The sequence below is a fragment of the Diceros bicornis genome, chromosome 4 (assembly GCF_020826845.1).
Source record: "Diceros bicornis minor isolate mBicDic1 chromosome 4, mDicBic1.mat.cur, whole genome shotgun sequence".
NCBI classification, from domain to species: domain Eukaryota; kingdom Metazoa; phylum Chordata; class Mammalia; order Perissodactyla; family Rhinocerotidae; genus Diceros; species Diceros bicornis.
Window position 1 is genome coordinate 43,083,459 of NC_080743.1, and position 69,052 is coordinate 43,152,510.

The 69,052-nt window shown below is 52.6% G+C and overlaps 2 protein-coding genes across 4 annotated transcripts; one reads left to right on the forward strand and one right to left on the reverse strand.

Moving 5' to 3' along the window:
* Positions 1-1,076: 1,076 nt before the first annotated feature.
* On the forward strand, positions 1,077-23,650 carry STRIP1 (striatin interacting protein 1). 3 transcript variants are annotated; one of them, XM_058538740.1, is made up of 21 exons: positions 1,077-1,256; positions 3,751-3,820; positions 4,799-4,873; positions 5,305-5,439; positions 5,539-5,659; positions 6,469-6,537; positions 7,540-7,646; positions 7,757-7,884; positions 8,994-9,176; positions 9,535-9,752; positions 10,927-10,992; positions 11,117-11,180; positions 12,281-12,352; positions 12,835-12,909; positions 13,159-13,256; positions 14,492-14,618; positions 14,833-14,933; positions 15,700-15,766; positions 16,324-16,428; positions 17,071-17,275; positions 18,469-23,650. In XM_058538740.1, exons 1-21 carry the CDS (start codon positions 1,077-1,079, stop codon positions 18,714-18,716), a joined length of 2,514 nt encoding a protein of 837 aa, XP_058394723.1. In that variant the 3' UTR covers positions 18,717-23,650. The 3 variants fall into 3 exon arrangements, with proteins under 3 accessions (XP_058394723.1, XP_058394725.1, XP_058394724.1); XM_058538742.1 differs by lacking the exons at positions 1,077-1,256; positions 12,281-12,352 and having other exon boundaries at positions 3,761-3,820; XM_058538741.1 differs by lacking the exons at positions 1,077-1,256; positions 6,469-6,537 and having other exon boundaries at positions 3,761-3,820.
* Positions 23,651-24,755: 1,105 nt separating this feature from the next.
* ALX3 (ALX homeobox 3) lies at positions 24,756-35,115 on the reverse strand. Its single transcript, XM_058538744.1, has 4 exons — positions 34,839-35,115; positions 29,396-29,712; positions 26,355-26,483; positions 24,756-25,960 (listed from the first exon to the last, which is right to left on the reverse strand). Exons 1-4 carry the CDS (start codon positions 35,113-35,115, stop codon positions 25,652-25,654), a joined length of 1,032 nt encoding a protein of 343 aa, XP_058394727.1. The 3' UTR covers positions 24,756-25,651.
* Positions 35,116-69,052: the final 33,937 nt, after the last annotated feature.

Below are 69,052 nucleotides of genomic sequence, written 5' to 3' on the forward strand. Positions count from 1 at the left end.
ATTTCCATCTATATAGTCTCCTAACCCGATTACCCTCACCTACTCTTGCAACTCTCCAATCCCTTCTCCAAAAGCAGCCAGATTGGTCTTTTAAACATCAGACCATGACACCCTCCTGGTTAACATCCTCTCATTGTTTCCCATTTCACTTAGAATAAAATCCAAACTCCTTTCCATGACTTTTAAGGCCCTGCATTTATCTGGCTCATGCATTACCTGGCCCTCATCTCCTACTATTCTTCCCCTGGCTCACTCAGTTCTTAGCACACTAACCCAGAGCCTCTGCAGTTATCTGGTCCCTCTGCCCGTGTTGCCTCTGTGGATCTCTGCACCGCTCTCACTTCTTTCAGAACTCATTCAAAATCGCACTCTCAGGCCTGCCTTCCTGGGGCAGCCTAATATAGCCATCCCCCGCCCCCACCAGCGCTGCCACCTTCTAATCCCTTACACTTCTTTTTGTTTCTTCTCAGCACCTGTTTGTCTAACATTATATTTGCGTGCTCACTGTTTGTCTCTCCCACCAGGCAGTATGTTATGCACCATGAGGGCAGGAACTTGATTTATTCTCCCTTCTATCGCACTACCTGGAGCTAGAAGACATTCACTAAATGTTTTTTGAATGAACGATGAATAAATATTTGTCACAACTGTAATTGTTTTATTGATTTATTCATTTGCTTAGCATACCTCTCCAAGTAGATGTCAACTCGTGAAGACTGGGATGGTGTCCATTTTGTTCACTACTGTATCCCCTAAGCTTTCAACAGGGCTGTAACAGCGACAAGTGCAAAACGATGTTAAAGAAAGGAAAGGGAGACTAAACTGATTGAAGGAGCTAAGGGAGGCCGCACAAATAAAACAACTAAGCCGGTACTGAAAAAGCAGTGGAAACGAACTGGCCCGAGAAGAATAACGTTTCACGCAGAATCTCACGAGGTGTTGGGCAGTCAATATGGCTTCCGGCACTTGCCGCCACACTTAATATGGCGACCAGGGAGCGTTCCTGGAGGAAATCACGCGAGAGTTGTATCGCGGCTACTGTCCGCGAATTAAGCCGGGGGTGTGGAGCAGCCAAGATGGAGCCGGCAGCCGGCGGACCCGGCTCGCTGATCTTGAACAATAAGCAGCCCCAGCCGCCGCCACCTCCGCCGCCAGCAACCGCGCAGCCTCCACCCGGGGCACCGCGGGCCGCCGGGGGTCTGCTGCCTGGGGGCAAAGCCCGAGAGTTCAACCGCAACCAGCGCAAAGACTCGGAGGTCAGGAGCTTCGGGGGGGCGAGGCTAGCGGCGGGCGGCGGCGGCGGGTGGCCCGGGTCCGGGGCCGCTCTCTGATCCGAGGTGGGCTTCTCAGAGGGTTCGGTAGGGCCCGGCAGGGGACTTGTTATTTTACAGCGAGAGGAGCAGGAAGCACGGCTGGCATCCCCGGGGCCGGGGGCGCGAGGCCGGGGTCCCCGCCCCGAGCTCCGCCGCCCGGGAGAACCTCCGGAGCCGGTGACTGCTCCTCTGGGGCTGGGGCTGTGGGCGCGGCCTCGGGGCCCCAGCCCCTGGGGAAGCCGCCCCGCTCCCAGTTCGGGGGTGAAGAGTCAGTGGTCTGCGTGCGCTGCAGGGGGCCGGGCGGCTGCACCCCGACTTCTAATCGCCTCTGGTCCTGTGGGTTCCGCAGCGCGGGGGACGGCGTGTGTGGGCAGGGAAGGGCCTGGCCACGCTTTGGCAGGCACTGCGAAGCCGGACGGAGCTCATTATCACTAATAGTACTACGCGCCCGGAGACTGCTAGGGTAGGAGGGAGGGAACCTTCCCTGTTCACTCAGACCTTAGCCACGGCGGGTTCGGGCCATGGTTTGACAGTGCCTGGTGGTTGGTGTGCCCAGCGCGCCCGATGCTGAACTCCGATCAGAAATATACATTTTAAACGTACATTAGAACTCAGCATTCCCTCCTCTCTTGCTAGTGGGCTGTTCCTCCCGGTCCGGAGACACCATAGTTTGGAGCTGACTAGTCACCTCACCCCGAGTTAAAGAATTACTCCCACTGCCTCCCATTGTAGAATTCATGAATGAAGACACACGTCGCAGCGTTTTAGGGCTTCTTAATCAGCACGTTCCTAAAGCGCTTACTGTGAGGCTCCTTCACCTGAGACAACTCAGAGGTTGATCAGCAGTCAGGCGCTGAAGAATGAGAGGGAATTCCTCGTTGTCCAGGCATAACGTTATGTCCAGGTCATACTAAAGCGTGATAGTACTCTCTTTAGACTTGTGAAATCAGTTCCTCTCAAGCTTTTGTTTTTTGTTGGCAAGTGCAAACCTCTGGTAAAACGTGTCAAAATTTGGCAAGTCCAAAGTAGACATACTTTGAGCTTGAAGTGAATTATTTGAAAAAGCAGTGAAACTGACCTTGTAGGAGCCCGTGCCTGGTGGGGTGATGGGACATCAATGGAGACTACTTAATAATTTTTCAAGTGTAGAGGATTATGAAAGTGGTGGGGGTGAACCCACCTTCATTATGAGAGGAGTTATAGTTTAAAAATAGTTTTAAATTTTCCTAAGTAGCCATGAATGGTCAAATAAACACCCTTTGATACATTTAAATTTCTCTTTCTATCCTTTAATTTCCATATAGACTGAAAATGTAGAAGGTCGGTCAGTAAACACATTTAAGCTGAGACACCTGTCTAAATTCGTTTTCTTAGAGATGCTGATGTTGCCCTGGGCTCTTTCTGGAGTCATAGCTGAAATCAGTAGGCTGGGAGCCTGAGCAATGCCTGGAGGACAGGGAGACTGACACTTGATGAGAGCCCACTGTGCGCTACATAATTTTGAGTAGTCCTTAAAAACCTTCAAGATGGATTTTTGTCATCCCTGTTCCATAAATGAAGAAATAAGTTCAGTAACCTGTGAAAGTATACATTCTGTTGCCTCTGAATAAGGAGTTGAATTCTTCATGTCATTCAGTGTTTGTGGGCATGTTAGGGCATTTTGTGGGTGGTCTTTGTCTTCCCAAGTAGATTGTGATTAAACCTGAGGACTTCTTCACTTCTTCTCTCTTCACAGAACAAGCCTTCCAAGATGGCATATTCTCAGTGATCACCTATCCCCAGCAGTAAAAAGATTCTTTTTGTCATATTCTCTCCTGTGTCTGGGAGGGGAGCCATTCTGTTTGGCTGCTGCCTACTCTGTCTGTCACTTCTCCCTGAAGTTTGAGAAAAAGGCAGGAAGGCTGAGAGTGTCGATGCTCATTTTTGTCTTGAGCTTTTGGTAGCCCACTAGCAAGAAAGAAATGAGGCTTCCGGAATCTTAGCACCATGTAGAATGGTCATTCACTATACAAAATGCATGGAAGCTTTGTGTTCATTCATCCAACAAGTATTTTTTTGAGTATAAACTATTCATTCACTCATTCATGCCAAGTAGTGTGCTGGGCATCGTGAAATCATTGATGAGAAAAATGGACAAAGTTCCCACTCTCAAGGAACTTGCAGTCTCTTGGAGAGGCAGACACTAAACAAGTATACATGCCAGTATATAATTATAAGTTATGATAAGTGCTCTAAAGGAAAAGTGCAAGGTGCTCCGAGAGGGCTTAATAGGGAGACCTGAGTTCGCCCATGAGACAAAATACTGCGAAAAAATATCAGAAGAGTGGAGGTGATGGTGTCGTGTAACACAGCAGTGTATCTGGAAGCATATGTGTTTCCTCCTTTGGAAAACACTCACAATGACTTTTTGTGTCACTCTCTCTCTTTTTTTCAACAGGGCTATTCTGAGTCACCAGACCTCGAGTTTGAATATGCTGACACTGATAAGTGGGCTGCAGAGCTCTCAGGTAAAGCATAGACCTTCATATTATTTGGCTGGGTTTTGTTTTTTCTATTTGTTTTTTTGTTTGTTTGTTTTTGGTGAGGAAGATTAGCCCTGAGCTAACATCTGTGCCTGTCTTCCTCTATTTTCTTTGTGGGCTGCTGCCGCAGCATGGCTTGATGAGTGGTGTAGGTCTGCACCAGGATCCAAGCCTGCGAACCCGGGCCACCCAACTGGAGCGTGCCAAACTTAACCACTACGCCACCGGGCTGGCCCCTATTTGGGGATGTTTTTTTCCTTATTGGTCTTTAATAAGATTGAGTGAATGTCATTTTGGATTTAATTTTTTTCCCCTAGTTAGTCCTAGTAATGATATATAAAAAACATGTTAGTTATTGGGTTCAAGCCTTGTGTATCTCATTTGGCTTGCCTTTTACTTTTATGAATCATCTCTGTGTGGTCACCTCAGTTGGCTGTGGCCCAATCCCATTGTGGACAGCAATGCTCCTTGGCCATGCACTATCCCCCTGACAGTGGTCTTTCCTAGAGCAGTAGGTCATGAGGAATGCCAGCAAGTGTGCCTACATCTGTGCACATCTGTCACTGCACTACTGCTCACGTGTAATGTGAGGTTAGCCTGAGCTGCTTCTCAAGCCTCCATAGTACAGATCCTATTCATGAGGTAGCAGCCACTTGAGATGGCTTTTCATGGTGGCGGTCATCCTCTGGCATGGCATGGTGTGATCGATGTGCATTGGACTGGAAATGCCCATATTTATGCTTAACTGGCATTCTGGTCGTCAGCTGCAAGGGAAGTCAGCGTTCTCTCCATCGTACACATCAGAGAACTAAGACCCGTTTAGTAATTAGATAGCATGGTCCAGGAGTCATGGTGACTCAGGGACAGAGTCGGGCCTAGAAGCAGATGCCTTACCCTCTCTGCTACATGTGAGACCTACTGTGGAATGTGGGCATGGAGCTGATGAGACTTTGTTCTTGACAGAGCTTTACAGCTACACGGAAGGGCCAGAATTCCTGATGAATCGAAAATGCTTTGAGGAGGACTTCCGGATCCATGGTGAGATGATTCCCCCCACTTCTTGATCCCTTTCACCCGGCATCACGAGAGCTGCAGGGTTTCTCTTTGTCATCTGAATGACCTAAGTCATCTGGAGTGGCCTAAGAAGTCTGCTGAACTTTGATTGTTCAATGCCAGTTGTGACATTTAGGGTGGGTTTGCGGGTACTCTGGTGTTGGCTTTTCAGAATGTGAGTATTGGGGGAAAAATAAACTTTATGTGATTAAAATTGCACCAAAAATAGCAGTGTTTCGGTCTGGAAATTCAAATTCTTAGAGTAGCAGTGTGACTTGATCCCTTACGTAGAGAGTAACTTATCTTTCTCAGTTTTCTTGTCCTGTGGCAGTCCCGAATTTGGTGGGTTAACATGCTGTCCATTCCATTGTGAGGATTTTTCTGGGCCCAAGTGTGACTGCTCTCTTGCCCTGTAGTGACAGACAAGAAGTGGACCGAGCTGGATACCAACCAGCACCGTACCCATGCCATGAGGCTCCTGGATGGCTTGGAAGTCACTGCCAGGGAGAAGAGACTCAAGGTGGCTCGAGCAATTCTCTACGTTGCCCAAGGTACTGAGTGGACCCCCGGGGACCCCTGGCATCTCTTTCAGTGATGTTGCCCAGTCAGGTGCGGAGAGGGGCTCAGTGAGCTGTCCCCTGTGTTTGCAGGCACCTTTGGGGAGTGTAGCTCAGAGGCAGAGGTGCAGTCCTGGATGCGCTACAACATCTTTCTGCTCCTGGAGGTGGGCACCTTCAATGCTTTGGTGGAGCTTCTGAACATGGAAATAGAGTGAGTTCTTCTGAGGGGCTTGAGTAGGGAAGGGGAGGCAAGGGGTAGGGGGCCAGAGCTTGCAGAACTAGCTGGTTTTGAGAGGGTTAAATGGGCCACATGGGGCTAAGGGTCTGGTCCCAGGCTCTGTTCTGGCCAGCCAGGTTGAATACCAGGGGAGTTGGTCACCCAAACCTTGAAGACTAATGAGGGGTCCCTGCAGCTCACTAACACCAGAGATCTCACCAGACAGCGCAGGTCCTGCCTAGGCGTACAGTGCCCCTGAAAGGAGGCCTCTCATTTTAACTCTCTTTTGAACCTGCAGACTGTGCTGTGTTTGCGCTGCAGTTTCCCCTCAGCAGGAGGCCAGGCACAAGTCTAACACATGGGCTCAATCAACGCCTGCTCCAGCCTGTGTCATCACTATTCCTTTGTTCAGTGGATAGGTCAGCTGCTGCTCATCTAAGGATAAGACCATCAATAATAAGAGCTAAGAGCACTCATTGAGTGCTTATATGTCGCAGGCATTGTTTTAAGGACAGTATGTGTACTAATTCATGTTAAGGACATAGCTACTATTACCATCCCCAGTTTGCAGATAAGGAAACTGAGGCACAGAGAAGTTAAGGGCAGCTAGCTAGCAAGTATTAGAGGCAGGATTCAAACCTTGGCTGTCTGGTCCAGGGCCTGAGTCCCACTGGGTCCTGTGGCCTCTTATGCAGGCTAAGCACGTATCACAGCGTTTTATTCCCCCATTGGGCAGCACTTGTCGGGGAATCACTTATCTTCCTTCCTGGGGGAGGGCCCTGACTCTCAGATTTCTCTTGCAGCAACAGTGCTGCCTGTAGCAGTGCGGTGAGGAAGCCGGCCATCTCGCTGGCTGACAGCACAGACCTGAGGTGAGGCAAGCGGCAGGCCGGGGCTCCCTGAGCGTTAGTCAGGGCGTGAGATCAGAGCAGGGCATGGGAGGGCGTCTGGGGTTCCTCGCTGTGCGTGTTCCTTCTGCACACACTGCTCTGCAGGTGTGATGGGCTCAGTGTGTGATTAGTGGGCTCCGCTGAGGGCTTTCCCTAAATGGGGCCCTGGGTTGAGATTCCTGAAGGAAATCCAGGGTGAAGCCACTTAATAGAGCCACAGTGAAGTGTGGCCTCCTGCCCACACTGCTGCTGAGAACTCGGTGGCCTGGGGTTTTGTATCTGGATGAAACACGCGAGATAGCTCCTTGGGCTCCACCTTCTCATGTACAGCTTGACCCCCATCTATGTAGGGTTAGTCCTCACAACTTCACGATGTCTTGTGGCTGTGCAGGATGTAGTAGCAACTGCTAAACAGCAGGATCTCCTTCCCATTTTTGTGAGGATTAGAGTTTGTCTCTTTTTGTGAATTTACGAGTTTTCAGAGAGTGGTGGTGGTTCTCTACTGTAGCGAGGGTCCCTGGGCATCACCCTGCTTGCTCCTGATTTCCACTCATGGTAAACACTTCCTAGTTCTCACTTTGACCCTGCTCTGCTTTGTCTGATCCAACACCCACTTCCACAGCTCACTCCCATCGCTGCGTTTTTTCATTCCAGGAGTCTTAGGGCAGTAAATGCTTTTGGCCAATCTCGTTTCTATTAATCCACTCAGCAACCATTTATCAAGCACCTGTTTTGAGTAAGCACTTTGCTCGACACTGGAGGTATGAAATAGAGTCAGATCTGGTCCTAACCTTAGCGACATGAGACAGAGAAGGCAGCAGCAAGAAGTGCTCTGTGGGACTCCCAGTTTTCTGTCCGTTGCAGCCCTCCCTCACCAGCCAGCCTTTATGCACAGGCTTTTCTCCCGTGAGCTGGGATGTGAGGAAGCCAGGGTGCTCCCTCGATCCTGATCCTGCTTCATTGTGAGCTGGCTCTTGTCCCCAGGGTCCTGCTCAACATCATGTACCTGATTGTGGAGACCGTTCACCAGGAGTGTGAAGGTGATAAGGCCGAGTGGAGGACAATGCGACAGACCTTCAGGGCCGAGCTGGGTAGGACCCTAGGGATCCTGGCTCGAGGCCCTGCCTGGGAGCTGAGGCTGGTGGGCTTTGGGAGGGTCCTGTTCCTGCCTGTGATCCTTATACTTTTGTGTCACCTCCAGGTTCCCCGCTATACAACAATGAGCCATTTGCCATCATGCTGTTTGGGATGGTGACCAAATTTTGCAGTGGCCATGCCCCTCACTTCCCCATGAAGAAAGTTCTCTTGCTGCTCTGGAAAACAGTATTGGTGAGCACCTCCTTGAAGGGTACTCAACTTCTAGGGGATGGGGCAGGAGGGAGACTTTTCACTATATATCCTTTGGAATATTGAATTATATGAATATATAACTGCTTTGGTTAAAAAAAATTCCAAAAGAAGCTTCCTGAAAGGAGACGACAAAAAAGTACCACTTTTGGCTCACTGCAGCCAAGGAGGACTTGGCCTCTGAGGCCTTTGGGAATAGATTGTTGGCTCCCTGATTCCTAGAAGCTGTTTTCTGCAGTCATAGAACACCTTCTCCACAGACAAGCTGCTCCTGAACCTGGAGTTTGTAAAGTGATTTGAGGCAAAATTAGAGCTGTTGTAATTGGGGCCCCTCAGTCAGATGTCACTTGAAAGAAGCAAGAGTGAGCCCTCAGCCTCCATTTTCCTTGGGGAATGGTGTGAAACCTGACTCTGTTTCTTGGTAGGGAAGGGATGGGTGCCAGGGGAGTGGACTGGCGAGGGCCTGGCTTGGGAGTTCTTGTCAGCAGCCAGGCCCAGGCCGGGCCAGCCACCCTTCCCGCCAGGAGGAGTGACCTGAGAGGAATGTGGAGCTGGAGCTTGGACTGCTACTCACCCTGGGCTCACCTTCCCCTCTTTCACAGTGGGCCACCTCTGTGGAGCCAGGGCTCAGTGAGTTTAGGGCCTCTTTAGAGTGGTCTGCACATTTTATCTTGGCCCACAGCCTGTTGGTTCCCCAGGAAGCCTCACTGAGGCCAGAGAGGAAAGCCGAATTGCTTAGAAACAGTGGAACTAAGTGGCCTAAAATTGCTGAACACTCCTGGGATTTTGTTTCTAGGGGGATATTTAGATGAAGCATCCCCCTAAAAGGCTCTTCAGTCCCTTTTTTTCCCTTGAAGAGCATGTTATCCTCTGCACCAGCTCAGGCAGCCTGCATTTCTCCTCTTCCCTGTTTTCTCCTCTCCCTTGCTGATGTCACTGAATTCTTCTGTGAGTGGATTTAGTCCGTTGTTCAGAGGTTGTGTGGGTCTTTGTAAAGATGTGGGTCATGGTGTCATGGGTTCTTTTGAGCCTGACACAGTGATCAGAGACCCACTTGTTGACCCTGGCTCTGCACCCCATCTGTGATGCAGTGCACGCTGGGCGGCTTTGAGGAGCTGCAGAGCATGAAGGCTGAGAAGCGCACCATCCTGGGCCTCCCCCCACTGCCTGAGGACAGCATCAAAGTGATCCGCAACATGAGGGCTGCCTCGCCACCAGCGTCTGCCTCAGACCTGATTGAGCAGCAGCAGAAACGGGGCCGTCGAGAGCACAAGGTGAGGGCGACTCCTGAGGGTTCTCAGGGTACACACACATGGCGTCATGGTCCCTGGATGAGTGGGGTTGTTGGAAATTGTCTCTGATCAGCTAGTCAGAATGAAGGCCTCCAGGGCAGGGACACTGTGTTCCCAGCCCAGAGCCCAGTTTATCGTGGGTATTCAGGATGTGGCACTTTTGAGGGACTGGGGCAAGAAATGATTTGTCATTTGGGTCCAACCTTGGCTTCCTCTCTGGTTTTTCTACTGCCCTTGGCTCTCTTCCTACCTGCTTTCTGTGTTATTGCCTCTCTAGCCTCCTTGCCCTTTCCTAGTTCATCAGTTGGCTCTTGTCTGGTCTCCTTCTCTCTGTTTACAGGCTCTGATAAAGCAGGACAACTTGGACGCCTTCAATGAGCGGGACCCCTACAAGGCTGATGACTCTCGAGAAGAAGAAGAGGAGAATGATGATGACAACAGTCTGGAGGGGGAGACATTCCCCCTTGAGCGGGATGAGGTGATGCCTCCCCCACTACAGCACCCCCAGACTGACAGGCTTACCTGCCCGAAGGGGCTCCCCTGGGCTCCCAAAGTCAGGTGAGTCTCAGACCTTCAGAACACTCTTGGCTCCTGAAACCAGAGCCCTCACACCCCCAGGCCTGGCACCTGTCCTGAGTCACCACATGAGGTCTGCAGGGCCAGGCTGACCTGCCTCTGGGGTGAGGCTCTCTTAAAGCACCCTGTGCTGGCCCAAGGGCTCTCGAGGCTGGCCTTGCTGGCCTTGCACAAAGAAGCCCTTGTATGGCTCTGGAGCAGTAACTTGAGTTAGCTCTTGATTAGACATGATGCTAGTGAAGGGGGATAGGAAAAAATAAAAACAAGGACATTTAAGTGACCCCATCTCCACCCACCCTGGGGTTGTATATGGTTTTTAACGGAAAAATTATAGATTAAGGAAGAATTTTTTTAGAACCATAATTAAGATGTTGGAGGTATATGTGTGTGAATCCATGGATGTGAAGGTACGTGGATATATATAAATGGTATCTGTTTGAAAAGGCACCAACTTAAGAAATAGATGAACATGTGAAATGGGCGCGCACCGATGCACTGCTTCTCCGGCCATGCTGAGGCCGTGTCCCACGTACAGCAACTAGAAGGATGTGCAACTAGGACATACAACTATCTACGGGGGCTTTGGGGAAAAAAAAAGGAGGAGGATTGGCAATAGATGTTAGCTCAGAGCTGGTCTTCCTCAGCAAAAAGAGGAGGATTAGCATGGATGTTAGCTCAGGGCTGATCTTCCTCACAAAAAAAAAAAAAAGAAATAGTATAGAAGTCACTTGCCTGATCCAGGTGAAGCCCCAGTTTTCAGTGATCTGTGATGGGAATACAAAACAAGTCATCAGAAAACACAAGACACGCTGATGGCTTGAGACAGGAAAATGTGACTCCTGAAAACATTAGTAGCTTATAGCTCTAACTGTTGTAAAAATTTTAAATATTTGAGAAATTCTGTTGACAAACTTGATAGTGTCTAAATAAAATATGCTTTTTTAAGTTTGATGTATCACCTTGATTTTATGAGTAAACTAGTTAAGAACATTATGAAAGACATTAAATAGTCTGAAGATTTCATTTTTTTCCTTCAAAAAGAAGAACAATTGTGGGAGGCTTTTTCTTCTGGCTTTATAATTTCTGGATGTCCTATGTTTTATTAACCATGACACCTTGAAATAACATTTAATGAAAACCTTATTCTCTTTGGCAGGGAGAAAGACATTGAGATGTTCCTTGAGTCCAGCCGCAGCAAGTTCATAGGTTACACTCTTGGCAGGTGAGTGTGATCCGAGTGCCTTTTGAAGAAAGGTAATAGGAAGTTCACTCTCCTGGCCTTTGGTGTTTGGGCACCCAGGAGAATTGATGTCTAGGCTTAACACGGGGCCTCCTTTATTCTCCAGTGACACGAACACAGTGGTAGGGCTGCCCAGGCCAATCCACGAAAGCATCAAGACTCTGAAACAGGTAGGTGGCTTCAGGTGAGCTTTTGGCCTAGCTTGGTCCCAAGTGAGTAAAGTGAGACCAGCCCATTGGGAGAAGCCTTGTTAGACTGTCGTCTGCCTGAAAGAACCTGGGGTGGAGGATGGGCAGACTGTGGCAATACCCTTTAAAACAGTTCTTGATAAGTTTTATTCGTTTTAGCTGAGCTTTTGTTGGGGACTTACCGGGGGTTCATTAAAGATTATATTATCTGACAGTTACTGGCGTTTTAAGGGGCCCAGTAAATGGCCTTCCCTTTTCTTTGCCCAAGTTCTATGGCAATTGAGATAGAGGGGTAGGCAGATGGAGATTGAGATGCCAGCTTTATTGCTGATAGAGTGATTGGAGAATGAGGCATAAGAACACAGCAACAATAGGTGTCCTAATAACTCACTTCCAGAATTAGGCAGACTCACCTACCGAGACCCAGGCAGTGCTGGAACCCTGCTAAGCCTGGTTGAGAGGCAGAAGAGAGCACAGGCTTTTCTTTTCTCTAAAGAGAAAAGAGAAAAAGGTTGGGCTAAGTGTGCCCTATTCCTCTTCCCAGGTCACCACTCTGCGAGGGGAGGAGTCAGTGTGGGAAGAGGCAGGGAGAGACCAGGAGTGTTTTGCACGTGGATGTCACTCCACATGGGAGAAAGGATCCAGAGTGGGGGAGAGGGGTCTCCCTAACAATAAATCTGAAATGTAAATGTTGATGTGCTTTTGAAATATATTTCTGAAATCTGTAGTACTAAGTGTGCTCCATGCAGCTGGTACTTGATTCTGAGTACTTGAGTACTTGATTCTGCTTTTAATAGTTTTTCGTCTGTCACTATAGCTATCTAAAAGCCTCCTTCTCTCCTGTTATTTGCTTGATTCTAATCTGTTCTGTGCTTTTTACCCTGGTTTTAGGAGGTAGGTGCCCACTTAGAAAAATATTTTGGATTTGACATTTTAGTTAGGGATCTTTGTGGTGACTTAGCCCTTTTTGAGAAGATTGTGTTTGAAGAAAATTGCATGGAGTCTTTGCCAGGGTATGGAGAGTTTGGCTAGAGAATGAGAGGCGTTTTGCCCAGCGCCTTCTTTCCCTTCTCTCTCTCCAGCACAAGTACACGTCAATTGCAGAGGTCCAGGCGCAGATGGAGGAGGAGTACCTTCGCTCTCCTCTCTCGGGGGTGAGTTGGGGGCCTTCTTCAGCCACGGGATCCCCAGCTATTCCTAGGCACTGTGCTGGGCCTAGACTAGAAAGCTGTGCCAGGCCCTGCTCTGAAAAAGCTCCCAGTCTAGCTCCCACTGCAGGGGTGGCATCTGTCTAGTGCAGGGGTTAAGAGCACAGATTCTGAGCCAGTCACCTGCCTCTGAATCCCAGCTTCACCACTTAGTGGGCAGTACTTAGGCAAGTTACTAGATCTCATTGTGCTTTAGGTTCCTCACCTGTAAAATGGGGATAATAATAGTACCTTCTTCATAGAGTTGTAGGAAGGATTTACTGAGTTATTAGAAGTAAAGTGCCCAGCACGTGTTTTTCAAGGTTTGCTATCATTATCAACATTATTTGCCTCAATAGTTAGAGATTCTCCTCCAGCCAGCTAGCAAGCTGGCTCAGAAGACTGTAGTCTCAACTGGGGTTTTGTATTTGTACCCGTTGTGTTAAAAGGGAGAAGAGGAAGTCGAGCAAGTCCCTGCAGAAACCCTCTACCAAGGCTTGCTCCCCAGCCTGCCTCAGTACATGGTGAGTGTTCCTCCTCTTGAGGTGTTGCCCCCTCCTCAAGAGTGCTCTGTGTCTGGGACCCCTCCGGGCAGTAGGTGCCTGCAATGGGCTCTCCCTCCCTGCTACACTGGCCTTGAGAGCATGCCCTGCCAATCTCCTTCAATCCCTCTTTCTGCTGCCTGAGCACCTCCAGAAGGACCCCCTCTCAGGGCTTAGTTCTGGTCCTGAGCTCTCTCATACTTGCTCTCTGAATGGTCCGCTCCTCCCCAGATTGCACTGTTGAAGATCCTGCTGGCCGCAGCTCCCACCTCAAAAGCCAAAACAGACTCAATCAACATCCTAGCGGACGTCTTGCCCGAGGAGATGCCGTGAGTATCGTTCCTGTGAATGGAGCAGGTCCGGGGCAGCAGAATAGAGGTGAAAGGGGTAGTGATTTCCTCTCTATCCCACCGTTTGCTCGATTGGTTTCTTTTTTTTGGCCCAACTTCTCTGCAGGTTAAGTTTAGGGTATTCCTGCTCAGAAGAGAGAAAATGTACTGGATTAAAATATTTAGTTTTACTGGCTGGGAAGATGGCTTGGTCCAGTTGGCCAGGGTTCTGGGTATAGACTCTGCCACTGACTGTATACCTGAGTGAATTGGGGAAAGTCATTTCCTCCTCTGTAAAATGAATTGGGCCATGTTCAACATTTCCCAAAACCCTCCCTCGAAAGCTGTGTGATTGGGACATCTAGGACGTGTAGGCTTAGTTTCTGGACAGTTTGCCAGCGAACAGCTGAACCTGAGCTGGATGTGGAGTCTTTCCTATTCTCCAGTGAATTGGCATGCAGAATATTTGTGACTGTCTCAGGGTGATAGTGAAATCCTTAGGAGTTCTTCCCTGGGGCATTGACCTGATCTCTTGGATGTGAGAGTACAGACTGAGATTGTGTTCTGCTTTGAGAAGATGCTGGGCCTTGACCTGATCCCTTGCCCACCTGACAGTTCTACCCAGCTCTGAGCTCTACTCCCTGGTGGCTGGGCCCCTCAAGTCTGGCGGTGATAGCCAGGTGAGGGAGGAGGCAGGGATTGGCTGATCCCAAAGGGAGTGAGTGTCATGATGGTCCTTGGGAAAAAGGTTACAGAGTCAACTATTATAATTCCTCTTATAAAGATTTATAGTGAGAGGTCCTGAATTAAGAAACTGATTTAACTCAGTGCTTTCTAAATTTGTCTGACTCTAAAACCTTTTCCCCACAACATGAAACATCTCAATGTACTGGTATTCCACAGAACATACCTTGAGGAACACATATTCATCTGGTGGTAGAAGCTTAGGGGAGATCTTGAAAAGGAGAAGTTCATTTTTGGAGGAAAAGTGGGGAAATAGGTTAAGAATGTGTTTGGGGCCTCATGGAGAAGAAACAAATTGTGCTGAGCTAGACTGCTTGGGAGGTGGGTGGGAGGAGCCCTGGGCCTGACCTCTGAGATGTTCATGGGGTGGGTGGTGAGGTGGGAGCCTTTGCTTTGCCCGGGGAAGGCTCAGGAATCCCATCTCTCCTGTGAGCACCTGGAAAGGGGGTGCTGCACATGCTGGTGGCTCACCTGGGCAATTGTGTTTCCAGCACCACTGTGTTGCAGAGCATGAAGCTAGGGGTCGATGTGAACTGCCACAAAGAGGTCATTGTAAAGGCCATTTCTGCTGTCCTACTGCTGCTGCTCAAGCACTTTAAGTTGAACCACGTCTACCAGGTACCTGCAGCGCCTCGTTTACTGTCCACTGGGCCAGGGCCTCAGGCTGTGCTGCTCCTCCAGCCCGAAGAACAGAGGCCTTGGTCTTTGAGCCTCTTTGAGCTCTGCGTGAATGTTCTAATACACAGAGCTCCAACCAGGGCCTTTTATCACTGGAGGGAAGAGGGTGAGGTGCCAAGGGGCACACTTGCTTATTTTTATCTGTTGATTTTAGTTTGAGTACATGGCCCAGCACCTGGTGTTTGCCAACTGCATCCCTTTGATCCTAAAGTTCTTCAATCAAAACATCATGTCCTACATCACTGCCAAGAACAGGTGATAAGGACCAGGGACCAGGAAGGGGTGGGTATGGCCAGCCGGCAGGATTCCCAGCTGGCCTCTCCCACTGAGCCCATTCAGCACCTACAAGCCAGCACTCTGTCGGGCATCAGGACACAAAGATGAATGAGACATGGTTCCTGCCTGTGGAGAAAGCCAGGGTGTCATATCTGAGTCCAGCTGGTCTAGGGACAGGTGACTCAGTCTGTGCCTGGGTGGGAGGGTTCTCATCCCAGTACTGCCCTTACTGTCCTTCTGTGGTTTTATTTTGAGGAGACTAGCTGGGCCGCGGGCTCTGAGGAGCTGGGCCATGTGCACTCTAGTGCCCTTTCTGCTGACTCTTACCTCCCCCTCCCCTTACCTGGTGCCATCTGTATGTACCTGACAGGGCCCACTCATCAGTGTGATACACACAGGGTTAGCTGTTAGCCAGACACTGTCTCTAGCGGGGGCTTGGCATAAATTAATTGCCTTGGGAAATCTCCTCCCCCAGCCCCAGATTCATTGTTTGGGGGAAAGCAGGGTATCCACCCCGTATGAGATTATAAGCTGGTCTCTGGCCACAGAGGGACCTTACAAGTTCTCTTACAGCAAGTCTCTCCTCATCTTGTAGCTGGGGAAACCAGGGTGGTGCAGACAAGGTAGATTCTTGCTTCCGCTCCAACAAGTCAGGGAGGAGAGCCAGGAGCCAGCCCTGTCATGGCTACTTCGCCAGCCCCAGCCTTTGCTCATGGTGGGCCCCTGGGTTCTCTTGCCTCTGCAGCATCTCTGTCCTGGATTACCCTCACTGCGTGGTGCATGAGCTGCCAGAGCTGACGGCAGAGAGTCTGGTAAGTGGCTAGGCTCTCCCCAGCTGAGCCTGTGGGGTGAGGGTTGGGGGTGGGAGCCTGCCCAGGGCTAGAGGTGTCTTCACAGATGAGGTCATTGCCTAGCACCTGTTTCAAGTACTGTAATTGCATAGAAGAGCCAGGGAGAGGGCTTGCAGAATGGAAAGATTTGGATATAGGGGTTAGTTAGCCAGGAGCATGGTCTTCAGGGGCTGTGGACCTAGAGCTCAGCTGGTAGAGTTGCTTCCCTCTCCCTATACTGGAACTTTCCGAGGCCACAGCTGTGAGGCAGCCTGGGTGCCCCAGGTTGTGGGGGCTGAAGCCACAGCCCCCAATATCATGCTTCATGTTTCCTGCAGGAAAATTCTAGGGAGCCCCCCCCCCCCCACTTGCCAACTTGTGGGATAGCGTGTCCCCAGAACTGGGCTGCTTGAGAGGAGAGGGTTCCTGGTACAGGTGGAGAGACCAGCTGTTCTGAGATTATATATGTGAGGGCCTTGGAAGCTGCCCAGCACCCTGCGGCTGTGAGGGTTGTGATTGTTCCTGGGTTTTCCCTGCAGGAAGCAGGTGACAATAACCAGTTTTGCTGGAGGAACCTTTTCTCTTGTATCAATCTGCTTCGGATCTTGAACAAGCTGACAAAATGGAAGCATTCAAGGACGATGGTGAGTCGGCTCAGTCAGCAGGCATGACGCTTGGAGCCCAAAGCAGAGTGCCACGCCTTGTACTGTCCCCTTCACACAGGGAGCAGGGAGTCCCCAGTGTGGGCTTGCTGCTGTAGCTGCATCCTCCTCGCCTCTCTTTCCTGTAGCCACATTGTTGCATTTTAAGGGCTGATTCCTGGTGTCTTGAGTTGGACTGGCAGCTGGAAGAGGCTCAGTCATGCACTGAGACAAATCCACACTTACAGAAGGGATTTTCCCATATCCTCTTAATCTCCAGTGGTAATATAACCAGGGTTCTGGGAGTCTCCCTTAACTCTGGGCCTGTGGATGCCTTTGGGATGGAGAGGTCCATGAATCCTGTGAAATTGTATGTACTTGCACATAGGAATATTTCTGGTGAAGGAATTAGCTTGCTTCAGATTCCAAAATGACACATAATTAGGGTGATCAACCATTCTGGTTTGCCTGGGACTCTCCTGTTTTTAGCAGTGGAAGTTCCATGTCCCAGGAAACCCCTCAGTCTGGGGGAAACTGGGACAATTGGTCACCCTGCCCATAATCCCAAAAAGGGTGGGCAGCAGGGTGGTAGTGCAGGCATTTATTTCCCCCCTCGACTTGGGCCTCTCTTGTGCCCCTTCCCAGATGCTGGTGGTGTTCAAGTCGGCCCCCATCTTGAAGCGGGCCCTGAAGGTGAAACAGGCCATGATGCAGCTCTATGTACTGAAGCTGCTTAAGGTGCAGACCAAGTATCTGGGGCGGCAGTGGCGGAAGAGCAACATGAAGACAATGTCGGCCATCTACCAGAAGGTGCGGCATCGGCTGAACGACGACTGGGCCTACGGCAACGGTGCGGCTCTGGCACGAAGCGGGGTGGAGGTAGAGGTGTAGGGAAAGGGGTGACGTTCACCTCTGAGGAACGCAGAAAGGCCCAGCTCCTGCTTTTGTAGCATCAGGATGGGAGCTCTAGGAAGGACTTTGAGAAGCTCCCCAGGCTTGGCTTCTGTGGTCATCCCCCATTTCTTCTGTCCCTCCTCTCTAAGTCATTCCTTTTCTAGAAATTGTCACAAGACTCTAGCCCCTCTTTTCTCTCCCTGCTGCAACTGCCTTGGTTCTGGCCACCAAAATTCTCACAGCTACCGATGGCTTCCCTGCCTCCAGTTTCTTTCCCTCCATCAGTGCCTCAAACTTTGCCCCAGTGATCTTTTCAAAATGCATATCTGATGGTGTTACCTCCTTGAGTAAAATCGTTCATTAGCTTCCAGTTTTCCTTAGAATTAGAGCTAAACTCTTAAGCAAGGTGTGTGAGGCCCACTAGCCTCCCTCCTTCTCCCCTTCTGTAATCTGACCCAGCTTCTCTTCAGCTCAGCCTCCATCACACCCAGGGCTGTGGGCACACAGAGCACTCAATCCATGCATGTTAGCCATGTTGTCCCCCGCTTCTGTTCCTTCTCCTGTCGGGGTGCCTCCCATACCCCCTCACTGTCCTGTGTCTGCACAGGTGCTCTCTCCTCCTCTGGGCAGCTGCCTCAGCCTCCTGGGCAGAGTACGTTCTTCTTCCCGGTGCTCCCTGAGCATGCTGCCCACTGTTGCAGTTCCTGGCCTGTGGCACCATGGCCAAGTGACTGTGTCTGCATTACCAATGCCCCGTGAATTTGTGCAGATCCAGGGTGGCACACAGTACCTGGTCAGGGAATTGAGAGAGTAAGCAAATGAGGGGATCTGCAGGTTCCTGCCTCTGATCCCAGAGAGCCAGGAGGAGCGTAACTTTCAGAGAAGCATGTTATGCCTGTGCTGGGTCCGCACCCACTGCAGTGTAAGCCTCTTTCTCTGTACATCTGGCTTTTCTCCTTTTACCTAACTTTCCTTTCCATCTAGGCAAGAAGTCCTGTCAGTGTTCCTGAGCATGAGGCTTGGAGGTTTCCTGCTCCCAGTTGACGGTCAACATTCCTAGTCTAGCCGGCCTGTCCCTAAGCTGTGGTGAACCCAGGGGAGTTGCCACAAGAGCTGGGCTTCTAACCATGTCTTCCTGCTTTGTCCCAGATCTTGATGCCCGGCCTTGGGACTTCCAGGCAGAGGAGTGTGCCCTCCGTGCCAACATCGAACGCTTCAATGCCCGGCGCTACGACCGGGCCCACAGCAACCCAGACTTCCTGCCAGTGGACAACTGCCTGCAGAGTGTCCTGGGCCAGCGAGTAGACCTCCCTGAGGACTTCCAGATGAACTACGACCTCTGGTTAGAAAGGGAGGTCTTCTCCAAGCCCATTTCCTGGGAAGAGCTGCTGCAGTGAGGCTCCTGGGCAGGGAACTGAAAAGGAAAGAAGGGGTGATCTCCAGGTACCCCAGGGACTGTCCTGGTTCATTGCTGCAGTGCTCCCATCCTCCTCCAGGTGGCAGCACAGCCCCACTGTGCCCTTCCTGGCCAGCACTGGGCTGGTGGGTGAGTCCAGGTTTGGCCTCTCATTGATTCCCGGTGTCCTGCTTGGGAGTGCTCATCTCTCTGCTTGGGATCCTCTCTTCCTTCACTCCTCCTCGCCTTCTTCTCTTGGACATGATTGGTTGTAGCTCATTTTTCATTCAGCTCAAGGCTGGGAAAAGCTGGGATGGGCTGGGAACCCATTGTATGTGAATTTCAAGGGTCACGCTGACTCTTCCTGAGACATGCAGATCCTTGGCATGTCAGCTCACCAAGGAGGAGGGCTTAGGATTAGGGCCAGGGCCAGAAAGTGGGCATCTTGGTTTTGCTTCGGGGGATTTCTAATGTCATTCCAGCCTGCTGCTAAGTTTCATCCAGAAGCCATTGTAAAGGCTCCTGCAGCTGCCTCAGCACTTTGGTTTTGGACAGGGGTTGGGGTAGGAAGAGAACTTTCCCTTAACCAGAGGTGCCATTTTTCCTCTTGGTTTGCAAGGGTCTGTAAATATCTATATATACATCTGTGTGTACTCTCTTGTGTCATGCTGGGGTTTTTAATGTGTTTGTGTATTCAGTTTACATTAAAAGGAAGCAAAAACAGTCCCCATTGCCTTGCTGCAGGAAATATGGCCCCTGACTATCTCTTCCAGGTCTAGAAAGTGGGTTTTCTTGCCAGCATTGATAGGTCACCCACTTGTCCCCTGCCAAGCTGCCCACCTTCCCTTCTCAGGGGGAAGGGGAGGAGTTGGCACTTGGATCCAAAGCCTTCTTTCCTCACATCAAGCTGGGATTCCTCCAGCCCAGCTCCAGGGCTCTGGGTTGCCAGAGTAACAAGTTGTCCTGCACCCCTAGGTCTGATGTAATTGCAGTAGGAGCCCCAGGTTTCTCTGGATCACACCCTGAGCTGGCCTCAGCCAAACCAGTTTCAGGGCTACGGAGGGAAGGCCTAGGTCAGAGAGGGGGTCGACTGCTCTGGGCCCTCACTGGGCAGGTGGTTGGGACTGAGAGTAGACTTAGTGCCCAGAGCTTATGTGACCATCAGGAGTCAGCTTCACAGTGGGAAGGAGAGCGTGAGAGGGCCCAGAAGCCTGTGTGGCTGAGGGAGAAGTAAGGAAAACCTTTGTGGTATATGTGAGTTTGCGGCCTCCTGGAGCCTGCACCTGGCCTCGGATCCCTGGACACGTCTGCCTCCAGTTGGCTCCATCTTGAGGCTCTGCTTCTGAGCATCTTACCATACTCTGATGCTAGTAAAAGGAGGTTCCCTTTTCAGAACTGCTTGAAGTTCCCTTATTTTACCTATAGGCCATGTGTATGGGGTCTTAAGTCTCCAAGGGGTCTTGACTTACAAAGGAAACATATTTAGGGGAAATCTCTTCTTTGTTGGTTCTTCCATTTCATTGCCTGCCTGGCTTGGCTTCTGCTGAGCCTCAGTCCAGGCCCCCAGCTGGGCTTCCAGCTTAGGAGCAGCAGGGTGGGAGCCAGCAGTGTACTCCTTATGTAAGTAACATAGCCTATGAGATGGGAAATCCCTGTGATTGGCCTTTTGCCACAAAGTAACTTGCATGGGACAAGGGAATTTGACATAATTCGTGTGTGCATGATGGATTTTATGCTCTTTCTTGCCAGGACCAATAGGAAGTATGTATCTTGAGATTCACATTGTTCTTCTACCAGGCAGCCTGGCTCACTGAACCTGCCTGGCTGAGGCTCTGTCCTCCTACCCTTTTTTTTTTATTTCCCCACTCCATCCTCTGAAGCTTCCCTTAACCAGAGGTGCCATTTTTCCTCTTGGTTTGCAAAGGTCTATAAACATCTATATATAAATCTGCGCAAAAAAGAAGACAGAATATCAAAGCTGCAAGGGCCATAAAGCCTGGGGAGGTGAATCCCTGTATCTATGGGGCCAGGACTGGCCCAGAAGTGTGCTCCTGGCAGATTGGCCATTTGAACCCTGACCTTTGTACAGAAATATCTTTTGGAGCAAGTGGCCATCCAGTCTCTATGGCTTTATATCTCATCTGGGTCATGAGGTGGGCAGGGTATATGAAGGCCCTTTGTAAATGGTTAAGTTACCTAAAATTTGCTAACCAGGCTCAGGGTCCAGTGGTCCTTCAATCCAGTGAGGGACGGATTACCCCGTGGCTGTGTCGCCCTGAGGATGAGAACTGTCCCTTGTTAATCAAGAGAGTTACCTCTTACTAGGTGCCAAATAGGTACCAGGCCCAATATCCATGCTTCTCAAAAGCTCATTTTCCACACAATAGCCAGCAAATGTTGTGTGCTTATCATGTGCCAGCCACTGCTCCAAGCACTTTATGTATAATATCTTGTTGCTAATAATAATCCTAAAAAGTAATACCATTACAGTGCAGATGAGAAACTGGCACAGAAAGGGTAAAGAACTTGCCCAAGGTCATAAAATAAGAGAGCCAGAGCCCAGATGCAAATCCAGGTCTCTGTTTGCAAAGTGTGTATGCGTCCACCCCCCGCCCCGCCCCTTCTCTATTAATCATTGTTATCCCCCAGCACTTACCACAGTGCATTCATTTGCTCATTTATTCACCTTAGTCAGTACTTAGTATTTGCTCAAGCATGGTCCCTGGCAAGAAGATTCTTGGCAAATGTCAGTTGCTTTAGGCCACCCAAGCTTGGCCTTGGCCTAGCCTCCACTGTGCCCCAAATGTGCCCTCCTCAAGGTAACTTGGGGGCTCTCTTTTCTTCCTTTTCAGCCTGAGTCTGAGTGTCTTACTCTCCTGGGTCCCAGAGGACTCATGTGTGGCTGCCCCTGTCTTACCTGTGAGGCTTATCTCTTGGGAGGCTGGCTTCCTGTCTGTCCTCTAATGAACTGACCGCTTAGAGAAGTGGTAGCTGTGCCATTCATTTGCACTTGGCAGTCAGCCTCAGGCTATAAAACAAGGGGGTTGCACCCTTTGGGAGTGAGACAGCCTTGACTTTCAATCCAGGCTCTGACAGTTACTCACTGAGGCACCTTGAGCAAGCTCGAAGCCTCAGGTGACTCAACTGTAAAAATTGGTTTAATAATAGCAAGGTGGTTTTGAGGGCTGAATAAGGTAATGGATAATGGATCTACATACCTGGCTGACAAGAAACGACACAGCTAATAAATAAATGGCAGCTATTCTTGGTGTTGCTAATGGCCCTTCCAACTCTAACCTTCTATGAATTTGCATCTATTTCCTGTGTCCCCTGGAAAACAGAGACCCCCTTCAAGGACCAGAACCATGTCTTAGGCCTTCTTATATCTCTCATCCTTAGCTCACTGCTCTGAATACAGAACCCTCTCAAAAGAGTCAGCCACTCATCTAGCAACCCTGCCATCAGACCATGAAGGCGTGTCCTGGGCCTGGCCCCATTCCAGGTGTCCAGGTGAATAGGACACCATACTCGCTCACTTTCCTTGACGAGCTCACAGTTGTTGGAGACATGGCCATAAAAGCAAGTAAGGGCAAAATGTGGTAGGTACCGAGACAGACATCTGCAGGGCCACACAGGTCCCATTGGTCCCAGCTAGTGCACTCCTACTGGAGAAGAGACTGGGTGGGGGGGCATGCAGTTGTCGAGTGGGAAGGGAGGGGGCTCCAGCATCAGGAACAAGGGCTCCAAGAGAGGACACTTTGTGCTTCTTGACCCCCCTGGTGAAAATGGCTAGGATGAGGCTGGGGCAGGGGTGAGGTATGTACTCCTGCTGGATACAGGAAATGCCCAGTTTCTGGTGATGTTGGGCTCTGTTCCTGTCTGGAGAGTCCACTTCTGGGTTGTAATTCAGATTGATGTGTAAATGGTTCGGGGAGGTGGGTAACGAAGATTGAATGCCTCTAATGAGAAGCATTTCTCTATGTTCGACTGAGGCTGGAAGCCTGGACTGAAGGGCCCACTGGCTAGGGCCCTTCTCTCTGGGCCCTGGTGGTCCATGCCCCTTCTGGGACCAAGATTTAGGGCTTCTCTGGGTGGGCCTCACTGGGGTGGAGAAGAGCCTTAACAAAGGGAGATTGAGCCTAGCAACTCTCTTAAAGTTGGGATTCCAAGTGGGGCCACTTCCCTTTTCCTTTTTCAGAAAGGGTGACCAGATCCCCAGCCTGGCCTTGGGGAAACATGAGGCCTAGGCTGAGGGCTGAAGTAGCCTCTGGAGTGAGGCTGGGGACAGGGGCATCTGGAGACCTGGGGGCTGTGTCTTAGGGGTGAGACGCCTAGGGTGTGGAGGAGGAGGGGAGGATGGAAGGGCAGCTAATGGAAAGCAGGTGGAAGGGCTGCCTATGTCCCAGCCAGGGGACAGGCCGGCTGGGATGGCCCAGTCAGTGGGAGAACCCGTCAGCTCACAGATAATCCCAGGGAACAGGCTCCGAGATGCCCATTCATATTCATTATGTGTGAAGTGGGCGGTTGTAAAGTTAGCTTTCTCTTCATTTAGCTGTCACTGGACAGAAAAATATGAGCTGTGGGCAGATGCCCCTGGATGGGAGCCAGTAGCTGGTCTCTGGCCTCCCTGTGCCCTCCCCCTGCAGGGCCTCCCTCCCGCACAGGGCCGGCTCCTGGCCTCTGCCCGCCCCTTCCACTCTTGCTGCATTGATCTCTGGCTCGACTTTATTTTCTTCTCGCATCTGTCTCTTCCCCACTTCTGCTTCCTGTGCTCGGACTTTCACAGATCCCTTCCTCTTCCTTCTCTCCGTCTCTCCCTTTCTAAGTTGTGAGAGAAAGGAAATCATGTTTTTCTTGACCATCGCTCTATCTCTGGCACCAGCACAATGCCTGGCACAGAGCAGGCACTCAATAAATATTCGTAGAACAAATGGATTTCTCTCTGCATCTCGCTGACTTGTAGGACAGAAAATCAAAAACTTTACTGGCCACTCCTTGGGTGAAGAAACTTCTAGTGCAGTGTTCTTAGCCCTGGAGTTAGAATGTGGGTTTGAGCCCCTGTTCATTATTGACCAGCTGGAGGAGGGTGGTTCTGTTCATCGGAGGTAGCTGGGGCTGCCTCTTCCTACTACCCGGACTGCTCCCTTCCTGCTGAACACAGGGCTCACACCAGGACCTTAGAGCCAGCGTCAGTACAGAGGAGAGAAATCACCAGAAGCCAGGTCCTCAAATGAAGGACAGAGAAGAGGGAAGACACTCTGGGGGATGCTTGAGCCTTGTCACAGTGACTGTCTTGGCTGGAAAATCCAATCTGATGGGGGACTTGCACCCTCCTTGAGAATAGGCATAGCTCATGGTGTCTTGGTGCTTGGGTTTTTCTGTGCCTGGAAGAAGAGGTGCGGGGTGGGCTGCTAGCTAAGGCTGAGCTCCTCTGAGCAATGTGGTTGTGTTTACTGGGAGGGTGGGAGGGCCAGGCCTGCTTGTTTCCTGCCTTCCAGGCTGTGGAGATAAGGCAGAAAGTGAGGATGAAGGACAGAATGGGTAATACTCTGAAACCACAAGAAAGAGTCCTGGCTTTTGTCTCTGCCCCACAGCTTAGATATGCTCCTGGGACGTCTGGGAGAAGGAAGCTGCCCCACCCCCACTGCCCTGGGGTCCCCGCCCATGGGGAGCTCAGAGCCCTTGGTGGGCTCCCCGGTCTTCCATTCCGCCTCCCCTCTATTGTCAGTTCAGCCACAGCTTACCTCAGCTTTCTCACTCCCCTTCCCACCCCCAATTTTACCCTCCAGATGAGCCCAGCCCTAGAGCTAGACTCTTCTCACTGCCTCCCTGCACTGCTGAAGCCACAGAGACCCTGGGCAGGTGACAGGGCCAGGCATGGTATGCATCAGCCTTGGGGGCTTTGCTGCAGGCCCACCTTCCCCTAGCCTCCTGGATCTCTGCCAGCCCCTCAGGAGGGCCTGGCCCAGCCTGGACCCCAGGCACAGACCAGCCCTAGAGCAACCGAGTGCCAAACTCTGAGGATACACAATCACCTGGTATAAAAAACTACTACCACCTTTATTATTATGCTGGGCAGCACATTTTTTACAAAAGGATCTTTACAGAAGTGGAGGTCAAGATCTCAGGGGCTCAGAGTCTGTGGAAATCTGTTTCATTCTTACCAACATGCCACAATCCAATGAGTAAATCAAGGGAGCTTACGGTTTCCATGGCATAGCTCTGGCTTGATTCCGTGGAAGAGAATCCAAATATTTGGTGGTTTCTGGTGGAATTTCTGCCCCCTAGGAGGGGGAAGAGGACTCCATAGCATGTTGCAGGAGGGGGCGGAGGGCAGGAGTAAGGGATGGCTGGAGCTGGGGAGATAGGCACCTTTTACACTGACCTGGGGCTTCCAGGCCCTTGTCAGTGCCAGACACTGGGTGCACGCCCCCTGGTGGTGGGAGGGGGAAGTGAAGCCGGCCCTAGGTGGTCATACAAGACTGGTTTCCCCAAAGTCACAAGGAACTCCTCCTAGTTCAACCTGTGTCCTCCTCCTCCTCCCATTTTCTTGGGTTCCCTGAATGAGGAGCCAGTTAAGCTGTTTCAGCTAGAGGGATGACAGTTAAACTTGGATGAAGTCTGAAGGAAGCAGGACAATGTCTTCCTCCTTCTAGACCAGAGTCTGAGTGAGGGGACCCAGTGTGTGGTAGGAAGAGGCCTACCTGCTTTGAATCCCCCTTTCTGCTGGGCAGCCCCACCTTATTCTAAGACAAAAGACTCCTTAGCTTGTTCCTTGCAGGAGCCTGAGGGGTCCCAGCCACTCTGCCCGGGCCTCCAGGAACCATCTGGGGCTTTGAGGCAGTGTTCTCTCTGGCGCCCAAACTGGGGTGAGGTGAGAGCAGCTGGGAACGGAAAAGGGGGTGGGCAGCTCAGTCTGCGTGTCCACACAGCCAATCACGTGGTCCAGTTCAGCAGGCTGGGCGGCTCCTTGGGCTTCACCCTTAGCGAGACGAGGCTTGGAGACTTATAGTCGCCATCCGGGGCAGGCTCAAAGCTGTGGCCCCCCAGGGGAGGGGAAAAGCCGTGGATGGAGTAGATGCCAGGGTGGGCTCCAGGGGAGGCTGGCACCCCCATGAAGCCAGCCACATTCCCATGAGAGTGGGAGTATGGAGACATGCATGGGGAGGGGATGCCCTCTGGAGATACGAGGCAGGGGCCCCCAGGGCTCCCAGACCCTGGGCTGGGCCACAGGGAGTTCTGCAGCTGAAAAGAGAAAAGGCCCATGAATCAGTAGCCCCAGGGGCTGCCTCCCTTACCTAGGAGCTCTCTCTTTACCCTTAGGGCTCTAGAAACTTTCTAAGCAACCTTAACTTGGCCTGAGTCTAGAATCTGCTCCCTCCTGCCCCCAAAGTGGCATCTCAGGAGGTCCCTGCCACTGCTTCTCAAAATGAGATTTTCTTTAGTGATTCCTCTGTGCCAGCTGCTCTGCATGCATCCTTCATGAGACAGGTGGGAGCCCATTTTGCAGAGGAAGAAGTGCTTTACCCACCGTCACACACAGCCCCAGTGCTGCTCCAGGTCCCCCCGGGGCCAGAACTCTTGCTGGCTACTCCATGGGACATGACCAGGCCTTCACTTGGGCAGAGTGTGGTCTCACCTGGGGCTGGCTCTCTGTTCGGGGCAGCATAGAGATGTCGTAGGCAGATGTGAAGGGGCTCCGCCCCTCCTGGATCTTCCCATAACGCTCGCGTTTCCGCCACTTGGCTCTTCGGTTCTGGAACCACACCTAGGGGGAGGTTGAGGGGGTGATAAGGTAGTCCTGAGGAATGGAGCCTGCTGGTGAGAGAGGTGATGGTGTCCTCCTATGGGGTGGGGAGCTGGCTCCGGGCTGGAGGATCTTAAGCTATAGGAGTTTGTAAATCCATATTCTTCTCGGCCAGGGGAGCCTGGGATGAGGCCTAGGAGAGGCCCAAGCCCAGAGCAGTTTATTGGCCGTATGTGCCCACCCCCGGCCCCACTCCCCAGGCTGAGTCACTCTGGTTCCCCAGCCTGGCTGTGTCTGGTAAGGGTGTTGTGGCCCCAGAGGCCCTGGGCACTTCCTAGCTGTACCAGTGCACATACATTAGGTTTCTAGCCCCCCCGCCTCATCTCCTTTTCCAATCTACCCACCTCACGGCATCTGAGGAATTTTAAAGATATTTCTATTCAGGTGCTGGTCCTGCTTAAACCCTCAGTGGCTCCCTGGAGACTTCAGCCCCAAGCCCAGCTTGGCACTGACCTCTGCCGCTCTCCACAGCCTTATCTCCTGCCAGGCAACACCACTGGACTCTTCCTAGCTGCCTCCCACCCCAGCTTGCCTTTGAAACACTCTGCTACCTGCTCCCCTCTGCCTTTGCTCAGGTACTCCCTGCCTGTGCTACCTTCCCCCCACGCATACATCTGAGCTGGGCACCCTCTGCTGGACATCGTGATACCCGGCATCTCTCTAATTGTACTTAGCACGTCCTATTACCATTATCTGTTTTGGAATCTGTCTCTCCCGTTTATTTGTGAGCTCCTGGCAGGTGAGGGTGGCCTATCTGTGTCCTCTGTACCTATCTGTGATGAATTTGTTGTTTTGTATGTGCCCTATGACTGTTAGATTTATGTGTATTGGTGCATGCATTTTGTATTTCTATCATTTAATAAATGTGTCAGGCTCTGGGATAGACACTGGCAATATCAAAACCAAACCAAACCAAACAATCCACCTGCTTTCCAGGGATCTAGCTTGGAGCCACAACAGAAAAAGCTGTGTGTGTGTGTGTGTGTAACCCCACTCCAGCCCCTCATGCTCCCCCACGGGCATTCCTACCCATGCAGGCAGGTGAGGCCCTGACAGTTAAGAAGCTGGCCCCTACCCCTCAACCCCGGTTGCAGAGATCCCAGAGCAGGCCTGGGGTGAAGTCAGGGAAGGGCCACTGCACCTGCCCAGCTACCTGGCCTTCCTTTCTCTCCTTTCCCTCCCCCACAGGCAAATGAAGGAGGCTGCAGCCTCTGAAGCAGATCACTTTGCTGGGAATGCTTCCCTGTCACCACCCGTTCTCCCTCAGAGTCCCCACCCGTGCTCTGGACCTGCCTTCTGCATTGTCCTGTGTGTGGTCTTATTTCTCTCCATGGGGTGGGGCTTATGGGTGGGTATCATGCTCCTGTCCCAGAAAACATCCCTACTCTAGGGCCTCAATCACTGGGGAAGCTTCTGGGCTAGGTCTGGGAGCCTTGTGGCTACCTCTGCACCCTTCCAGGGTTGAAAAGGCCTAGGAGGAGTGGGCAAGTGTGCTCCACTTCCCCAGAGCAGTTCCATAGGGGCAGCTATTTCACACCCCACCCCAGAGGCTTGCTGAGGTGTCTAGAGACTTGATGTTCTAGACTTATGTAGTCTGGGGTTGTCTTGCATGCTGGGCTCTCACCCTGATGGCCCCAGGCCCTGGGGAACCTTGGGAGACAGTCCTGAAGTCTGTTTTGGGTGCCATCGGGGAGGAACATGGAAGCAGGAGGACCCAGCAGAGAAGGGGAAACAGCCCAAGCCCCTCTGGTCCTACGTTGAATTCAGCTGTGGGGCCTTCTCTGCTAGACGGCAGCTGGCCTCCTGATAGACTGGCCTGCCAGGCCCCATATTCTGCCAGAGCTGGCCCCTGCCCCAGTGCCTTCAAACAGTCTGGAGAGGCCCAGGCAGGGTGTGATAAGTGTGAGCTCTGTGGTGGGAGAGGGAATCTCCTCACATCCTGAGAAGCCCAAACCTAACCCCTCTCCCAGTACCTCCTGCTTGGCATCAGGGAGCCTGCTGTTTATCAAGCCGGTTCAAAGCAAGGCAACACCGACCATCTTCCTCTTGGGCCAGACTCTTCCTGAAGCCTCCTTTCCCATCCCCACCCTGCTTGCCACCTTCTTGCTCTTTCTCATTTCCAACATGGCTTGGACATGGACTTTCCCTGGCCTTCTCCTTTTCCCCTGTTCCCAGCATCCCTCCATCCCCCGAGCCCATCCCCACAGACTGAGCTCCATCCTACATGAAGCTGGCCTCAGCCCCATGCAGGAAGCCTGGGGCCTGACCTCTGTCGTGGAGTTTGTTGGGTGGGGAGAGACTCCTGGCCAGGCTCTCCCAGCCCAGATCTGGGAGTTGGCAGGACTGAAGGATGCTAGCTCAGGATGGCTTTGAGCATTCACCGAGCCTGAGAACCCCCAGTGGGGACCCTCCCATTCTGGGCAGCCCCCTCAGGAGCAGCCCTGATATGTGTTTAGCATTTCACTGCTTCCAAAATGCTGTCACACCTATGATCCTCAAAGATACTCCTTAAGTAGGTAGTACTATCCTTCTCTTTTCCTGAATTGGGAAATGGAGACTGAACAATTCAATGACATGCCCCAAATCACCTGGCCAGCTAGTAAGTGGCAGAGCTAGGACACCCACACAGGTCTTTTAACTCCAAGAGAACATCACCCTCATGCACATGCATAAGCCTCAACTTGAGCTGCAAGTCCGTGGCTGCAGCAGAGCTGGGCATGGAAGGTGACCCAGGAGGGTGGGCTGGGGACAGGCTCCTGGGAAAGGCAGCTCTCTGTGGCTCTAGCACCCACCTCTCTCAGCCCTTCCATGTTCTGGCCCATGGTCTGGGTGGTCAAGGCAGCCAAAGAGCCCCATGCCTGAGGTGACCTCACCTGTACCCGGGCCTCCGTTAGGTCCGTGCGCAGAGCCAGCTGCTCCCGGGCATACACATCAGGGTAGTGGGTTTTCTGGAAGACTTTCTCCAGCTCCTCCAGCTGGAACGTGCTGAAGGTCGTGCGGTTACGGCGCTTCTTGCTCTTGTTCTTGGCCAACTCCATGGAGTCTGGGAGTCCCGGGGACAGAGGGACGCGCAGGCTTGCCAAGCAGGGGCCTGGGGAGCCTTGCAAGTTAGAGGGCCCGTCTCTGGGGCCCCCTCGGCAGTCCAAGGGCAGCTGGGGGAAGCTGGCAGCTTTGGAGGCCTTCTCCTCAGCTGCAATGGAAAACACAAAAAGGAGGATGGAAACCGAACCAAGGGGTTTTGTGGGTGGAATGGAGGGAGGGGGAAGAACGTTGACGCTTCAGTCCCCGCCCCCCCCTTCCTTTTTCTTCCCTTCCTCCACAGCAGCCACCCTCCATGAGAGCCTAGCATTAAGAGGCCTGCCTGCTGAGCCTCCAGCAGGGGAGTGGGGCCCTGGGGAACCATGTGCTCTGTGGTCTGGGTTGATCTGCTGGGGCCAGAGGGGGGTTCATTTCGGGGAAGCACTGTGGTGGTACGTCCCACACGGTGTGGAGATGCCAGGATTGGCGCCATGGCAGGGCCTAGTGCAGAGGTGGGAGGAGGGGGAGAGGATAGGGTGGTTGACATGTCCCCACCCCTGCCAGGAAGTGCCTCCTGTCCGTGACCCTGCAGGCCTTGGTTCCCATGTCCTTGTGCCCATGCCTCTGCTCCCAGGACCTTTGACTGGTCTGCTTGTGCCTCATTCTCTGAACCCCAAATGTCAAATCTCCCAGCCCTGGGGTATGAAGGGCAAGATGGGGCAAAGAAGTTTCAAGAGGGATTGTCTCATTCCTCCGAAAAGTGTGATGTTTGGGCAAAGACTTAAGCTCCAGCATTAGAGAGGCAGGAGATAGGCTATGCTGGGAGAAGGAGAGTTGGGGGTGTCCAAGTAGGGCGCAGCCCCTAACCCATCATTCTCATCATTGTCTGCTCCTCCTTCCTCAGGAGTTTCTGACAGCTCCCCCGTTGCCCGTGATTGCAGACGGGGAACAGTTCCCAGCAGCCGCACTCTGACGTGCTAACCCTCACTCAGGAAGCTTGGTGGAGCCCCGCCACGACCGACCGGGGCATGGGGAAAAATGGGTCATCCTGATCGCCCCCGCCCTCTGGCTCTGGTGAGGACCCCCAGCGGCGTTGCCATGAAATCTTTCCTCAGCAGTCCTCTGGGAGGGCAGGAGCAACGCCCCACTGACACACAGCCCCTTCCCTGGCCCCAGGCCCATCCCAGCAGGGGCCTGGCCCCCAGGAGGCCCAGCAAGCTGGCATCAAGAGGCAGTTTCTTGCCTGGAACTTGGTATTGGGATCACAGCTGTAGTTGGGGGAGGACAGGACCAGAGAAATGGGCTTTTGGGGTTCTGGGTCTGATAAGTCCCTGTCTGCATTGTGGAAGAAACGTTGGGTAAGGTTCCCTTCAGCTGGAAGGTGGTCAGTGACTTCCCAGGACCACCCAGGCTGTGAAATAAGCTCCGAGTTGTGAGTGTCCTGGAGGTCTGGGAGGGTCAGGTAGGGCCTGCCCTCGGGGCGGGGCTGTGCACAGCGACATCCCAGGCACCAGTTCTGCTTCTCAACTCAAGTGGAACACTGGAGAGTAAACACTGCAGTACCTAACTTCTATTCTTGGCCAGCATATTTTGGTTCTAGGGGTAGTTCCATTTAGTAGGACCTTAGGAAGGAGGATGAGTGGAAGTTGAACCAAATAACTGAAAACAGTAAGGGGGACCAGGGAAACTGGAAGGGGAGACCCCACACACAGCAGGCCTGAGAGGGAGGGGTCTTGGTGTATTGAGTTCAGAGGGAGGCCCTGCTGGACTCCAGCAGAATAAGGGTGAGAGTACCTCAGGGATGGGGGTCAGGGGAGCACTGACATCACTGCAGAGGATTCCCCACAGCTCTGGTGCTTGCTCATCTGTCTCTTGGGCCCTCAGTGCCTGTCTCAATAGGATCTGCCCAGAGGAAGTCACCAGATCTGGGGCTCTGGGACTTGTCTTCCTGAACTTAAGCCACCCAGCTACCAGGGTAAAAGATGAAAATGCAACGGGACTTCTGAGAATAGCTATCCAAAAAAGGGCCAAGCCTGCTGGCCTCTGCTGGCCTCCCATGCCTGCCCATTCTACAGCCCTGTCAGGGGACCAAAGAACTCCCCTCTTCATTGTTATTGCCCTGAACCCTCCTCCATCTGCCTGGAGGACTCCAGGGACAGGGTGGCATTCTCCCTCTTTGGGGGACGGGGCATGACTCATAGCACACCAAGCAGCCTCCTGAGGAGCAAGGCCCAGAAGAGATGGAGGTGGGATAAATGGAGAGCAGGAATGAACACCAGCAGTTTGGATCTAAGCCTATAAGGGGAAGGATGCGCTGTAAGGCCCGGAACACATTCAAGGTGTGTACAGGCTGTGTGCAGGAGTCACTTGCACGTGGTGGGGACACTGGGTGGTTAAGGGGGAGTGCTCATGTTGGAGATTGGGAGCCTGGGGCTCAGCCACCGGTGTCCATGGCCTGTACAACCGCAGAATCAGAGCAGCAGTCTGTTGGGCCTGAAAGACAGGAGCCAGGACAAGGACCTCTGCGACGGCGCAGAAGCTGTGTCCCTGACTCGGCTCTCCCGCCCTGGGCACTCCCCCGCTCCAGGGACAGCCAGAGCCCCTACTAGCGGCTGCCTCGAAGCCACTGAAGCCCGGGAGCGGCACTGCCCCCACGGATGGCGTCCATCGAGGCCGCAGGACCAACCACCCGGCTCTCAGCTTTCGTGGCAGCCTTGCTCCGCGCGCGCGCGCGTCTCAAGCGAACCGCAGAGCTCGCTGAGGCCTGAGCTCTCGAAGCTCTCGCTGAAGACCTGCAGCCAGGTGTGGACATAACCGTCGTGTGTAGGACCCCAGCAGGGCCTTGGTGCTTCCCTTAAAGGTCCTCAGCCTTGGCCTAGAGACTTCAGCCAGGGGCGATGACTTGGAACTCTCGAGACCCGTGGTCGGCCGGTGAGCGCGGCCCTTACAGTTACCCAGCTCAGGGCCTCAGCGGCGGCGGGAGCATCCAGAAGTCAGGGAGCCAACCTCGGAGACAGACTGGGCGGCCCCCGGCAGAGGAAGAAGGACCGGCCACGCATTTCTTCGGCCCTCAGAGCAGTCACGCGCAGAGGACGCGAGGGTGGCTGGCAAAGACAGGACGCGGCCGGGGTCCAGAGCAGGGCTGGGCGCTCTCCGCAAAGGGCGAGAGCGGAGCGCGGTGCGCCAGGCTCTCGAGCGCAACTTCCCGGCCTCGGCAAAGACCGCGCCGCAGATGGGGCGCAGCTGCGCGCTCACTGGTCTGAACTGGAAACGCTCCCAGCCCGTTATTTTACACGCCGGGGAAATAAGGAGGGTTCGCTCTTTGCCCGCCACTTCCCACCACGTAGACGGCGCGGCCCGAGCCCCCGGGGCGGTCCTTCCCCAGCAGCCGGGCTCCGCCGCAGGACGCCCGCCCGCGAAGTCCCGGCCAGGGCACCGGGCGGCCAGCGGCAGCCGAGGTCTCTCCCCATGCTCCGCTCGCACTCGCGGCGCCTCGTTTGGTTTGGCCTGTCCTCGGCTCATCTTGAATCGTTAATTTTCCTCTCCCACTCGTTCTCATTTTGCTATTTTCTGCTCTTTTAGGATGTCCTTGTTTTCTTTCGTTTTGTCTGTTCCTACTCTCTTCGTCCTTCCCCTTCTCCATTGACCCGCTTCCTTCGATCTTCCGCTCGTCGTTCCTCATTTATTCTTTTCCGTTCTGCACAGCTCGCTGACAGCCGTTTACCTCTCGTTCTCGCCTCTGTCCTCCGTTGTTTTGCGCAAATTCTTTTTCCCTCTTTTTGGTTGTTGTTTACACTCTTTGGTTTTATTTCCACGCATTTCGTTGTTGACACCGTCGCGGTCCCTGGGTTGCTCCCCGCCGCTCGTTCTGCTCCAGCGCTCTCGGCAGTTTGTTTGGCGCCCGGCCGATCCTGGCGCCCTCGCGGTCTGTGCGGGATCCGGCGCGCCCAGCAGGGACGCGAGCCCGCGAGTGGGTCCTGCCCGACGCGGCGCGCCGAGCCAGGCCGGGTACCTGTCCCTGGCGGTGCTCATGGCGCTGCACGGCCGCCGCCGTCTGGCTGGGATCAGAGGAGCCAGGCCAACTGCTTCTCATTAAGTCCTAACTGTGGTTTTTATCAGGAAAGCCTCTTTCAAAGGGCACAGACACGCAGCTCCGCGGACTCGCTCATTTCCTCCGCTGACCCCCACACACCTCCTAGCCCTCCCCTACACATTCCCACCGCCCCGGCTGGGCCAAGGCCAGAGCTGCCTGGCCACTCTGTGGAGGCCCGGGAGGCGCCAGCGGGACGAGGGCGGGTTGGGGCCGCTCTGGGAGGATCCAGCTCTGGGCCTAAGCTGCGGGCTGTGGCAGCGCAGATGGGGCGGGCGCGGGCGCCGAGACTCCGACAGGCCAGCCGGTGCAGTGTGCGGCGGTGGGGCTGCAGACCCGCCTGCCAGGCCCCGGCGTTCAGGTTCTCGGGAAACGGTGCGATCCAACTGGCCTTAGCGCATAGGGCACCGGCCAGGAGCCCGAGACGCCCACGGGTTAGGCCCTCCCAGGCTGCTCCCGACGGCCCAGCGGTGACGATCCAGTGCGAGGAACTCAAGACTGCGAGAAGGACGGCCATACCGTGCATAACGACGGGGAGGCCAGGTTAGTCTGAGAAATAAGAACACAGTTATTCTGTATTGAGAATGGCCCCGGCACTGGCGGACCAGCCGCGGCCACTCCGCCGAGCGCCTAACGCGCAGCTAGCGCCCTTCCCGCGGAGGCTGGGCCTGGGGAGGAGAGGCCGGCGGAGGACAGGCCGCAGCCCTCGGCTGAGCCCAGCTTGGCCACTCTTGGTCGGGGCCCAGCCTCGGGGCCCTTAGCGGGCGCCAGACACAAAAGCCGCGCTTCTCTCCCCGCATCGGGGCCAACGGCTCAGTGTGGCGCCCGGGCCCTGGGCCCAGTCCGGGCTTCTGGGTCGGTGGCAGTTCCAGCCCAACTCCGGCCAAGCATGATCTTTCCTTCCCAGCTCCGGCCGCCTTCGGGCCCAACTGGGCCCCGGCCGTCGCTGCTCCACCCTCTCTCGACCTCCTCCTGCCTCCCATTCCCGTCGCTGGAGGAAGGGTGGCTCTGCCTCCCGCACGGCGCTGGCTTTTGCCTGGCCTGGACCAGCGCCCGTCCAGCTTCTGAGGGAGCCGTGGCGAGGGGCGAGAGGGTCAAAAAGTTGAGAAACAGTCGAGCAGCAGGGGGAAGCGGGGAGGCCCGTGCGGGCCCGAGGAGGGAAGGGGAGCGGGTCGGGGCTGCGCGCTACGCCCCGCGCCGCGCGTTACCTTCCGCGGGGCCCTTGTAGAAGTGGCCGCCGTTGAGCGCCGGGCCGGGCCCGAGGTCCTGCAGGTACTTGGCGGGCGGCTTGGCCGGCTCTGGAAGGTAGGGCTCCAGGGGCCCGCAGGCTGGAAAGCGGGTCAGCCGCGGGCCGCGGGGCGGCGCGGGGTGCAGGTGAGGCGCGGAGGTGGGAGTCCCCTGGGGGCCCGGAGGCTCGTCCCCCGCGGCCGCGTAGGGGCCAGACTCGGGCCCCACACCGAAGGGCGCGCAGCGCCCAGGGTCCATGCCGGCTCGGGGCGCACAGGCCGCTGGGGCTTCGGGGCTCGCGCTGCCCGCGCGGCCTGTGAGCGCCCGCCAAGGGGGAGGGACCTGGGCGCGGGGGCGCGGAGCCCCCGGGAGCGGCGCGCGCCGCGGGGGGCGGGGGGCGGGAGACAGGGGAGGGGGCCGCGCCACTGACTTAATGCTGGAACCATCCACGTCACGTGCAGCCCCGCGCGGGTTAACCCCTCCGAGCCCGAGAGCCCCCTGATTCACCCCAGTCCCCATATCTGAGGCAGTTCGAGGAGAGGGGGAGGAAGCCACCGCCTCTCGAGGGCAGAGTCCCTTTTGTTTGCCCGTCACGGTGAGTCCCTTGTTCAGAGCAGCACCCTTGGTCCTGGTATCCAGGCTAGAGGCTTCTACCCCTAAAGGGGTGACGCACTTGTGGGGTGGAGCCGCCCCTTCCATCCCCAACGAACACTTGCAGGTCTGGCCTCCTGACATCAGCCTGGGATAAGGGCTGGGGGCAGGTAGGGGCCGGGCTGGATCACCTAATTTTTTGCTGGGAGTTACTTTGCTGGGAGAAACGTTGCCTACAGCAAAAACACCTCCCTTAGAGATCTCTTGTTTCTCACAGGGAGGGGAGTCATTGAGAGTATTGTGTGGAACAGGTCCCATCTTGGAATGGGGGCTGGGGAGCTTGGGCCTATCATTAATTAGCTGTGGGACCTTGAACCAGCCACTAGCGTCCTCATCTGACTGTGGAGACTGTACCGAGTCAATCCTCAGAGTCCTTCTGTATATTCCTGGTGTGTTGCAGAGGCAGGGCGGGAGCAGAAGGGAGACTTGTAAGGGCAGCTCAGGACTGAACAGGGTCCAGCACAGGCTGCCTTGGGAGCAGGTGGAGGAGTAGGTAGAAGGATTTACATTTGAACAGCAGACATGGAGTGAATGCCTGTCAGTGGGTAAATGATCTGGAAGTGCCTGGGGACCCACTGGAGAGAGGCTGTCTGCAGCTCAGACCTCAGGGCTCTGCTGCTCCAGGCCTGCTGTTTTGCAGGGAGGTAAGTGTAGGACTGCATCTCCTAAGAGTTGGGTCTCCCCAGCCAAAAGGAAGCATAGGACTAGTGCAGTAGCCTAGAATTTCTGAAAAGAGAAACAACCCCCACCCTACCTAAGATCTGGAAGAAATACCCGAGGGCCCTAGGACCCTGCTCGCTTCTGTGGATTGAGGAGTCCCTAAGTCTGGGTTACACCGTTTTTATTTTCAATGCTTCCAGAGACTAGAGAGTCAAACATCATTTGTATTTCATTTGAATTCTCAGTTTTTAAAGGAATCCAAGAGGCCTGGTGTGAACACCTCCCTCTTCCGCTGGGGGCTTAGAGGGGGTTTCTTGGCTGTCCTCAGCCGGAGTTGGGCTGTAAATCAAGGCGAAACAGGAACCAGAAGCCTTGCATCTCACAAGTAGTCATTAAGCCATTATTAAACATACCGTAACTTCTCTGAAGCCTTATTGGTTTAAACACCACATTGGAGGCATTATGGCCATTAGGGCCGCTAATCACAGACTGCAGACGGGGGCAGTGAGATGGAGCACCTGGGGCTGGTATTTCTAGCCAAGAGGGAGGCTCAGCTCAGAATTAAGCTTCCTCTCTGGCCTCACTAGGGACATCCATTCTCCAGGATCCAGTGGATCCCAGCTCTGGGCAGCCAACTTATATTGATCACTTTTGCCCGTGAATAAGGTTTTTCAAGAGTTATTGGGATAGGGCTGCGGATACTGTTAACTTTTTAGGAGGATGTTAGTGTCAATTCAGGACACCTCTTCTATTCAACAAAGTAATCAAGCAGCTTACTGTGGAAGACCCGAGTATGACAGGAAAAACATCACCAACAGTTTAGACTGGTGTTTTGCCTCAGATGCTAACCTTTGTGAGCCTCAGTTTCCTCACATAAAAATGGGCCATGCACATGGACGAGGGATATTTGAGAAGCACTTATGTTTTGATGGATGTGATGAACTCTAATTTAAGAGATTATTATCGTTATGATACCCAGAAACAGCAGCCCATCACTGAATTGCTGGAAGGCTCTTGACCCCAGACTGAGTGGGTCAGAGGCTGGGGTTGAGCAGAGACCTAGGGACCCACACACCTTCCCAAGCCCAGAAGTTCCTCCTGCCATTCGCCCACTCTCTGAACAGAAGCGATTTCCATGCCAATTGCACTGAGGTGGCAGGAAGCCCCAGATTACGTTCAAATTGGAGGGGTAGATGGAGTTGCCCCTCTGTGAGGGTTTTCTCCCAGGACCATGAAAGACAGGGTACGTAGGAGAGCCTTTTCTGATACCCTTTTAGACCACTAGTGCAGACTCTTATCTTTATCCATATATGGTCTGGGAGGAGTTTGATGGGGCAGGTGCATAGAGAATATAAAAATGGCAACCTTAGAGTTTAATGAGTTTTCCTTCTTAGGAGGGCTGAGAGATCCTGCAGAACCACAGGGGCCCTCATTTTACAGATAAAGGCAATAGCTAACACTCACCTAGTATTTACAGTGTGCCAGGCACTATCTAATGCGTTCTATGTTCATCGATTTTAATCCTCATGACAGCCCCGTGAAGTCGGCACAATTGTTATCCCCGTTTTACAGAGAAAGAGACTGAGGCCACAGAAGGGAGCCATTTGTCCAGGGAGGACACAGCCACTTAGTGACAGAACCAGAATTTATGCCCAGATCCATGGTCTCCCACCCAACACTGTCTCTTGGTCCTTCTTCAGCTAACGTAACAAAGCTGAAATCATTCAATGCACACCCTCCTTTTCCTAGAGGAAGGTCAGGACTTCTTTCTGAGGCCAGAGAGGATGGGGACAGAGTTGGTTCCCTCTGCTGCCTTCCTGATCGCCAAGTGGCAGTTTATTGAGACTTGCACGCGCCCAGCTGTGATGGCCGGGACAGTAGTGGAGGGTGGTTTCTGCTAAGCTGAGACCAAATGAAACAGACCGTCTAACACCTGAGAGGTTTTATAACCCACTGACACAGCCAGATGTGGGGCAGTTTTAAGAGAATTGTGAGTTTGCCGTTCGTGCTGTTTAATAACCAGTTGAATCACAATAGCATCTGTCACTGATGTATTGTCCATAGACTAAGTGAGATGAGCTGACAGGATGATCCAGATACTTCTAGGTCCTATCATGAAAATAAAATAAAATAAAATAAAATAAAATAAAATAAAATAAAATAAATCTCTCCACCTGCTAAGAAAAACTGCTTTTAAAATAGAAATAATATCTATTGGCTGTTTCTATGCAACTGTTTTACACTGGCTAGTTGTTTAATTCATTCATTTAATAGGAGGACCTACAATGTGACAGGCATTTGCTGGCAGTGAGATACAGCAGAGAGCAAGACAGACGTGACCCCTGCCTTCATGGAGTGTACACTTTGCTGGGATGGAAATGTCTCCTGCACAATGACAGAATCCTCATTTCGCTGTGAATTAGAATGGAACCTGGTCTCGAGAGCAGAGCTCCTGGCTTCTAGTCTCCACCGTAAGGTCAGTTTTTGAAACATCAGTCCCATCTATCCCTTTCCTTTCATTTTTGACTTCCCTCAGCCTATACCACGGGAAAGCAAATGCTCTCCGTTGCTCCCAGTGGACATCCCAAGGGGGTCGGAACAACGGGAAAGATGTAACCTCAGCTCTGACATTTGTTTGACATTTACAAAACTTCCTTCCAGACAGGAAAAACTCAGTTGCTTTTTTTTTTTCTTCTAAAGGAAGACAGTCGGTATTACCCTTGTCCTGTTTAGACTCTGAAATCCTAAATTGATCCCTATGAAAATTCTGGGTTTGGGAGCCCAAGTAGATTGTTTCTCATTAGTGACATTCTTCCCGGAAGGTCAGGCTGAGGAATGGTAAATAAACCTTCAGATCCGGTGCTTACCCCTCACCCATGAAATGTAAAAGAAAGAAAGAAGGGGGGAAAAAAAAGCTTTGTGTTATGGATACTCAGAATCCTTGGCTGTCATTCTGACAATCCAGGCTGTGCTTTGGGGTGAAATTTCTGGGAAGTTAGGGAGCTATTTTTTCTCTTCCACTGATTTGATCTGTTTCATTGGGAGAGCCACTTAACCTGTCTGTTCCTCAGTTTCTCCCCTGGAAAATTGAGAGAATGATTCTTCAGTTCTGTTTTATTGGAATGAACAAGACAGTGTTTATACAGATGATTCTTGAGCCTGACTCCACCTTGAACCTATATTTCTCTGCTCATTCTCTCCACTTACCTCCCTGGGGTTGGGATGGAATGGGGGCAGGGGCCAGAGAGGCGGAGCTGTATCCAGGATGTGACAGTGTCCTGAGGGCCTGGTTTGCCCTGATGTCGGCCTTACTGTGTGAAGGTAAATGGATTCTGTGGCAAGTGCCGGCAATGACCAAGAGAAGTCATTTGGTGGAGGAGTTTTTGATGATCTCATTCTTGGTGTAAAACAGAAGAGGGTAGGTTTAGACTTCTTGACTATTTTAACACTTTGATCAATTATTCGTATACATTCATTCATTCATTCATCAAGCATTTATTGAATGCCTGCCCTGTGCCAGACAGCAGGGCTGCACAGTGAGGACAGAGTAAGAGAGACAGACCACTTACTGTCAAGGCTTTTCCAGACTAGCAGGAGAGACACAGAGCGACAGGCACTCACATCGGGTGTGTTGTGCTGAGGCAGGCGAGCACAGGGGACCGTGGGGGCCATGAGTTGGGACCTGTCCCAGCCATGGGCTGGGGGCGGCTGGTCATGGAACGCTTCCAGGTTGGATCCTGAAAGTTGAGTCGGGGTAACCAGCGGCAGGTATATGGAGGGGTAGGGAGAAAGGGCATTCCAGAGAGAACAGTCCAGAGGTGAGAAGGAGGAAGCCAAGTTTGGGGAACTTGAATTTGTTGACTATTGCTGCGGTCTGGGCAGGAAGAGAGTTTGGATTGGGATGGGAGGAAGAGAGACTAAGGTGGAGCAGTCCACAGGAATCAAGAGAAACTGCAGGGGGAGGGCAGGATGGCTCCATGGGCTTTCGTCCACAGCAGCTGCCAAGCCCAGCTTCTATCGCTGGATTCACTACTGCTAGCTGTGGAGGAGGGAGCCAGGCCCTGCAAGTCCCATACTCTAAGGGGGAACCCAGGACCAGCACCCAATGGGCAGATATTACGAAAACATGAAAATAACAGCAACAAGCACCTCTGTTGGCTGGGAGCTATGAGGTAGAGAGTTGAGTGCGGGGGGGCGGGCAGAGGAGCCATGTGAGGCTGGCAGTGGGGTAGTCTGCGAGGTCTTTTGTAGCAAGCTTTGGCTCTTCCCCGGAATGATGACCAGGGCACCCCTTGAACTCATTTCAGCAGGAAATCCATTGGTTCCAGAGTGTAGATTCCAGATTTGTTGTTTTACAGGGCTAACAAGTATGTAATCATCACATTTGGGGCCCTTCAAAGGAAATGCAAACACATACCACTGAACACCCTTAGAAATGTGAGTGGGTCCCACCCCAGAGTTGTGGAAGGAGCTCACCGCCATGTCACAGATACATCCACTCCCGTCCAGTGTCTGCTCCTGTGTTGGAGGAAGAGAGAGAATGAAGACTGGGTCTGAACTTTACAAGGGACTGGGAGAAAAACAAGTGAAGAGGGTGGAAGAGCCTGTGCCCAGCCTCCTCTGGAGTCTTCAGGGAAGGAGAGGTAGTGGGATGGGTAATAATAATACCCACAACTCACAAACACCTGCAGTATGCCTGGTAAACACCATCTTATTTCATCTTTATAGTGTTATAAAGTCAGCATTAATATTCCCATTTACAAATGAAGGAACTGAGATTGGTCTGTGGATTAGTCACCTAATGCTGCGTAACAAATCACCCTAAAACTTAGTGGCTTAGAACAGCAATCATCAGTGACTGTGGGTCAGCGATTCAGGAGCAGTGTGGCTGAGTAGTCTGGCATGGAACATCTCATGACCCCAAGTGAGATGTTGGCTGGGCTGCGGTATTCTGAAAGCTTGAGGTGGGCTAGAGGATTTGCTTCCAAGGTGGCTCGCTCACTAGTTGGCAGGTTGGGGATGGTTGTTGACAGGAGGCCTCCATTCCTCCCTGTGTGGGACTCTCCACACGGCTGCTTGCATGTCCTCAACTCTGGCAGCTGGCCTCCTCCACAGCGAACGGTCCAAGAGACCAAGGTGGAAGCTGCAATGCTGTTTATGACCTAGCCTCGGCATTCACACACCATGACTTCTGCCATATTCTGCTGGCCATGCAGGTCAGCCCTGATTTAGTGAAGGAGAGGATTCCACAGGTGTGGCTCCTTGGGGGCCGTTGTGGAGGCTGGTTCAGAAAACTGCCCATGTCCCACCACTGCTGCTAAGTGCTCCTGGGATTCCAACCCAAGGTGCCTGATGCCAAAGGTGAGGCCTAATGCCAAATGTTGGGTCAGAGGAGTGGCTGTGTTGATAGGTTATAAAGAGGGCTAAAGGGGCATGACTTGGTGCCTGGCAGGCAAGTAGCAGAGCCCACTGGGCAGTGACAGCTACACTGCCTGTCCTGAGGAAGACTGGGGAGATCCAGCACTGAGACAAGGTGTGCCCTGGTTCTCTCAGTACCCTGAGCGTTCAGCTGTCCCAGCAGGCAAACTCCCAGGGGGCTCCCTCAGTACAGGGGCTAATCTCAAGGCTCCATGGGGGCTCTTCGTTCATAGAGGTGAAGGAAGGAAGTAGATGCACCTCTTCTTGGAGAGGGGTGTTAGAATCCCGTATTGCACTGCTGTCGGCTTAGCAAAGAAAACCCTGGCCTTTTTTTTTTTTTTTATAATTTTATTTATTTATTTAGTTCCCCCCCCCCCCAAAAGCCCCAGTAGATAGTTGTGTGTCATAGGTGCACATCCTTCTAGTTGCTGTATGTGGGACGTGGCCTCAGCATGGCCGGAGAAGCGGTGTGTCGGTGCGCACCCGGGATCCGAACCCGAGTCGCCAGCAGCAGAGCGCACGCACTTAACCGCTAAGCCACGGGGCCAACCCGAGAACCCTGGCCTCAGACCTGGAATTGAGTGACAGGGAAGGGAGATGGGGTTGCGGGCCCACGATGAGTTAGATCTGAATTAGGCACTTGACATTTTTAAATTTCATATAATCCCCTCAGGAGGTAGCTATTATTATTTCCACTTTACAGCTGAGAATATAGAACTCGGAGAAATTAAGTTGTCCAAGGTGTCACACACTTTGTAAATGACAGAACCAGGAGGGCTGCCAGGCAGGTGGCCGAGTAAGCTTGCACATCTCCAGTGTGCCATGCTGTCTGAGTCTTCTCAGACAGGCAAGGGCTGTGCTCTCCCTGCAGCAGGTCATGGATCCGTGCGTGTGGCGGGCAGAGACTGTGCGCGGCAGAGTGGAGGGGCTGAAAACACACCCCTACTCCAGAGCCTAGGTGGATCCTTCTTACTAGATTTTTTCTCCTGGGGAGACAAGATTTGGACACATGAACAATTACTCACTGATACAAGATGTTTGCTGAGTGTGAGACAGGCTGGCCTTGCTGAGGAACAGACATGAGCAGAAGGGGCTGGTGTACTCTGACGGCACTTGTGGGTGGAGAAGGAAACCGCGGGGTGGTTGTGAGCGTATCAGTGTAGTCCCTGGACTGCCAGCCGCACAGCCCTGGGCACTGAGGCCAAGAGCCATTCCACCCCGCAGGGAATCCTCAGACATCTGTGAGCTGTGGCCCGAGGAAACGTGAAGGGCCAGCCAAGTGTGGGCAGGTGGAGAAGAGGACAGTTGCTGAACCCGGGTCAAGTGGACAGGAGATGTCTGGGCTCAGGGGGCTTGGCTCCTCCAGCAGGGGGCTTTGTGAAGGAGCAGCAGACATGACAACAGACAGGCTGAGCAGGACCAGAATGTAGCACGTGCAAAAAAATGGCACCTCCTTTCTTTTAGGCAATGGGGAGCCATTGGAGAGTACTGAGATGCACTTGGAGCAGGGCCTGGCCCATAAGTGTTTGATAAGTGTTAGTATTATTACTATTGTTATTGTTGTTATTTAGCAGGAGAGTGAGAGCTGTGCTTTGGGAAGATAATTTCGGTAGCTTGAGCAGAATAATAATAGTAATGATGATACCTAACATTTACTCAGCACTTACTATGGGCCAGGCCCTTTAAGTACAATATCTTATTTAATTCTTATCTCCTTATAAGGAAGGTACCATTATCTCCATTTTATAGATGAGAAAGCTAGGGCATAGAGAGAATAACTTGCCCAAGATAGCCAGGGGACATAGGAGAAGGGGACACAGTCAGCGGGTAAGAGAGTGGTCCAGGTACGAGGTGACTAAGGCCTGGCCTGGAATGTGGCTGAGGAAATGCAGAGAGATGGATGCAGGAAAGAGGTATTTAGTGGGAAAAAATGACCAGACTTATTGCCAGATGGGGAGGAGTTGAGGGTATATAGACGATCAGCAGCCCAGAGAATGGGGGCTGCAGAGACAGGGCACAGGGATGTGTCATCAGGGGACGTTGGGAAGCTCTGAGTCGGATTTCCATCCAGAAAGGGTCCTTCAGTCAGTACGCATTGTGAACTGCAAAGTTGGGGCATCTGCCTAGCCCTGGCTACTCTCTGGACTTTGAGGACCTCCTTAAGGGGCAGAGGGAGGAGGGCTCCAAGTGGACTTTCCAGGCTCTGGAATCTTGTGATCGCTGCCATCCTGGTGACAGCACTGGGCATACCATGTGCTGAGTGAGAGTTGGCCTGGCTGCTGGATCCCTTGTCCCTCAAAGAGTGTGGGCCACCCCCCCAGCCCTGGCTGCGAGGCCTCAGGTGCCATTGGAGGTAGAGAGCCCAGCCCTGGGGTTGGCATGATTCCTGGAAAGCAAGCAGGATGCTTGGGATGGGAGGAGCAGTGGAGAAGACCAGGCTTGTGACTGTTCGGAGTCGACCTCTGGAGATTATGAAACACTTGGTCCCTTTAAATGGATGGGGAAGGCCTGAGCCCTCAGCTGCAGAGGAGGTGGCTCTCTCCACAAAGGTCCCAAACTTTGGGTTGGAGATGACAGTGAGGATTTTAGAAGCAGCTCCTGCCTTTGGGGGCAGGGGTGCTATGCCAGGCCAGGGGACTGGGGTGGGGTGTAGAGGGTTGTTGATCTGCTGTGGAGTCTGAGGGTCTGTTGGTGGGGTGTGAACATAGTGTGTGCGTGTGTGGAGTGTGTGTGGCTGGGTCTCCCTATTTAGGAGAAGCTTCAAAACTCTGCATCTGCTTTGGGGGCCCCTTGTATCATGAGTAGGCAAGCCCCAGATTTTGCGGGGTCCTCATAGGCGAGGGTATCTATAACCACACACAGACCCCAGGACATCTGGGAAAAAGCAGTTCTGTAGGCACATTCTCACCAGATCCATTGGACAAAGAGACCGGATATTTTGCTGTTTGATAAACTTCGTAAAACAGTGGAGCTGAGTGATTTTGCTGCTGCCTGAATGGAAGTATTCTAAGAACCCATGCCAAGAAGATAAATAAGGCCGTGGCTCCAGGAGAGGAGCTGAAACAAATGTGCAGCGAGAGGTACATCAAAGTGAAACTAGTTCTCCTGATGACCGGGGATTCTGTGTGTGGCGAAGTGTGTGCGTGTGTGCGTTGGGGCAAGTGTTTGGCAGATACTCGGCCACATCGAGGGGCCCGGAGATGTACCCTGGGCTCTTGCCAACCCTCTGAAGGCAGCCCTACACAGCAGGCCTGCTTGGGATTTAGCTAGGATTAGGCCCAGCCCTGCTTGGTACAAAGGAAAACCAGCGTTAGCCACTGTTGGAGATTCAGGCCCTGCTGTCAGCCAGCTGGGGTTAATTCAAGCTGAAATATGTGCACCGAAAGGTCAGGAATCCTTCAGTGGGCAGGGTGACCAGCTCCTGTCGGCCAGCTGAAAGATTTATTCTGTACTGATGATGGGGCGTGCAAGCTTGAGTGTAAAAACATCAGCCCTCTCCTATTTGGTTCCAAATACTTCAGGGGGCCTGGGGGATATCCAGGGGCATGGAGATAGAGCAGAATGTTAGATCTGGATGGGAGCTGAAACATCATCTAGTCCAAAGGTTCTCAAAGTATGGTCCTCAGGCCAGCAGCTGCAGCATCAAGGAACTTGTTAGAAAGGCAAATTATTGGCCCTACCCCAGACCTAGTAAGTCAGAAACTCTTGGGGTGGGGCCCAGCAATCTTTAACACGTTTTTTTGGTGATACTAATGCAGTCTAAAAGTTTGAAAACCACTTATCTAAGCTGTCATCTTCATCTAGAAATGAGGGAACAGAGGCCTGGAGAGGGAGCTTTTGCCAAGAGCATATAGCTAATTAGGACACAGCCACTTTCCTCCTCACCCATATGGTCTCAGCTATTTATTTTGCACATAACACGGGGGATTTTAATGAATTTTTTCTTAGAGGCAATTGTTATGTGTTTATGTATTTTCCATTTGTTAATAAACTATTTAGATCAGTAGTGTCGCTGGGGTCCAAACCATGGAGTAATTTGCTGTAAAGTTCAGGCCCTGGGAAGTGGACGCTCCAGTTCAGCCCCAAGCCCAGGCAGCCAGGCCACGTTCCCCCAGCCGCCCCCTGAGTCGCCAGCACCTTCTGCCCCTGTCTGTCCCCAGATGCTCTCTTTGTAACTATACCACCAGCCCCATAGGCTCTCTCATGTGGATGTTTTGGTCAATAATCCCTCCCTCAATTTGCCGGGCCAAGAGAGGGTGGACGTGGCGGGATTAGTTTCGCCCACTGGCCTCTGCTGCCTTCCTGAGAGGACCTGCCTCTCCTTCCGGCTCTCACAGTGGGCCCAGCGTGTTTCCAATATTGCATCAGTATTTTTCCCAGCGGAGTAACGCTTTAATGGGGCAGGTTTGTTCTCTGTACGGGAAACATGTGGGCCCTTGTCAGACGCCGTGAGAGCAAGTTGCCCTCTACCACGGCCATCTGGTCACGTCTTGGGGCTCCCATCCCTGAGCTCAGGAGAAGGGCAGTTTCCTAGATCCAGTGGTGTGAGGAGGAGTGAGGGGCCCTCCGAGACTTTTGGGTGAGTAACTCTTCTAAAAGAGCAGAACCATGAGAGAGAGCATGTTTACGTCAGCCCAGATTCCTGGGAAATTCATACAAAAATTCTATTGTGGTCTGAATTTCCTAGCAAACAGGGAAGGAACCAGTTTGCTTTGTCCAGGGTAACTGGACCTTACTAAAAGATTTTACATGGGAGTAGAGTGGGGTAGGAAGGGAGAAACCCACTCCCTTCCTTCTCCAAAGGCCTAGGTGGAGATAGTCGGCAAGAGGGTAGGGGAGGAAGCCCAGGGCAGGACAGAGTCCCTGGCCCCTCTTGTCAGAGAGAGCCTTCCCTGGGATCAAACCTTAATAAACTAAGCCCCTGCCCTCCTGGGAACTTCGTTTTCTCTTCCTGAGCCCAAGATTATTTCCTGAGCCCTGAAATTTCTGAAGCTGGCATTCCTCACCTTCAGGGAGCTGTGATACCCTGGGATGGTTTGTTTGATTCACCAACATCCTCCTCTGCTTCTCCTGCCCAATCAGGGGTCCATAGCCTGCAGTTAAATAATTAAAGTTAATTAAAGTTGATTTCGTTTTGAGTATTTCACAAAGCCCTAGAGATAATTGGAGTTTCCCTGGAGTGTTACAAAACCAGGTTTGGAAATCTCAGATCAAGAGAGCGTTGGGCAATGGATGATGGAGACAAAGGAAAAGATAGAGAAAGAGGTGAGGGAGGGGATGGGAGACAACTTTCTGTTTGCGCTGGGTCTCCCCACTGGGCTCTGGGGCTCTGTCCCATTTAACAGTGATTCAGTCCAAAAATGGTTGATTCTGTTCTGATGTACCAAGAACCGAGGTTGACAGAGAGAGAGAGTCTCTCTGGGTACCCCCATCCACAAGGACAGTATCATCCCAGGGAGAGTCACCCTCTCTGTTCCCGAATCCACCAAAACCCTACCGGATTTTCGGGAAGCCCCTCTTGATGAATGCGAAGTCCGCGGATTTGAGTTTGGCCCCTGAAAACCTGCCTCCTGCCCTGGAAAATTTATTTTATTAAGTGGTCCACACCTGAAAGTAATAGAGTGTCTCAGCATGCGGGCTGTGGAGGGAGGACTGAGGCGCGGCGGCGGCTCCCAGTTCCTCTCTCGGCTCCGCGCCCTGCGCCTCCCGGAGCCCTGGTGTCTCCGCCGCGCCTCGACCTCGTACCGGCCTCCCGCGGCGGCGTTGCGGAGAGAGCGGCCGGGTGCGCGAGTTGGGGGAAGGAGCGACATGTGGGGCGAGCGGCAATTGTGTGTGGATGTGGGTAGGGGGCTGCGCCCAGCGTCACCCCCGCACCTTTGTGCCGCCGGGCCTGCTGATCCCGGTGCCCGCGTCCCTCCCGCGCGCCCTCACCACCTCGCAGAGATTGCCACGCTGGCATGCCAAAATGAGAATCAGAGAGAGACTGAAATAGATAAAAGCATTCAAAGTTTAATGGCAACATCAAATCTCTATAAAACCAGATCAAAGGGAACATGCGCTTGGTTTCTTCCCGGATCGCCCGGGGCCTTGGGGCTCGGAGAGCCCCGGGAGTCGAGCCCGCGGCCGTCCGCGCGTTCTTCTGTCCAGCGGCGGCCTCGGACTCCAGCACCGCAGCCCCGGGCCTAAGCAGAGCCTGGGCGCACGCAAGCGGAACGGGCGCAGTGCCCGTGAACTTGGGGCCTGGTAAATGGACAGCAGCCCGCAGGTTGTGCGCTGCGCGGCCAGGCTAGCGGAGAGCCGCGCCGGAGGCGGCGGGCCGAGGAAACGCGCGAGCCGGGAGCGGGGCGCGCGGGGCCCGCGACGGACAGACGGCCCGACGGGCTGCCGGACAGGCGGGCGGGTGCCGGCTGCTCGGACTCTGCCGCTGCAACTCGCGGCCCGCTCTCGTCCGGGCCACAGGCGGCGGTGAGTGGCGGTGCCGCGAATTGCCGCATCCCGTCGGTTGTCCGCGCCGAGCGCCGAGCCGCGCCGGCTCCCGCGCCTTCCCGGGGCTCCCGAGGCGCGGGCGGGGCGTCTGCTTTCGTTTTCTCCTGCCGGTTCTCAGTTCCATTCTTCGATAAACATACGTGTATTGTTTCCCTTTCTGTTCCCGAAACGATTCTTTTAAGGTGAATGACTCAAAATGGAGTTTTCCTCTCGTGGTCACTAACACGTTTCGCGGGGCGGAATGCAACTCCCCGGGGTTTCTAGTGAGAAGTGCGAATTGGGCTCTTTTCTAATTATAAACCTGCAATCGAAGCGACCTTCAAGATTAGGGACCATGAGAAATGTGAATGAAGATAAATCCTCACATCTTGAGCATAAATATAGAGAACTTTAGAAGTAGCAAAATTATAGTTTCTTTCTCTCACCCCACATAAAAAAAATTGTAAATTACAGACGTTCTCTGCGTGTATCAGTTTTAGTGCTGTAGCGTCCCACTCCTCCGGACATAAATTTCCATGTCTGCAGAGCCTCTTCTTAGGTAAAACCACATGTCTATTTTGTGTGCCCGTGTGTGCTGGCACAGTTATATTGCTGCGATGGACAGTTCATAATGGTGAACATCACGTAATGGTGACGGACATTGGGAGAGGGGAAGCTGGATGGGCATGCATGGAGGGTCTTTTGTGTTTGGACACCTGGGGGAAATACCCAGGACTTGCATTGTTAAATAAACCAGCCAAAGAGGGTTTCACCTTATACATAGTCGGAAATTACTATTCAAAAGCAGAAAAAGGCAGAAAAATTAAAGAGAGGCCAAGGAAAAGAGGTTGTTGCTGTGAAAGAACAAAAGAAGGAAAGAGAGAAGAAAAAGAAAAGAAAAAAGGAAAAAGACAAAATGTAAAGACAGTGCTGAAACACAAAAGAGATGGTCATTCATAAAAAAGGGATGGAAATGTCACAAAAAGATTACAAGAAGGAAACAGTAGAGAGAAAAAGGAGAGAGAGAACACTTAGGAAAAAAAATATAAAAAGAGATGGAAGGAGAAGAGAGACAGATGGAAGGAGAATGAGGAGGCGCAGAAAGATGTGGAAGAAGAAAGGCGTGGAGAGATGGAGAGACAAAGAGCTGGAGCCCAGACTGGGGGTGGGGTGGGGTGGGGTGGGGAGGAGAAGATAGAAACCTTGGAAGCTGGGAGCCTCCCCAGGGCTAGGCACCTCCCCAGGGCCTCGCTTCTCAGATTTCCCCAGCGCAAGGGAAATCCAGGGAAGCCTTTGTGGGCGCCGTTTGTTTGCTCCAGACCCGGATCTGATGATGCCGTTGATTTGGTTTTTAAACAGTGGGTTTGCGGCCTTCTGGGCTGAGGCAGGAGTCTGCTAGCCATCCTCAAACCTGCAGATTGGATTGCATTTCGGCCACTTTGATGGTCCTGTAATCGTCTCCCAGTTTTCCAATTTCCAACCCCCTCCACCCGGCTGGAGGTTGAAAAGGGACTTTAAAGACGCCTTTGATAACGTCTCACGGTTACATATTTCCATAACAATTTTCTTTACCAGATCGTTATGTCTGATGCAGCCCCAGATGTTCTGTGGGAGAGAAAGGGAACCAGTGCCCTCTGTCCCAGCCTGCCAGGCACTGGAGGCAGGCGTGGGGAGGCAAACTCAGGAGCTGAGGGACCCAGGACCCTCCTCCAGCCTCTCTCCTCATGCTGCTCCTACGTCCAGCTCTTCCTTGGCCACACTTTTTGAATCCTTCTCGGGACCAGGGACCCATCCTCTGCACATAGCTCTGGCACTAGTGGGGCTCTAGAAGTCTCTTTTCCACCCAAACTTCTCTATCCTGGATTCCCTTCCATGTTCTCTGCTTGGTGACAGTTTGCGGAGCCGATAAACTACTCTACGCTAATGTCTTAGTAGGTCAAATTGATTCCAGGTGACTCTCCGGGAGAATTTTAACAGCCTTTCCTTTCTGGAGACACGACATCCTTAGCAGCATCGGGAGACTTTCCTTCTTCCTCAAACATTTATTGAATATTACTGTGTGAAGCCACTGAGATGGATGCAAAAGTTGATCACACATGACACGCTCTTTAAGGAGTGCAGCATCTGCATTGTTGGGAAAGTGAGACGTATGCAAATAACTTGGGCTGAAGGCTGAGTGAGTGTGAAGGATGCAGCAGAGAGGTGTACTAAAGTGGCTAAGGCATTCAAAGGCAGCAAGATGACTTTGGCTGAGGACATCTGGGAAAGCTTCGTGGAGGAGGTAGCATCTGCTCTGGGTCCTGGAAGACATGCATTGTTAGACTGCATGGTCATGAGGAAGGGTAGGAACTGTGATAGGGTGATGGCAGAGACTTTTGGAGGCAGAGGCGTTTTTTGGTGCCCCCTCCCCGAATCAGACCTGGGTAGTTGTTGGAGTAAGTTTCTCTCATTCAGTTCATTTCACCCAACATTCCTTGAAACAGGGCGCCAAACTGGGCGTGTGCTGGGCACTGGGACATAGGAATGGAGGAGACAGGTTCCCGCCCTCCTGGGCACTGTTGGTACAGATTGTGTTCTACAGAATTCCAAGCGGCTCCTTGGGGCTGCTGGGGCAGTGAAAGGGGTGGCCCAGCAGGCAGCGGCCAGCCCTTCCCCTACTGCAGCCAGAGCAGTGCCACTTCTTATGGACTGGGGCTCCATGTGGAATTTTCTTTGGAAGAGAAGGGGCGCTCTGCTGCTTAAAAAGAAAGGAAGAAAGAAGTCCCTGGTCCGTAGGTACCTGTGCATTATCTTTAATAAATGAAAAATTACCTACATGAAAGCATGAGGGTGTGTCAGGCACCACAGACTATGATTAAGCAATAATCCAACTCTGGACACCTGAGTTTCAATTTTAAAATATCCCAAGGTCTCTTCTGTGCTTTCCCTGTCTGCCTGTGACCTGTGGCTAGAGCGTGCATCAGGTCCCAGACTGCCCTTAACTCCGGCATTGTCTTCCCACATCCTGCTTTTTTCTCCCACTCCCCAGCTGTTCTCAGAACACTCAAGGGCCCCATCCTAATGATACCCTAAGACCGGGCCCCAAAGATGGGGAGTCCAGTGGGCTGAGCTCAGTCACAGTCAGAAATCCCAGCCCCTGCTTTTTGTTATATACTGTGAGTTGCAATATGATAAAACGCCACCAGGGGGCAGGACAGAAATGTGGGGCCCTGCTCTGTGAAGGCCAGGCTTGCTTTAGGCGTTGTCCACGGAAAGTGTGGAGAGCCCACTCTTAAGTACTGCCTGCTGGGTAGACCAAGATGAGTGCACACAGCCCCTGCCTGCGAGAGGCTTACAGTCCCATGATGACTTCAGTGATACAATTCCCTGCTCCTTGAGTGGGCTGCGGAGTCTGTTGGAGTTGTAGCTGGAACCCCAGCCTCTTCCAGCACTGCCTGCTTCCCTGCCTAGCCTCCACTCAGGGTCCCCGCTGGCTTCTCCAGCTACAAGGACAGAGGCCAAAGGAGGCTAGGCTTGGCTCTGGCTCCCTAAGATGCCCTAGACACACATGGGACACATCAACTATTGTGGGCTCCCTGCAGTGAGACCCCTGAGGGAACAAGATGCTGGAACCCGAGGCCAAGACCTCTCAGCTAGGGGAGAACAAGCCAGCTCTGGTCCCCCCCCACCCCCATCTCGGGGACCACCCTCCCCTAACCTAGGCTGGGGTCTGCCCATAGGCCTGTCATGTTTCCCCTCCCCCTCCCAGCTGAGGAGGGTGGCTGCCCCCCTGTGCTGGGTCAGGGAAAATGTAGCTCCAGGACTAGGCATGCCCCATGTGCATATATGTGTGTATTTGTGGGGTGGCGTGGGTGTGGGGCTGCAGGCATTCACAGATTGCCAAGGTGTCCCCACCTCCAGCCTGCTTTCAATACTTTAGTCCCTCCATCCAAAGACATGTATTAAGCACCTGTCCTGCGCAGGGTCCTGTGCCAGACTCAGTGGGAGGTGGAGCCGTGAACAGACATGGTCCCCACCCTGGGGTGTGGCGGGGTAGACCAGAAAGAGCCTCCCAGAAGCATGCCCCAGAGGCACCACTGGGCATGGGGGCGGGGTGTGCAGATGGAGTGAGGATTCCCCCTGGGCTTTGAAGGATGTGTAATCTACAAGCTCTGGATGGCAGATGGCAGTCTGTTGTTTCACTGCTGGAGCCCCCGTGCCTGACAGCAGGCCTGGCACAGAGTGGGCATTTCATTAATAGTTGCTGAATGAATAAAGAGGGGGGAGAAGTAAGAAGGCATTCAAACAAGGTGGTGGGGTGAGCCTGGGCCGGTGCTCTGACAGTCCCCTAGCCAGGGCTGCTCCTAGGGTAACCAGCCACCCCGGTTTTAAACCTGGAAGTCCTGTATTCCAGGAAGCCCTTCAGTCCCAGGCAAACCTGGATGGCCACCTAGCTGCTCCTCCCTGGCCCTCCCTTCATCCCTCCCTTTCTCTTTCTCCCCTGCCCAGCAGGGTCTCCTCTCAGGTCTCCTGGGCCTAGCCCTGTCCCCGCCATGACCCTCCAGCCTGACCTCCAGGCCTGCCCACTTCCCTTTCACTCGGCCATTCCTGATAAGGAGACTCGAAACAGGTTTGCCCTTTCACCTCCGCATATCTCTCCGCAGAGCCTGCGGGTCCCCATATCCTGGGTCACATCCTGTGAGTCTGTGTGCCTGTCCCAGGCTACAGGCCTCCAGCCCAAGGCTTTAGGTGGGAGAGGACTTGGGGGACGAGGGGGCTGCAAAGGCCACAGCCCTTGGGACATGGGCCTCTCCCTGTCTTGGCTGAGGATGGTCCAAACCCCTGCTTCCAGGACAGGACACCGAGCTGCTGGACATGGCTGAGCTGACCGATTCCTCCCCTGAATTTTGACTGACATTCTTGATGGAATTGGCCGGATGTTTCTCCTTCACAACAGACACAGCCTCGGGGGAGACAGCTGTGCCTCCCTCAGCCGGCTGCAGCTGGAGGTACTGAGAGCCCAGGACCCACACTTCCTACATTGGGGATAACATCGCTGGGCTTCTGTCGGGTCCCAGGAGGGTCAGCAGAACTCACATCTGAATATCTTCTGTCCTTGCTCCTCCTGAGCTCTGTTCTCTGCCTGGGTCTGTGGACCCCACATGGACGCTGACATCTGACTCAGGTGGGCAGTACTGTGCATGGACCACCTAATATGTAGAGACCCCTGGGGTCTGGCCTAGGCCAGGTGCTGCTCAATGCCCTGATTCATGACTAGACCTACTCGTTGTGAGGAGTGCACCGTGTGGGGACACTATTGTCCAGAACTTCCATCTCCACGAGTGTGATCGGATGCAGCTGTTATTGAAAGGGGACATCGTAATCTTGACTGATTCAGAGAGCATCTCATGAATTTGCAGCCTTTGGGGGGTCATTATTGTAACATCAATTTTGTGGCTTTAAGATGGTGGAAATTGTGTATTCAGAGAATTTTCCCCTTTGGTGAAATCCAGTGATGGCAAATACCAAAAGCAACATGGAAGAGGGAAAGTTACCCACCTGCAGCCTGCAGGGGCTATGAAGGGAAAGGGAGGTGTTCCCATCCTTGATTTCAGGGGGTTTGGGTGATTATGAGCTTTGTGTATGAATATGATGCTCAGGGCTCTTATTTTCATTTCTGCATCTTTTATAGCCATGTTTTTTCGCAGATTCCTGTCATGTAAGTCGCACCTTCACGATTTTGACCACATCTGAGTGCCACTTGTACTATTAACATTTTTCTTTAAATTAACTTACTTTATACACATACACGTGCGCATGAACGAACACACATGAATATCTTTTAAAAGGAAATTTTACATCTTTACCATTAATGGAACACTGGTAGCACTTGTCATAAACAGAGTAGCCATAAAAATAAATAAAATGAAAGCATAGCCATGTGATTACATTGTAGCTAGAGTTGCCTGTAGAAGTCTTTGAGTCTAAGGTTTGCTTTCTTTCCTAACAGGAATGTTAGCAAGTGTTACAGGGTGTTAGAGCCCCATTGGCCACATTTTTAGTGACCAGATGCAGCTATGATTTAAAGGGCACATTGTAATCAGATATGAAAGAGAATTGGAGAGGAATGATTTTCTCACTCTCTCTTCAGGGTGCCATCTAAGGTTGTCTCGCACTGAGTGGGCCTGCCCAGGAGGAATTTTTCCCTGGCCCCTGGCCTAAGGCATCCGCCTCAGCTAGTTCCTGGCCACCCCTTGCCGGAGCTCTCTGCTGTCAGACGTCTGGTCCACCATGCCGTATCCTTCAGCCCACAGGGAGAAGCTTGGCGGAGTTGCTGGAGACAAGGGGTGCTGGTTTCGCCTTCTCTGATGTTGCCCAGAATATTCCAGCTTTAATGAGACAACCCTAGAAAGGCTGTTTCCACTTTCCTCAGCAGGGCTACGGGGAATTTTCCATAATGATTGTGAGAAAACGCCAAGCACAAGTACGAGCAGGGCATTTGAGCTACACGTCCTGCTGCTGATGAGTCTCAAATGATGTTTTCAGCTCTGCCCACTCCCCTGATCTAGACTTGTGTGTCCAGCTGTCCGTTCGTCCTCTCCACTTGCAGGCCTAACAGGCAGCTCAAACTTAACATGTGCAAACAAAGCAGAACTCTTTTTTTATTTTATTGAGGTCATAATAGTTTATAACATTGTGAAATTTCAGTAGTACGTTATTATTTGTGAGTCACCATATAAATGTGCCCCTTTACCCCTTATGCCCACCCCCAACCCCCTTCCCCTCTGGTAAGCACTAATTTGTTCTCTTTGTCCTTGTGTTAGTTTATCTTCCACATATGAGTGAAATCATGCGGTGTTTGTCTTTCTCTGTCTTGACAAAGCAGAACTCTTGATCCCCCAAACCTGCTTCTCTCCCAGGTCCCCCATCTCAGCTACAGGCACTGCCACTCCCCCGTGGCTCAGGCCAAAAAACCGACTTAGCCCCTTTCTTTTCCTCATACACCAGATCCCATCCATCCATGATCCTACTGGCTCCATCTTCCAGAAATCTCTAGAATCCAGTGATTCCCCTCCTCCCTGCTCTGTCACCATCCTGGTGCAGGCTCCCCCCGTCTCTTGCCTGGACAATGCCTTGTAGCTGATCTCCCTGCCCCTTCGTGTTCTCCACACACCAAAGCCAAGAGTGGTCTTTTGAAGGTGTAAATCAGATTGTATCACCCCTCAGCTCAAATTCCTTCAATGGCTTCTCATGGCACTCAGAACAAAATCCAAACTCCTTCTGTGACGTGGGCCCTGTGCCTTTCCTTCTTCACGTCACACCCTCTGCCCCGGGCTCATGGTGCTGCAGCCATGCTGGCTCCTTTCTACCGCTCCTGCACTCCATCCCATCACAGGGCCTTTGCCCCTGCTGTTCCCTCTGCCAAGAGCTCTCTCTCCTGATCCTCACGTGGCTCCTGCCTCCTTCCTTCACTTTATTCAGGGCTCCATGGATATGGCACCTCCTTAGAGAGGTCTCCTGACCCCCTGAGGTAGCAACTTCCCCCACCACACTCTAAGTCCTTACCCATCTTTGTTTTTCCTCATGGCACATTGTTTGAGAAAGTCTTTATTTCTCTTTTACTTTTTTTTGGACTTTTTTTTTTTGCTGAGGAAGATTCACCCTGAGCTAACATCTGTTGTCAATCTTCCTCTTGTTTTGCTTGAGAAATATTAGCCCCGAGCTAACATCTGGGTCATCCTCCTCTATTTTGTATGTGGGTCACCGCCACGGCATGGCTGATGAGTGGTGTAGGTCTGTGCCCGGGATCCGAACCCACCAACCTGGGCCACTGAAGTGGAGTGTGCCAAACTTGACCACTATGCCATGGGGCTGGGCCCTCCCTTTCACTTTTGAGGGATAATTTCACTGGATACAGAATTCTAGCTTGGGGTTTTTCTTTCTTTAACATTTTAGGTATTTCACTCCACTTCCATCTTGCTTGCATGGTGTCTGAAGAGAAGTTGGTGTAGTTCTTACCCTTGTTCCTCTAGAGGTAAAGCATTTTTCCTTTTGAATTCTTTCAAGATTTGCTCTTTGTCTTGATTTTCTGCAGTTTGAATATGGTGTGCCTAGGTGTAGATTTTGTGGTATTTATCCTCCTTGATGTTCTCTGTTGACATTGTGTTATATATTTCTTTGCTTATTTGTTTACTGACTGTCTCCCACATGAGAGTTGTAAACTCATGATGACAGGGACTTTGTCTAACTCTCTGCTTTATTCCCACTGTCTGGAATAGTTTTGGAAGCTAGTGGAATTCAATAAGTATTTGTTGGATAATAAATGAATAATCAAATATAGAGCCTCTAATAAGTTTGTGTAAGAAAGCAATATCATATCATGTAATTCATACTATAAAATATCATTTTACGTTTTCTTTTCTTAATCTGAAGTTTAATCTATTTTTATATTTCAGTATAAAGTTGGCAGCTGCACTTTCTTGAATAATATTAACAACAATGAATACCACTTACTGAGTAATTACTACATGCCAAACACTGTTAGGTGGGTTTCACATATATTAACTCATTTAGTCCTCTCACGAACTCTTTGAGGGAAGTACAATTATTATTGTATAAGTACATCTTATAATAAGTATTGTATAAGTACATCTCAGTTTAGAGATGAGGAAACTGAGGCACAGAGAGGTTAAGTGATTTGTTCAAAGTCACACAGATACCAAGAGGTAGAGCTGGAATTTGAATTCATGAAGCGTGGCCTCCGAGTCCTGAGCTTGCATGAGCTTCATGTCCAACTTCTGCCTCTGTTTACTTTTTCACTGAGGTATAACTTACGTGAGCAAAGTGCCCTAACCCCAGGGTACAGCTCAGCGGATTTCTGTATATGTCACACCTGTGCAGCCAACTCCCATATCTGGAACTGGTGCTTGGTTAGTGCACCCCAGTCTGCCTGGTGTCCCTTTCAGTCAATTCTCCCCAAGGTAACCCCTGGTCTAACCTCTGTCACTAACTGATGCTGAGAAGAGCTGTCTTTTATTTTATCCTCTTTATTTTTTAAAGAAGTGTTAAAATACCTTTCTTTTGTCTGTTATTTAAAGTCCTTACTTGGTTAAATGAAAAGTAAGAACATTAAGGAATAATTTCACAGTCTGTTAAAACCAAATTTGAGAACCAGCGGGTTCGAGTGCACCCCCCTCTCACCCCCGCCCCACCCCGCTCTGCTCTGAAGTGCCTTCCTGAGTCTCCCAGATTGAGGGAAAGGTGGGCCTTTTGGGGACAATTCTGCATGTTTGTCACAGTGTTGGGCCTGTGGCAGGTATTTCAGACACCTGCTGATGGGTGGATGGATTGATCATCTGTGTAGAAAATCCGTTCCTGCCTTGAGGAGTTCCTGGAGAGAGGCCTGCTTTTGTCTATGGCGGAGGCTCCAGGCTGCTGGCTGGTGAGGCCAGATGCCCCTGGCTGCCAGCCTGGTATCGTGAACTGTCCATTGCCTTCTGGGGGCCACTGGCTGGACTCCTACTGACCCTGTCCCGTACACACGCAGATGCTCACCACCCTCCCCCAACCCCACATTCATCACCACCTTTACTATGTGGCCAGGTCTGGCTGCCGCGTGGTTTTCTCCCTGCACGCCCTGCCCCTTCACACTTACCCTGGGCCTGCTTCTACCTCTAGCCATCCTCTTCCTCCTGCCTGGGGCTGGGGCTGGGGCTGGGGTGGGGCAGTGCAGGATCAAAGCTGTGGCAGATGGCACAGTCCAGAACTGAGGGCTTTCGTCTGGGGAGGAGTGGTGCAGTTCAGAGGCGGGAGAAACCCACAGATGTTTCTTTGCAAGTGGATGGGGCCCAGCCTCCTGTCAGTATTTCCTTGAGAGCCCAGAGTGCTCTGTGGCCCTGGTCATTCCATCCCCAACATGCCCAACACACACACACACATGCACACACACGCATGCACGCACTTCCTATCTCAATCCCCAGTCTGAGGATCCCTCCCCCATCCCTGCCACTTACCGCCAGACCTCTCCCCAGTTTCTCCCCAAGTCTTTGAAACACTCAGGAGCACTTGGGAGCCAAGGCATGTTTTTATTTTAATAAACACAGCAGAGAAGAGAGAGGCAGCAGGGGAGTGAGAGAGAAAGGGATGGCATGTAGGCCCTGGGTGAGGATGCAGAGCAGGCTGTCTAGGACCTGGTGGGATGGTAGGACAGGGGAAAACCCATGAGGAGGGGGACATGACCCCTCTCCAGATTAAAGCTGGTGGGGGCCCCTCAATGTCCAGGCACATGGCCTGGTGAGGTTGGGGCAGCTGTGGCTTTCCTCCTGGGGGGATGCTAAGAAGCAAATTTGTACAACCTTGAGGGTGGGGGTGTGTGGGGTGGATTCTGTGATTCTCAAACAGTGCTGTTCCTTCCCCTCCATCTCACCCCATGAAGCGAGGCTGGCTACAAGCTCCAAGGTTCCCGGGCCTCCTGGGGAACCCAGGAGGGGCAGGACCAGGATGAAGACTCAGAGCTCAGCCCTGCGTGGCTAGAATTCCCCTCAGACCTGTAGCTGTCTCTCTCACTCCAGCCCCATCTACTGCCTGCTCAGAACTCACCGACTTCACAATCCCCAGCCTCCCCACTCCCGGGGCCCTTCCTCGAGTGTCAGCAGCAATTTCCTGGCAGACCTGGTGACAGTAGCCTGAGCCAGCCCAAGGGAAACCCAATGCCATGGTGTCAGCGCGGTTGTCCCTTGGTGTCTGGGGAATGGGACTGAGACTGTGCAGAGCTGGGCTGCCACTCCCCCACCCCCACTGCTCCCCTGTCCCTTCTGCACTTACTGGAGGCAGTTGTGCCCACTCCGCTTGCACCCAAGGACCCTGGCAGACACCTCCTTCCTGCTTCACAACCAGACCAAGGCTGGAAAAAGTCACCCACACCCTGGACACAGTGCCTGGGGTGACAGCGCCCTGCTCCTGACAGGCACAAGCCCTGCTCCCCCAGTGGTGTGAGGGCCTTGCTCTAGGAAGGGGCAGAATGGCTTCGGCCCCTCCCCTCTCTGTTTGAATGTAGCCCCAGCATTCAGAGAGATGTCTGCATCCCAGGCCCCATCAACGGCCAGCAGTCCACGCCTTCTGCCACTGGTTTACCTTGTCGCTGGGTCTGTGCAGGACGCCCACCTCCTCAGTTAGCCAGAATGCCCCCCCCGGGGGAGGACTAGGTCTCCTCTCTCCTCTGCATCCCCTTCAGGTCAGTAGGGCTATATTCCAAGGACTGGTCCTTGAGGGCAGAGACTGGTCATATTTTATTTAGTCTAATTGCCTCTTAACTGGCTTGGATGCAGTAGATACATACGAATACATATATTCTGAATTTAAATGATGCAGCACTGTGTTCCTGGATAATGCGTGTGTCCCCACCCTTGGCACAGAGTAGGGGCTGAGTCAAGTTTGGCTGCATTGGATTGGATCGACTTGACCTGCAGGGGGCGGCATGACTCATGGTAGAAGGGAGGCTCTGAGACTGGTCTCAGCCTGGAGGGGCTGGGAGATGCGTCCAGAGGCTTGGGACAGTGGGCAAGTGGCCATTCATTTGGTTTGGGCCTAAGTCCTAGCTAACGTCCAGTTAAGCTCTTTTACCCTGGCCAGCAGACCCTTCATTGTTGTTGTTACTAGAACTCTGACGTGGGCCGCCCAACAAGTGCCTCCCTTCCTTCCCCGTAAGCCTCCTGCTTGGGGCGCAGCTGCGTGCTCAGGGCTTGAGACTGGGCCCGTCTGTCCTCCTCCGCGAGCTCGGTCGCCCTTCCTGGAGCTGTGGAATGTTGCACTGGGATTCATGTCAGAGGTTACCTGATAGTCCTTGTCCCCTCCTCTTTGCAGAAGAGGAAACAGAGGCTGAAAATGCAGTGATCTGCTCAGGCCTGCACAGGCATTCGAAGTTCTAGAGCCCAGACCTCCCCATCCAAGTCTCTGCTGATCCGGACTCTAATAACTCCCGTGGTCTGCATTTATTAAGTTCTTGTAGCATGCAGAGCTCTGGACTGTGCCTCGGGCGAGGTAAGAATGTTTCCAAATAAAATAATGCAGTTGATCCCAAACTTGTGGATTTTATGGACCAATTAAAAATTGTTTTTAATTGCAAGGGTGGACATAGGTTTGACCATTTTTGTTTTGCCAGGAATAGACTTTCTAGAAGTCCTACTTTCATCACGTTTTGTAACGAGAGAGCTTTTTAAATGAGAAAAGGGATGATGTTTCAAATTTAAAAGCTGACTAAATGTACCATATAAAGAATTCACTATGATTTTTCCCCTTCCCCTCAGACCAGAAAAAGAATCATCATGGACCCAAACCCTCGGTGGTCCTGAATTGGGAGACCCACATCTGTCCCAGGGAGCCGTGCTCTGGTCTAAGAGGGAGCGGGCTGTGGCCCTGACCTCTAGCCATCACCCCACAGTCCCCTCCGGGCAAGGGCGGCCCACGGTGTTGGAGGCTGATTGGCGTCTGGGCAGAGCCAGTCCAGGCCCTTCTCCTGGAGCCTGCTGGCTAGGGAGCAGGGGGGTCTGGGAAGGGGCTTTGGGACCTCTGCCCTCCACCTTCTGCCATCGTTATTTCCATCTGGATGCTTTGACCTGAGAACTTGCCGAGTCTGTTCCAGCCCCAGAGGTTGGAGCACTGGCCGGATATCCTGAGCCTTAGGGAATTGTACCAGCATCTCTCATTGGCTGTGTTGACCTTGGATCGGTCTCTGTACCTCTCTGGGCCCCTTTCCTTGGCTCCCAGGGCTAATGTGAGTATAACCATCATAGAGCAAGTGTACAGTTGTACGGCCACAGGGGCTTCTTTTTAAGAAGCTGCTAAATGTCCCAGGATCCCACAACACCCAGGTACCAGGCTTCCACTTCAGAGCCCTCCCTCCGTGCCCCACAGCCTCCAGGTCTTCATCGAAGCTGAGGTCTGCCCAGGGATGTCATTTTTCTCCCAGCCTCTTGCTCCGTCAGGCCTTGGTTCCCTCAACCTGCCCTTGACACCTCCCATTTTCTACTGGGTTCTGCATGTTTGATTTAATACTAGCCCCTTTCCTCTCCGGTGCTGGCACATCTGGGCACAAAGCTTGAGTCCAGACACCATTGCTCGGGCTCTGTGGCATCCCCTGGCAGGGGTTCTTCCTGCGATGGAGTGGTAGAGACCATTGTTGACCCTCCCTTACCTCCTTCCCATCATTCTTCATTCCAAAGGCCAGGAGGAAGCCCCTCCTCTGGAAAAAATTACTCCCTGTTGGCTCTTCTAGACTCCAGGGAGCTCCCTCAGCCTCCTGCCTCCCCTCCTGCCTCACTCCAGCATGGGGATTGTGGGCAGCCCGGCCCCTCTGCACTGTTAGGGGAAACCTGTGTCTTTCCCTCTCTCCTTCCCATCCTTTTCATCGTCCCTCAGCCCCAGCCCCCCATGTCCTCTCTGCTCAGCCCTTATCTGCTCCAGGATCTGACCTGCAGATGCACTCGCTGCTCAGCGTGCTCCTGACCCCTGGATGGCATCGCCGCCCAGCCTGCCTGCCCCGGGGCCAGCTCCGGCCTGCTCTCCTTCCCTTTAAAAGCCCCCATGTCTTGAAGCTGATTAAAACAAACACAGCTCATATTTTTGTTCTTAATCCAATTCTGCGCTGGGCTAGGATCGAGGAGGGAGGATAGGGTGACAGAAGCACATTCCTCGATATGCCAGGGGGGAGAGCCAGACCAGGTACCCGCCAAGAAGTCCCCAGCCGCTGGCGAGGCCATGGGTGCGAGTGGGGTGCGGCCGGACTATAGTGGATGGGCCCCTCCTTGAGCAAGATTCAGCTGCTGCTCCCAGGGCGGGGTCAGGAGGGAAGGCACATTCTCCAGGGCCTTCCCAGAGCGGGGCAAGAGGCCCTTCCGGGAGCAGCCAGCTGGAGGGCGGGGGCTCCAAATAGAGGCCTTTATTCTCTCTAGTCTGGAAGCAAGACAGGATCCTCTTGTCTCAGCTGACCCTTTCCTGTGACATCCCTCCTCAGCACTTGGCCTTGGAGTTTCTCAGGACACGTGGTGTGGATGACAACTCCTCTCATAGGCAAGGCTCACGGGCCTCTCAGAATTCTAATACCGTCTGAATCAGCAGCTGGGCTTCCACCACCCTGAATTTCCCGATGAAGGGACCACCTGCCGTAGAGGGGGTGGGGGTGGGGGAGAGTCCAGTGATGGTGCATGCAGAGTCTGGAGGCCAAGTGCTTTGAATCTTGCTCTGCCACTTCCTAGGTGTGTGACCGTGGGGAAGTTATTGAATCTCTTTGCACCTCAGTTTCATCATCTGTAAAATGGGGGTAGTAGTGGTACCTACCTCATAGGATTGTGGTGAGAATGTGTGTGCTTAGACCACAAACCCTGAGAACCGTATCTGGCACTGTACTGTATACTTTGCTAAATATACTATCTGTATTTTGTATATACTATGTTATATTCTGGCGCTATACTATATACAGCTGCTATAGGAAGCCTTGATTATTCTTGTTATTACTGAAGGCAGGTGGAGGTAATGTTAGATCCGTCATCTAATAGCTGTGTGATTCTAAGCAAATCATGTCTGTTCTCCAAGCCTCAGTTTTGCACCTGTAAAATGGGAGCAAACTCAACCTCAGAGAATGCTTGTAAAGTTTAAATGTCATAATAAATGTGAAAGTGCCTGTCTGTGCATGGCATATGCTTATTGAATCTTAAAATTATGTGATTTCATCGTTAAATTAGACCTTAAGAGACAGTCTGGTCCAAGAGAGAAAGGAAGATGATTAGATCAAATAAAAAGAAAAGGGGAGAAAGAAGAGATCAAAACAAAATGGAACGGTGTGGAGAATGAGGGTAGGACTGAGACCAGAGACTATGAAAAGGGAAGAATGAGGAGGGAGAGGAAAAACTGCTAAGAAGAAAAAAAAGTAGCAGAGAAAGAGCTAGACAGAGAGAAGAGAGTCAAGAAGGAGGGGGCAGTGGGCAGGGACGGGCAGGGGCCCAGAGGGGACAGCTGCCAGACCCCAGAGAGGGCCTTGGCGTCTGCCTTGGGGGCCTGTAGGGCTAGGAGTTCTCTCTGGCTGAGGTCCCCAGGCAGGAGAAGGTGGGAGCAGGCAGAGATCCGGGCCTCTTCTTCCTGTCCACCAGGCCTCTGTCAGCTCCCAGGCTGAGAAACCGCCCACTCCCACCACCCCCACACTTATAGCCAGAGAAGTCTCTGCACCAGCTAGGATCAGAGGCCCAGGTGGGGAAGAACTCTCCTGGGCTCTTCCACGAGGCCACTGGCCTGGGGAAGCCCAGTTCTGCATTGGGGAGATTAGCTCTTTAGTAATTCTTAGTATATTCTTTCTTACATGTTCTTAATAATTCTTTCTCCTAAGTCCTTAGAAGTCTATAGCTTCCCAGTCTTTCGGGGCTAAACAAGATCTTAAAGATCACTGTTTGAATTCTAGTCTGGGCAGCTCGCCTGCCTGGCCACCTCCAGAATGGGCTGAAAACCTCTCAGGACAGGGCCCTCACTCCCCTTCAGAGGTGTTTGCTGGGTCCCTTCCAAGACTGATCTGTGGTTATTGTGACTGCAAATCAGTCAATTGATGAATAACTTTGTGAGTCTTTATTGTGTACTCTATGGGAAGGACAGAGGCGAATCAGAGGGGGATCCTAGCAGACTGCCTGGCCCATAGGGGGTGGGCGGGTGGGTGGCCAGCCTGGTCTTGCCCAGTCATCATCACCTCCCAGGTTCAGGGGTCTCTCATCCTCCTTCCCTGTCCCATGGTCACTTGGCTTGGGCTGCGACAATTCCCACACCACAGCCAGAAACCCAGATGTATCAGTAGGTCAGGGGGAGGGGGCCTGGAAATGGCCCGTAAAAGTCTTGGGCTCCCTGTAAACGCAATGAGGGCCTTTGAAAGCCCAAAGCACTTTTATGTGCTAGTTAAAGGGCCTTCCTGTTGTGTCGCCAGGATTTACAGGGAGGAGGGTGGGGGAACGGGGTGAGGTGAGGCCAAATGCAGCCTCCACCTACTGATACTCCCTGGGCTCTTTGGGGCTTTGACCCTCTGGGTCCCAGAGGAGGAGGGAGGAAGGGGGGGACGGCTTAGCAACTTCTTGGCTGTCAAGCTCCATTTACCAAGCGGGGACTGTGAGGCTCCTCCTTGGTTCTTGGAGATCCTGAACCAGCTCCCTAGGGCTGTGGTGACCAAGGCGGTGACATACTGCAGACCAGCAGCATCCACAACTGGGGAAAGGAGGCCCTGGAGACAGAGGCAGAGCTCTCAAGAGGCAAAGGCCAGGCTGCCTGTGTGGTTTTTAAGCACATAGGACTAGGACAACCCCAATGACTTCATTAGGAGAGATTGTTCCACAGCCAGACTCACCCATGCCCTGTGTCTGATGCCAGCACCAAGGGATCATGGGAGAGAGCAGGGCTCTGCCCCTATCTCAACTCCATGAGTTAGGGATGCCCAACTGTCAGCCTGCCTCCATGGGGCATCCTGTAGGAATGTGGTGTCCATGAATATAAGCTTCAAAAAAAAAAACAAAAAAAAAAGAGAAAAGAGGTGCCCCTCCCTGTTCTTCCGCAGGATCCTGTGCTCACACCCCTCCAGGGCCTGTCAGCATCATTTAAAGACCTGATGGGTTCTCTCTCTCTGAACTCTGAGCTGGGTGCCTATTGAATAGAACTGAAGAAAGAACCAAGTTCACTGGCCACCCCTGGAGCCAGGCGTTATGCCGGGTGATTCACATACATTGTCCCATTTCATCCTCCCTGTGCAGGAGATACCACTATCCTCCCCATTTTATAGTTCAGGAGAGAGAGAGAACTAGCATTTGCCCAGCTCTTCTCCTTTGTCAGACCTTTGGAGAAACAGTACATGCATTCTTTCCTTGAATCCTCCCAGCCTCCCAGCTGGGTAATATCAACCCCAATTTCTATATGAGGATGTTGAGGTCCACGCAAGCTCGGTGACTTGAGGAAGGGCCAGTTGGGTAGTGCCCAGCTCAGAGCCTTTGTTTCATTTGAGCTGTGGGTTTCCTGATGCCAGGATGCCGAGATGTGGGGGAAAGCCCTGCTCCTTTGCTGATGTCCGAGGTGTCTCAGCCTTGGCCTCTCAGACCCTACGTGTCTTTGCCTTTCAAACAGCCAAATGCCCTGGGCCGTTCTCTCCAGTTACCCTCTTCTGGGCTGCTTCATCCTCAGCCCATCCCTCCTGGGGAGCAGCAGCCGGAGCACACTCAGCCTCCTAGGCACGGGGCCGAGGGGCTCTGTACCCAGGCAGAGGGATTTCTGTATTGACCTCACCATGACCCCTGTCCCCAGCCTGCTGGCCCCAGGTGCCCATCTCAGCCTCAGGCCTCTGGCATTCTTCCCTGACGCTGCAACTCCCCTCTGCTCCTCTGTGACCCTATTGAGTTTCCCCAGGTCTGGCCAACCAAACACTGCCATATGGGGGAGAGTTACATTTCCTGTATATGTGTCAAAATATCTGAGCGGATGTGAAATAGATCAGACATGTATAAAAATAAACTTTTACGGGGTGACTGACTATTCTCCTCCAGGGTGAACCGGCGATTCCCTCTTCATCTGGGGCCCAGAAACTTGGCTGGGGCCTTGGGGACCACTCTCCACACCCGGCTCCCTATGGCTGTCCTGCCTCACTTCCGTGGGCTTGGTGCCAGCTCTTCTCCTGGAAGGCATTCTCTCCAGAGGTCCATGGGCAGGGAAACTTCTTGGAAATAGGGCTGAAATTAGCAAGTTACCTCTCTGAGCCCCATTGTCTTGATGGGGGTGGCAGAACCTGCTCTTTCAGCTCCTTTCCCTCTGACAACTATGATTCTACAACCCAGGGGTCCCCAGGCTAGGCTGCAGCAGGACCTCCTGATCACCTCTTCTGTTGGTTAGAACATGGTGACTACATTTCCATTGGCCTTTTCCCATTGCGTTAGTGTGAGGCCTGGTGGGCAAGAGGGCAGGGGTCTTTCTGTCCAGGCACCCCTGCCTGAGTTCACCCTGAAGGCTTGCCAAGGTCATCTGCTTGTTAAGCTCATCTTGCCCATCCACTTGCTTCTAGCTAATTCTGCATCTGACTTGATTCAAGTAAACAGGGCTTGTTATCTTTATAGCTAAAAGTTTGCAGGAAGCAAAATCCCGGCCTCATATTAGAAATTTCTCCCTAAATGTTATCATAAATCCTTCTGCACTGAGATCCCCCTTCACCCTTCTCCCCAGCCATATCCTTGCAGGGTGGTGGGTAGGGGTCAGGCATAAGTGGGAGCTTGAGAGGGTGCACTGTTATTTTAGACAGCTCAGGACATTCCTGCACCAACCATTTTGTGACCCTGAAGCAGCTTGGAGAAAAGAGCCTATTCACCAACCCACGAATTCCCACCAGACCCCATTCTTGGGCCATTGGTTCCTGTCTGGCAAAGAACTCAGCGTGGTCATGACTTCTGCCTTTGCTCAGCCAAGGGGCCAGAGGGTCATAGGGCTGAAGACCCAATATCCAGCACACACACTTAGTCAGAACCCATAGGCAGGGGCCTCTTTTCCATTTCCCCACAGCTGTCCAGGCTGGAGGCTTCCTCTTCCCATCTGGACCCACAGCTGGCAGGGAGCCCAGTGGCACCTCACAGGCCTCCCACACCCTGTTTCCTGGCCCTTGGGCTGTCGCTGCAGATGCTCTACTCCTGACAGACACTGGCATCTGTGGGCAGCTGCCATCCTGCCCAGAAGCTGGTGTACAGAGCTAGGGCAACTCTTAGCCTCCATTCACTGTGGCCCTCCCATGATCTGGCCACCTGCCCACTGCCTCTCAAGCCTCTTCTGAGCACCTTGTGCCCAGGCAATTACAAATGCCGGAGACAGCCTGGAGCCAGCAGTTACTGAATATGAGGTGCAGGGCTCTGCTAGGTGGGAAGGCACAGGTATGTTCAGGGTGTCAGTGGGGCCAGTCTTTTGGAGAGGCCAAGGGAGGGCAGGCTGACAGCTGGCTCATGACTCCCTGGACATTCTCGAGTCCTCTACACGGCAAAGAGCCCACATACTGCTCTTGGCAGCCCTGCCACCCTCGGATCTGGTCCCCACTGCTCTGCACTCCCTGCCTGATCATGAGCTCTGCCCCTTCCCAGACACTTAACTCATAATCAGATCCCTGTGAGTGAGAGTAATGGGCTGACTTATGTAGGAGTCCCAGTAACATTTGTTAGGGGATGGACTTAATGGACAAAGGGCAGTCGGTCCAGTGTGATAGTCTTACAGCTGAGGAGGCAACGCAGGGCAGAAGCTCCTGAGCCCATGTTGGTGTCCCTGGGAGGGCCATCAGCTCAGATTTCAGGCTGCCGGTCCAGCAGCTCATCGTTTGGGTTTCAATACCAGGAATGACTCAGTTGAAGGAGTTCTGACAATCTCCCAGGGAGGCTGAGGCAGCCCCTGATGGGTCTTGAGTTTTTCCATTGGTTGATACCACCTGCGCTGCTCCCAGGAACATCCAATCAGCTGTAGGTTGGATTAGCATTTTCTCCCTCTTGCTTTTGGCTCCAGCCTTTTCTAATGACTGGCTACTTGTGGTTAGTGCTGCCCACTGGAAGAGCAGGAATCAACTACTACAATAACCAGCAATCTGTCTAGCCCAATGCCCCACCTGCCAATTGGGCTTCCTTGGCGTTAAGCAGGCCCAAATAAAATCCAAGTTCACTAGCTGCCTTCTTTAGCTGTAATTCCGTCCCTCTTCTCCTGACAGAGGCCTGCCTCTCAGGTAACTTTGTTCCCCCAAGCCCATCCTCACCTGGTGTATTCCCAGATTTCTTCCCTCTTTTCCCTCTGGACCTCCATTTTGGTTCCAGCATCCTTTGGGGCAAAGGTCATGCAGCTGGTTCATGCCATCTTCCCTGGCAGGAGCATGCCTTTAGCTCAATTGAGAGAAGGGGGCTGATGGGCAAGAATCTGATCCAAGGATAGTCAGGCTGAAAGGATGGCACAAGCTGCCTTGTTGAAGGACCAGCCTTGGCATCTCTCCAGGAGCAACAAGCGGCCCCTTTGAACGTGCAGAATCAGTGTGGCTGCATCTTTAGAGTGGCCACAGGCTTCTCCATCCAGACCCAGCTGTGGACTTGCAAGACCAACAAGAACAGGAGGTGTTCAGGGCAGGGCCCGGTGGGCACCCCCTCTGTCCTCACTTTTAATGCATTGTGTTTGATCTTTGCTGCATAGTGGAGAGTCTCTACCACTCTGATTGATGACACAGATCTTCAAAGGAACAACCAACCCTGGAGGGAGGGGAGCATTCATCAAAGCTGTTCCTGGAGGGGTATCCACTGATGCCAGGCCCTCCAGGACCCCTCTGGCCCTCAGCTGGTTCTCTGTAGCTGCCACCATTTCGCCTGACCCAGAAGCCCCTTCATTCTCCATGTAATCTGGCCTACATATGAATAAATCTTTTGTTCTTATTGTTGCAACTAAGACAAGATTACAGATTTTTCAGGAAGTACTTTATAAGGAAACTAAGGGGATAATAGTACTCAAGAACTGGAGGACACCTGATGAGTTACAGAACACCAATCCTAATGAACCAGAATCTTCCTCATAATGCTCCACCCCCCTGGCATATCAGCCTCGGCTTCAGCCACCAGGGCCCTGCAGCTCTCCCCACTCCCTGGCCCCAAGCGAGGAAGGTAGTTTCCTGTTTGGCCCCACAGATCCCTCCCCGGCCCTCTGACACTATCTGAGCGGGTGCCGCCCACAGCCTCCTGGAAGACTTTCTTAAGCTGGCCAGGAAGAAGGCTTGTCATAGTGGGTCCCTCTGTCCTGCCCTGAAGCACATTGATGAGCTGGCAAAGGCTGGTGCTGCCTAAGCTTTCTTCCTGGAGCTGCTCACGCCTAGGACTAGGTTTCCTTCTAGGACTGAAGAAAACTGCTTCTCCCTCTCTCACCTACCAAGTCCGAATCCAGTCTGAGTAGTACCTCTCGATCCTGGTAAATCTGCAGAGCAGAGGTCACTCACCACAGGCTAGTGCAAACGCCTGGCATG

What these genes read in the sequence shown, in the direction of transcription:
- ALX3 (XM_058538744.1), bottom strand. Translation starts at nt 35,115, where the DNA reads ATGGACCCTGGGCGCTGCGCGCCCTTCGGTGTGGGGCCCGAGTCTGGC. An exon ending in TAACGGAGGCCCGGGTACAG is followed by an intron (nt 26,484 to 29,395) that starts GTGAGGTCACCT and finishes ACCTCCCCCTAG; the next exon opens with GTGTGGTTCCAGAACCGAAG. An exon ending in GAACAGAGAGCCAGCCCCAG is followed by an intron (nt 25,961 to 26,354) that starts GTGAGACCACAC and finishes TTCTCTTTTCAG; the next exon opens with CTGCAGAACTCCCTGTGGCC.
- STRIP1 (XM_058538740.1), top strand. Translation starts at nt 1,077, where the DNA reads ATGGAGCCGGCAGCCGGCGGACCCGGCTCGCTGATCTTGAACAATAAG. An exon ending in GTGGGCTGCAGAGCTCTCAG is followed by an intron (nt 3,821 to 4,798) that starts GTAAAGCATAGA and finishes TGTTCTTGACAG; the next exon opens with AGCTTTACAGCTACACGGAA. An exon ending in GACCTTCAGGGCCGAGCTGG is followed by an intron (nt 7,647 to 7,756) that starts GTAGGACCCTAG and finishes TGTCACCTCCAG; the next exon opens with GTTCCCCGCTATACAACAAT.